General features: G+C 39.7%; 1 protein-coding gene and 1 pseudogene across 1 annotated transcript; both read right to left on the reverse strand.

Annotated features, from left to right (window-relative positions):
- Nucleotides 1–3,781: 3,781 nt before the first annotated feature.
- LOC109679330 (myosin regulatory light chain 12B-like) lies at nucleotides 3,782–5,429 on the reverse strand. The gene is made up of 2 exons (XM_020154566.2): nucleotides 5,248–5,429; nucleotides 3,782–4,272 (listed from the first exon to the last, which is right to left on the reverse strand). The coding sequence occupies exons 1-2, from the start codon at nucleotides 5,375–5,377 to the stop codon at nucleotides 4,100–4,102; spliced, it is 303 nt and encodes a 100-aa protein (XP_020010155.2). The 5' UTR covers nucleotides 5,378–5,429; the 3' UTR covers nucleotides 3,782–4,099.
- A 9,143-nt stretch (nucleotides 5,430–14,572) lies between these two features.
- LOC141422925 (small nucleolar RNA SNORA42/SNORA80 family) lies at nucleotides 14,573–14,696 on the reverse strand (annotated as a pseudogene).
- Nucleotides 14,697–72,089: the final 57,393 nt, after the last annotated feature.

Raw genomic sequence — 72,089 nt, forward strand, 5'->3', positions numbered from 1 at the left:
GGTACAGACATGAGCTTTGGCTTTAAATAGATAAATAATTAGGGCAGAGGACAAAAGTTATGCATAGTTAAACAATTCCAGTCACAGGTGTATTCCAGTGGTCAAGTGGAGCCTGGTTGACCTTTATCTCAGTCTTTATTCTTCAAGGGTTTCAGAGAAGTTGTTATTGCTGTCATCACTTGTGGGGAGCAATTTGATTCCCAAGACATGATTATTCCTGCTCTGAGTTGCAGCCTCATCTGTATATGTAATTGAACTTATTTGGTGGGGTGGTCTTTCCTACAAAGCTCTGCTGTTCCTTAGGGGAAGTTTCAGTCCCTTGTCATAAAGATGTTATCAATCATTCCTGTCCTTTCTTCATTCCAAGATGGCCATAGGTCTGCAGGAAAGAATGGCTCAGAGCAAAGGACAATAGGTACAAACTGGAGTCCCAGATGCCAAGCTTTTCTCCTGTGTTTAGTTAATTCATGGCCCAAGTAAGGAAGTGCTTTTCAGCAAAAGCAGCTTAAGCACCTCTTCCATCATTTTTCCTGGACAGGTCCTGGAGTTGGTCTGTCTGGGGCTCAGGTTATAGCCCCATTGTTTACTAAACTACTTGGTTTTGTAACCTGGAAAAGTCTTTCTGCTCCTCAGTGCTTCACCTGTAGAACAGACATAATGAAAATATCTACCTCAAAGGGCAGCCAATGTGTGGTGCTTGATACATACATAGTAAATGCTCAGTATGTTTTATACTATGCTATTTGGTGGGGGGACAGCACTGGAGTTTGAACTCAGGGCCTCATGCTTAAGAAACTCTTATCAGTCCTTTTTTGTAATGGGTTTTTTCAAACTATTTGCCTGCGGCTGGCTTTGATCTGTGATCCTCCTGTTCTCTACCTCCTGAGTAGCTAGAATTATGGGCATGAGCCACTGGCGTCAAGCTAAACTATGCGATTTTATACACACACACACACACACATACACACACACACGTTCTCGCTGCAATGGCCACAGGATCAATGTGTTTCTCAAAAAGAGAAAGATATTACAAAGGGAATTTTCATCAACACCACAGTCCCGGATCCCACAATGCTCTTATGGAATACAGATAAATAGAACACATATGTCAGGTAAGCAAAAGGCACTCAAGAAACAACTAAGGTCTCTTGTTTCTAATCTTGAAAACACCCTACCCCAGTTTTAAGCAAAGACAGAATAAATGCAGTGATAAATGTGCCAGAGATGGTTACAAGGCAGAGCTGGACAGGAGAAAGTAGATAGAACAGGAGAGGCGTTTTAGAGCCCTCTCCCCATCATATGAGGCAAGCTGCATTCATCTCTTGCCTGGATACTGGCAACAGCCCCTAACTGACTTCATGCTTCTACTTTTGCCCCTCGATTCCATACACAGTAGTAACGTTGAGCTTTGAAAAATATAAACCATGTTTCTTCTCTACCTAAAGCTTTGACTCCATGCCTGGACTCTGCAGTTAATACAACCCTTTGATTCAAGAGTGTTCTTGGGCTCTCCCCATGCTCCTGCAACTGTATTTTGCAAGGAGCTGTCTCCTGTGAATGGACACCTCACCATGAGATTCCCAGAGCTTCTTTGTTGTCATTCAGATCTTGATATAGGCTCCTATAGTCTCTGGTCAGATTTCCAAATTGTGTCCAGCATGGAAGCAAACAGGCAAGACATGTGGTGTAGTAAGGGTGGTAATAGAGTTCATTAAAGGTTAGGAAAAAGTATTACAAAAAGCAATGGTGGGGACCCATCTGGCCAGATGGGATGGAAACAGGAAAAGGAAGCAGAGAGCACACTGTTTCAAGGCATTTAAAACCCTGATAACCTGTGGAGGGGGAAAGACCTGGGCAGTTCCTGATCACCAATAATCCTCGATGATGGATCACTCTACACATTTGCAATTGAAATGGAGCCCTGGCAGTTCTTTAAAAAAATTTTGCAATTAAAAGACAGGTTTCAAAGAGAAAGAGAATGTTCAATCTGAAATGCAATGTTAGCTCACACATGTTTAAGAGCCCCGATCTTTTTTTCTATTTCTAGCCTGCTTCAATCTTAGTTTAAGAGCACCCCCCAGAGACCTTTTCTGACTACCCTCTGCTACACATGGCAAGTTCCCCGCACAGTACTTATGTGATATTGCTCATGGTCTATCTGCAAGAGGATTCAAGCCACACGAGGGGAGCAACCTTGTGTCCTTTGTCCTGCTCTCCAATCATGTTACCTGCCTGGCAGGTGAGAGTGACTGAGAAATGAGTTTTAATGATGGCCAAGATTATCTATTTTTGCCTTTCCTTAAATGTTCAGTAATTCTCCACTTGATTTTTTTTCTCCACTTGATTTTGTGATGCTTCCTGGTCAATAAGGAGCCAGAGTGGACACCAGTACTTATGGGTCCTAGATAGGAGCTTTAGCTTTTCTCCACTTCTGCTCCATCAATAAAAAGTAGGAATAATTCCTCACAGACCATAAGGATTAGGCAATACCCATGAATGCTCACTGAACTGCAGAGAACAGTACTCTTGCTCACCACTAGAGTTGCACATCCCTCATTTTAAAGATGATAAAAATGCAGCCCAAATTAACCAACCAAATGAATATGGATTTGCACCAAGCTGTAAATCACAAACACCAAATAATATAGAAATGTATTGACTTTCAGAATACCAATGCAACACTTTTAGGTGGGGAAATAATAGGTGTTGAACAATGTTGCCGTGCTTTTTTTAATAGATTTTTTTCTTCTGTTTTAGACACTACTTCTCACATTGCTTGACCTTGAGGATTTAAAATGTGCTCATGATACTGTTTTTTTATCCTTTGCTAAATCTACACTAGATGAACTGCCTTTGGACATACAATGTTGTTTATGATGTTTTTCCTTTGCTTTTTTTTTCTAACTGGGTCTTGAACCCAGAGCCTTGGGCATGTTAAGCACAATCTCTATCACTTGAGCTATACTTCGAGGCTGCTAATATCTTTTGTCTTCTGTTTTTTACCTGGCATAGAATTTTCTGAAATTTTCTTCAAGTAGTCAGTTACCAGGATTATTTTTCAATTTCAGCAATGACTACAGAATTGTTATAATGTAATGGAAATGTCTTGACACTTTTAGGCACTTGAGGCTTTTCCTAGACACCTCGTGGGTCCAGCATTTTGAACTCTGGAATTAGGTGCTGTTAAGATGGAACTGTAACTCTCACTAATAATAATGACTCAGAGCAACCACTCAACTTCTCCAAACTCAGTCCCTCCACTTGACACACAGTACTAGAGGCTGGAGTAGAACTCAGTATGCTTTGTATAGGTGAGACCCTGGTTCAATCTCAGCATTCCCCAATGTCCAAAAAAAGGAGGTGGGGGGAGAGAGACGCTAATGATCAATCTCATAAGGTCATTGGGAGGATTCATTAAAAATCATGTGAGTACAATGCTCCATATTTACTAAATGTTCAGTAACAACTACTCACTTCTTCAGAGTTTTGCTTCCTCTTCTTACAATCTTAGATCAATAAAACATTTAATATTTTCCAGATACATTCTATATTTATCATTTAATAAACATCTGACTTACCAGAAGCATGAAAAATGAAGGAATAACTAGTTTTCACTACATAATGTTAACATGTATGTAACAGTTCTGAAGAACACTGTCCCATACATGTGAAATGTCAACTTCACCATGTAATTAGAAGTTGTTAACCTAAAAAAGGACTACCCCCACTACCACTCATTTGTTCAACTTGCCATTGTATTCCATTTGAGTCAGCATAATCTTTATTTCAAAATAGCATTTATTATTTAAAAAATGTAAAAATCCAGCAAAACCAGAAATATGGATATATTTTCCTGGGCTTTCACATTTGTTGATTTTTATTCACAACCTGTTTTTCAATACAATTTACAACCTTGTCCCCATTTCCAGTCTGATTATACAAGTGCTAAGTAGCAGAAAGGTCTCAAATAAATACATCAAAAAAAGAAATAGAAAAGAAACCAAAGCTGTGAAACTAAGTTGCATGCAACAGGTTCTAGAAGGGTAGGGTAGAGGAAAGAGTGAGATAATGTAACTGTAAGGTTTTAGCTGAAGTTCTTTCAGTCATCTTTGTCTTTTGCACCATGTTTAAGGATGCACGTGAATTCGATGTAATTGAAATTTCCCTTTCTGTCAATAGGGGCTTCTCTGTACAGCTCATCCACTTCCTCATCTGTAAACCGATCACCCATGGTTGTCAGTAGCTCTCTAAGGTAATCCTCCTGAATGGTGCCTGGATGGTGAAAGAAAGCAGGCAGTCATGAATACTTCATGGCACTTTAATGGTTCATTTCTAAATTAAGCCAATCTTATAAAATATTTCAGAATATCCATTATCTACATGAGCAAAATAAATTAGCAAGCTAAAGTCACTGTATAACTATGTCATTATTTTCCATTTACGTTTGGAGTTGTTGATTACTATTAAATCATTCAAAAAGCTTAGAAATAGATTATATGCTTATAAAATTAATCTTAAGCAAGTATTCTCTAAAGGTTAAAAAAATCCTTCTAGGAGTGGAGGAGTGTAAAAAAAACACCTCTATTTCAGAGATATAAAGTCAAATAAAAAATAAAAAAGTGGCTGCTCAGAACAAAAGGCAGTACTGCCAAGGCCAAATGTGCAGGAAGAAGGCACATTGCTGAGCCATGGTGGGGAAGCAGCAAAAAGTGTGTGAGGGATATCTTAGGCGATGTGGTTAGCAAGCAGAAAGTTAATGCAGACGAAAAAGAGAAATCTGAAGAAGAAGAAAAGAAAAAATGAGAGGAAGCCAGGCTTAATGGCTTAATGGATTTTAAAAAGTTTCTCCAGAGGTCCAGTATAATGAAGAACAGAAAACAAAACAAAGCAAAACTCCAAGAAAAAAAAAGGACAAACCTAAGACTTTAATTGTTCATGCTAGCAACTAATTTTTTAGAGGTTGACTGTCTCTTGAAGAGTAGTATTCATTGTCTGAGAGACTATTTAATGGACCATAATTCTCCTTTTGATTTTTAGGAAGCTTAGAGCCAAATTCGAAGACAAATAATACAAACTGTAGCTTTAGAACCTAAATATCTATATCCTGCCCATTTTCAGGTGTATTGTCCTAAAGATAAGTAACAATTTATCTTTATTCATTTTTTCAAATCTAATTTGTTTCATTTCTTAAAAAGTGTTTCATGTACCTCAAATGAGATTGGGCATAAACAAAGAAATAACATTTACCTGTTGCTTCTTCATCAAAGCAAGCAAAAGCATTTCTGATGACATCTTCTGGATCTGTGCCATTTAACTTCTCACCAAACATGGTGAGGAACATGGTGAAATTGATGGGGCCTGGAGCCTCATTCATCATGGCATCAAGGTAGGCATCAGTAGGATTCTTCCCTGGAAGAATTCACATTTTCACATTTAAAGACTCATTTAAAGAACTCATTTCAATAAAGAAATTACTTGGCTACTATTATGTTACCAAACATTTTTTAAAAGTTACATCACAGCATTTGAAAGTAATTTTTCAATTAACTTTTCTTAAGAGCATTTTAAGGGGTTAGGATATAGCTCAGTGGCAGAGCACATGCTTAGCATATAGAACGTCCTCGGTTTCATACTCAGCACCACAAAAAAAGAATGTTTTTTAACAATTTGAAAAATCTTTGAAACATCATTACAAAAATGCAATCTGGGGGCTGGGGAGGTTGTTCAGGGTAGAAAGCTTGCCTAACATGCTCAAAACCCTGAGTTCAATCCCAGCACTACACCAAAAAAACACAAAAAGCCAATACCTGGACTTAGGTTGATACTTTATATCAACCTTCTCTTCATTACTTTTCATTGAAAACAAAACAAATTCCTGAACCTATGAACCAGGAAATGCCACACTATTCATCTTGAATGTTGGTAATATTAAAGGTTGATTAGGGGAGTCACTTCAATACCAATTATTTTAAAAACTCAAATACTTCTATTTCTAATTGTGATACACTTGTTCATGAATTGGTATACTTCAAAATTTTTATTTATAAGTTGGCCATTTAAGTTAAAATTATTAGGTTGGTTTGGGGATTGGTAGCTCATTTGGAGCAACATTTAATAAAATGCTATTAGGTTGTCAGATAGCCAGTGTTTACACATGTTGCTGAGCTGGAAGTCTTGACAGCATTGTTTGCAAAGGGAAATATCAGCTCTGGCTGAGAAAGATTCTTCTTTCACTACAGTGGTGAAGGAACTCTCCTGACCCTTCTCTAGGAGCTGGGAGAAATCCCCTGGAATGGCCAATCAAAGTGGGAATTTCTGTAGGGCCCATGATGTGGGGCAAACAGCAAGAATTTCAGTTGTACTACTGGCTATAAGTCCTGTTTTGGGCAGGGGAGTGAAGGGGGGGGGTGGAAGAACTGGGATTCAAACCCAGCATTCCAGATTCCACACTGTGTATTCAGTGCCATTCTTGTCTACAGCTTCCTTTTTTTTAATCTGTAAAAAAGACTAGTTGAAAGGTTCCTTTAGGCATTAAGTCTGTATGATTCTATATAAAAGAACATTTGTTAGTCTGATGTTCATCTCTAAGGAAGTACCTAAAAGTTAACCCTACTAAGTGCTGATGATAGTCAAATCATATGCAAATTGTAAACCTGGGAATTGTGGTGAAATTTAAATACCATGTTGGCATCAACTTCACTGCACCACAATCCTGCCTCATTATACCTACTTAACCAGAGAATCACCGAATAAGTGAAAGAAGTTTTTAAAACTCTGCTTTTCTATTTGCAGGTTTAACACAACTTTCTTACAGCATTTTTTTGAGAGGCGGGAAGGGAGCTGTAACCCGAAGTTGTTCCGAGAACTGTGGGGTAAAAAAGACACAGAAATTTAAAAATGGATTGGCTTAGGCTAAGCACTTATAGACTCATTCAAGGCATCTGATATAGTTTGTTGATCTGAAAGGTTAATTTAGGTCTATTTAAAGATTTCCCCCAATGGGAAGTTCCCAGAATCAGCCTCTTGCCCTATTACCACTTGTTCATTCAACACATATTTATTGAACATCTACTATGAGCAGGGACTAAACAAGTACACCCAGATATTCTGAATGCGGAAAACACTGGATATAATCTTCCTACAAGTCAAGGAACTCTCTTGATTCTAATCTGACTCTGGGTAAAGGAAATGTTGCAAAATGTTAATAATTGAATACAGGTAAAAGATGCACAGGTATTCACTCTTCTTTTAACTTTTTGTAAACTTGAAAGTTTTCAAAATAAGGTTACAAGGAAAAAATCAAAATAAAAAATAAGAACAAAAGCTAGCTAATCATTTTGTGGACACAAAAAAATAAACCAAAGTACTTCTCTCTCTTTGCCTTTCAGCCCTGAGATACTCTTACTGGGGAGTCAGCCAAGCAGGAGAATAACCCAAAATGTGGAGCCTCACTCATTATAGGCCACCTCTGCTTCCAATAGCCCCAATTCCCTCCAGCAGGGGCTAATCAAGGTCCAACTGCCTGCCTCTTGGCCCTTTTCTCCCAACAGTAAAATCATTGCTGACTCTGGGCAGAACTTGCACAACCATCCCTCTTATCCTTCTTTTAAAGATCTAAACAAATGGTAACAAAATCATAGGAGGAATAATAAATTCACTCCCATATACCCAAAATAACAAATAGCAGTTTATGGTTTCTAAAAAAAACAAAATTCTTTAATTATAAAAAAAAGTATGCATAATACTGTTTAAGTCCCTTTCCTTCTATTCCCTTTTTGAGTAACACTGCCCTTCCTCCCCAGGGACAATCATTATTATTCATTTTTGTCACCCTTTTCTTTACATCCTGTCCTCAATCTTTATTAACTATAGTATATTACTAGCTCTACTTATTATTCATAATTCTGGTATTTTGCTGACTAATTTATCTGCTGGCTTTCAGTCTAACAGTCCTAAAGTATGTAGCTAACAAGAACGTAAGCCTATCCAGCCACAGTACCCATTCCTGCAGGTTTATCCCCTCATGTCTAGCCCAGTTCCAATATTGTACTACTCACACCCAGAAATCTCTCTAGGGCCTTGAAAGACAAGGAGAGGAATATCTGTACATAACACAAAAAAATGACTCAGATGAATTATCATTTGGAGGAAAAAGCATATAAAAAATGTAAAAGTCTACCTAAAGAAGCAATCATATCATGCATATCTTCCTTATTAATGAAGCCATCTCTGTTCTGGTCGATCATGTTAAAGGCCTCTTTGAACTCCTGGATCTGTGACTGGTCAAACATAGCAAACACATTGGAGGTTGCGCACTGAGGGCGCTTCTTGGTGGTCTTGGTTTTTGCCTTTTTGCTCGACATGATGGCTGTTTAATTCTGGAGTTAAAAAGATCATAAAACAAAAAAGAATATATGATACTAAGCAAAAAGAGGACATACACACCTGAAGTTAGTAAGAATATCTTAAGATACAATTATTACTTAACTGGGTAGGAAAAAGTACACATCTTTAAAATTTATTTTCAATGTGACAATTAAGTGGCTGAAAAAAAAAAGCCCACAGTTTTGAAAGAATTAAGAAGCAAAATAGGAGTGGTAGAGTGCCGGGAAGTGTGAGACCCCGAGTTCAAACCCCAGTGCCACCAAAGAAAAGAGAACAGAATAGAGGCCAGGCATGGTTGGTGATGGCACACACCTACAAATCCAGTACTCAGAAATCTGAGGCAGCGAGATCTCAAGTTCAAGGCCAAAACTGAATACATACTGAGACCCTGTCTCAAAAAACAAGCAAAAAAGGAGGAGAAAGAGGAGAAGAAAGCAAAAATTACTGATGCACTTTCCCTCAAATATCATGGGACTGATTTTTATCAAGTAGAAATTAATTTAAAATATTGAACACTATACTGAGTACTTACTATGTGCCAACCACTGTTTTGAAGGCTTGGGGAATCCCCACAGAGAGGCTTCAAAACTGATTCTTAACCTCACAAGGATTGTCTCATTTAATTCTTACAACAATCAAAATCAACAGGTGCTCTTACTATTTCATTTCCCTACCAATATAACATAACTTCTGTAACCCTCAATTTTTCATCTTTGTTTCTATAATGCAAGGCAAGAACTAAATGAGATACTATACATAAAGAGACCAGTATAGTCAGCCCATGATGCATGTTCAAAAGGTGTTCATCTTTAAAAAACATGCCTCATGCCTCATGCCTCAAATTGCGATTGTTCTGATGTCAGCCTCCCAAGTTGCTAGGATTACAGGCATGAACTACTGGCACCTAGCTCTAAGGTAACTTTTGATCTAATATGTTATTCAATCTTCACAACTGTCCTGAGATCGGTACTACCTAAATCAGATACATAGCTGGCAGAGATTTCTCCCATTCTGTGGGCTGCCCCTTCAATCTGGTGACCATTTCTTTTGTTGTGCAGAAGCTTTTTACTTTGGCTTTGTACTGGCAAAGGAGGTACTCTACTGCTTCAGCCACACATCCAGTCCTTTTATGTTTATGAATTCTACTTTATCCATTTTTAATGGAATGTGCTAAAAATGTCAAGCTGTTCTAGAGCTCCATATCATGAATATTTATCCAACTGTTTAAAAAATACACAATTTTATGTTTTACACTAAGTCCATATGTTTCCTAATGCTTCCATAACAAATTACCATGAACTTGGTGAGTTAACAATAGACGTTATTTTCTCACCAGTATGGATGCTAAAAAGTCCAAAATTGCTATCAGTGGCCACAGTCAAGGTGTTGCAAGGGCCAGGTTCCCTCCTGATGCCTGAAGCTATACCAATCTGATGCCTTCCTCCCTGTTCACTTGAATTCTCCTCTGCATATCTGTATGAAATTGACCTTTCCTGCAACTAGTGAAGATACTCATCATGACATTTGGGTCCCACTCGATGAACCTGGCTAATCTTCTCCTCACCAGAATGCTTAATTTAATCAGACCTCTTATCATTAGGCAAGAGTCGTTATTTTTGGAAGTAGGAAGTGCAACTGTCTTTGAGTTTAATACCAGCTGGGATCTCTTCTAATTTTGGTTTTTACATGGAAAACAGATAGAGGTTCATGGTTTTTGCTTATGGTGTTCAGTTACCCCAGCATTGCTTATGGAAACTCTTATCTTTCTTCCATTGAGCTACTTTTGCACATCTGTTCAAATCATTTTTGCTCCTTAAGGTTTATTATTGCTCTCTAGAGTCTTAAAAAAGTTTTAATATCTATGTAACACAGACTTGTAGAGCAATCATTTTAGGGACTTTTGAATTAGTTCTATATTAATTTCTTTATTATGTTTATTTCAACCAGAAATCTTCATGTTTGCATTGTTTCTTTTTAAAATTTGTGTTTACCTTTTGTTATATGTATATAATTTTTTATTTTTTGGCAGTCCTGGAGATTGTAGTCAGGGCCTCATGCTTGCTAGGCAGGGCTTTACCACCTGAGTCACACCTCCAGCTGTGTCTTTACCTTTGTAATAAAGTCCTAATTTAATCACAAACCTGCTTACTTAGTTCTTCTGTCCTCCCCCCACCCCTTTCTCTCTCTTTCATTCTTTATTGATGGTGTGGAATTAGAACCCAGGTCTTTGGGCATGGTAGGCTGGAGGTGTAGCTCAAGCAAAAAAAGAAAAAGTCTACAACTAAAACCTTTAGGACTGGGGTGTGTCTAAGTAGTAGGGCCACTGCCTGGCAAGCACAGGCCTTGAGTTTAAATCCCAGTACTGCCGAAAAAAAGGTTTGTATTGTACAGTTTCTTCAGCCAATTCATGACAGGTAATTTGAGAGGATTAATTTAAGATTGTTTGTCAGAAGTTTTTTGTTTTAATTTAGTTTTCAGTGCTGGGGATCAAACTGAGGTCCTTGTGGGTGCTAGGCAAGCACTTTACCATGGAGCCACATTCCCCAGCCTTCTAACAGTTTTGTCATCTAAAGTAATTTTTAGCCAAACAAGTGAGTTTTATTTCTTTTCTGTATTTGTATGCTTTAAATCTTTGTTTTTGTAGCCATTACCAATATTTTAAAAGTAAGCACTAAATAGAACTTTTGGATTTGTTTCTATTTTTCATAAAAACTCACTCAGCATTTGACTAAAATATTTTTGCATTCCTGACACCAAGGGATAAAAAGTTTTGTCATTGAAGGAATAGAGTCAATGAGTGGTAGTTTCCCACTAAATAAAATATTTTATTCTTGAAAAGCATAAGCTTTTTAAAAGACTACTTTAGGGCTGTGGATATAGCTCAGTAATGGAGTCCCTGGGTTTGATCCTCAGCACTATGGAAAGAAAAAGAAAAAAGGACTAATTTGTAGTTTAGTTTATTGTAATTAACAGAAATAGGCTGGGCATGATGGTGCAGGGCTGTACTCCTAGCTACTTGGAAGGCAGAGGCAGAAGGCTTGTGTGCTACAGGCCAGTCCTGGCAGCGTTAGAGACCGTATCTCAAAAACAAAATACAAGCCAAAGGGCTTGGGGCGGGCTGGCAGAGTGGCTCAAGTGGTAACTTCCCTAGCAAGCCGGAGGCCCTGGGTTCAAATCCCGGTACTGACAATATAAAAAAGAAAATTAACCATAATATTAAATAATCATAGCCTACAACTTACACTGTATTTTTCTTACAATCTTTTTTGATATATTTAATGTTTTGTTGTTATTGAAGTATAGGTATTGAACCTAGGGTTTTGTGCATATTAGGCCACTGCTCTTACCATTGAGCTATATCAATATCCAGGTGATACTAAGTTTTTAAAAAACTTCCTCATTGATACTCTTTAAGATAGTTGGTAACTATTATTAATCCAAAAATGTGAATAACTGCCAAGTTTATTTTAAAATCTTAGCTATATGTTCTGAGATAAAAGTAAATTACACAGAGAATAGATTTAAAGGACACTTTTCCTGGGTTGTTAAGATATGACTTTCTTTGGACACTTTTTCTGGTGGTACTGGGGTTTGAACTAAGAGCCTCACACTTGCTAGACAAGTGCTGTACCACGGAGCCATGCTCCTGGCTCATAGGTGAATATTTTTTTTAATGTTATTCTAAACCCCTTCTATTATACTTGATCTAAGACTTCTGCATGCTTGTTCATAAATAATATTTGCAAATCATAAGAAGCTTTTGGGCTAGTTTTGTTAGTTTTGAAATTAAAAACCAAATGACCTCCTAAACAGAACTATTTGAATGGCTGACTATGTTTTGTTTTGAAAGTATTGGTTCATAGTGAATTGTTTATTAGGAATTCCGAAATAATGGTTTGAATCTTTTCCCATTAACATTTCACATTCTTTATTCTTGAAAAACAATTATGTGTTTCTTGGAATTTACTGGAAGAATATTTTGTAGATTTCATTATTAGATACTACAAACATGTTTTAGTTCCTTAACTTGCCTGAATACTATATAAGTATCTTTTTAAAAATTGACTATTTATATTAGCATACATTAATAGTACAGGGATTTTTGTTGTGATCATTCCATAGATGCATACAGCGTACTTTGAAGTTCAGCACCTCTATTATATTCTCTTAACCCAAAAGTATCTAAATATGATTATAGGGGTCATTTAGAAATGTATTATTTCAAATTTAAAGTCAACACATTAATGTAACAGAAAAAGCGTAACTCTCCTTTCATTCCTATTCCCTTTGCTAGAAGTATATGTTTTTAAGATATTGGTTGATGTTTTTCCAGCCCTCCTTCTGATGTACTTATGAACATATACATACAGTGAAACCCACTGGATCAGGCCTGTATTTCTAGCTACTCAGTAGTATTAATGTTCATGGCCAGCCTGAGCAAAAACTTGTCGAGACCCATTTAACCATTGTCTTGGCATGATAGCATGCACCTGTCATCCCAGTTAAGTGGGGAAGCACAAATAGGAGGATTGTGGTCCAGGAGGGCTTGGGTATAAAGCAAAACCTTATTTCGAAAATAACCAAAGCATAAGCAAAACCAAAACCAAAAAACCAGGGATGCCAACATGGCTTAAGTGGTAGAGCACCTGCCTATCAAGTGTGAAGGCCTGAGTTCAACCCCCAAGACTCCACTCCCCCACCAACTTACACATGCTTTAAAGAATATAAGATCATAGCAATGTACATCACATGACATGCGTCTCTCCCTGTCCCCTTTTCCCTATCCATCTCTCTTTTCCCCCTCCTTTTCTGACTCTTTCCCCACTCCCTTGCTTTATATAGATATATGCACCCTGCTTATTTCTGTCATTCAAAAGAAAGCTAGCAGACTGTTATTAACATCAGACAAAATTTAATTCAAATCACATTATGAAAGACCTCTCATATAGATAAAAGAAAATTGAACTTTTATGTATGCACCAACATAACTTTAATATATCCATATGAAACTTGATAGAATTGGAGGAAGGAATTAAGAGAGCTGTCATAGGATATTTAGACTGAAAATTTCAAGAACTGCCTTTCCCTGAAGATCACAGAATGGAGAAGAACTTCAAGAGAGGAACAGGAGTTGGATATTCAACTACTGGGCCACATTAACAGATGAAAGGGGAAAAGTATCTAATCATTTCAATGGATGCCAAAGGCACCATAGCAAATTGGGAATAGGTTAGGGCTTTCTTTTATTTTGGTTAAGATTAGCCAATATACTGAGGAGTAAACTTAGATATTTTCTGGTTAAGAACTAGACAAAGTTGTCTGCTTCACCTCTAATAGTTAACATTATATTATGGGCTTTAGGTAATTTAGTGAGAAGAGAAGAAAGGAAAGTACAAAGATGGACAAGGGAGAGATAAAATTGCCATTTATAGCTAAAAGTAGTTACACAGGGCTGGGACTGTAGTTTAGTGGCACAGTTGGTGCCTAGCATGGGCAAGACCCCAGTTTGATCTCCAGCACAAAGGGGGAAAAATGCTACATTATAAAACCTAACCAAACAATAAGAAGTTTCTTGCATGCCTGTAATCCCAGCAGTTGGGCTGAAAAATTACGGAGTGAGGCCAGCCTGGGTTACATAATGAGATCCTGTGTAAAAAAAAAAATTGAATAAAAATCAGTAACGTGTTATGCCAAGAGTAAACAGATAAAATATGTAATAGACAAAAAACCCCATCTATAACAGCAACAGAAACTATAAAACCTAGTAAAATAAAAAATAAAGTATAGGGCTTCTTAGAGAAAATTACAAAACTTTATTGAAAAGCATAAGGTTCAATATAATTAAAATGTCAATTTTCTAGACAATTTAAAAAATGCACTTCCAGTAAATTCCCAACATAATTGTTTGGATCTGAAGAGGTAATGACATTTCAGTGGAGGAAAACTAGTGGGTGGGGGAGGGGGAAAGGAAAGAGTGATGGGAGTGTGTGAATACTCCATGTACGAAAATAGCATGATGAAACCCACCAAAAACTTAAAAATGAAAGGGAGAAAGAAGTAAGGGGTAAGAAAGTAATACAGATGGGGTGAAATTGATCAAAATACATTGTATACATATTGTAAATGTCACAGTGAAACCCATTTGTACAAATGGATTTATGCTAATACAGATTTTCCTACATTTTTCCACTGTGCAACCCACTTCATCACCAGTTACCTATAGGAAGAGGCCAGACAATGGTTCAGAGCCACAGTTTGCTCTGGCATGACACCCTATGAAAGGTCCAGGGGGAAGGGCTGCTAAAATTTGTTTTAAAAAAAGTTAATGACTTGAATAACTAAGAAGATTTTGAAAAAGTAGAACATACAGATAATACCAACTCTATTAGATTATGACATATTATGAAGCAGTTGATATGGTATTGATCTCTGGAGAAGATAAATAATCATTAAAACATAAGAGAGCTCAGAAATAGTCCCACACTGTGTTTGACAGATACAAGATTGCAAATCAATAATGGGGAAGGGATTAATTGAGTAAGAGAGTATGCAGTGACTGGCTTTGCATATGAGATCTCCACTGTATACTATCATAAAAATCTTTTTTTCAGGCGGAATAAATGTTTAAGCCTTAACTTAGTAGGCAATGCAGGGGGAATCTCTGATCATAAGCTTTAAGATTACTCAAGCACAAGCCAGGCCCAGCAAGTGTGAAGCCCTGAGTTGAAACCCCAGTGCCACCAAACGCAAAACAAAAAACAAATACTCCCTTGCATACTGTTGTGGGAAGTTTTTATATTTCTCAATCAAATAAGTTTAGGTGAACTTATGAATTTCCTTAGCAAATAGGCCTGTTAACTTGATCCTAGAATTTCTCAAATCAATCTGTGCACTCCTGTTTTGGGGAGGAGAATGAATTTGATCCCCAGCCTCATGGTTGCTGGGCAAATGCTCCATCACTAAGCTACACCCCCAGGTCTGTGTGTTGCGTTATATAGACTCAATCATATTTTGTGGAACAATACCTTCACATGCATCAGTTTGATATAAAAGCTGATATACTGCATACTTCATTGTATAAGGGGAGGAGATGAATATTGAGTGTGCTAGGTGGGATGCTTCACACAGCCACATGACAGAGCCAAGATAGGATCCAGTTCTTCCTTTTTGCCACACTTCATCTGATACTGTTACAAAGTAATATTTGTCTTTTATACTACTCTGTTAATTGTAAAGCAGACTTAAGTGTTGTTTCTCTTATGTTCCCATCTCATGCAGCTCTTACTCTTATTGCCTGAGAAAGTCATATACATTTCTTAAAATGCTGAGATGTATGTACATATGAATAGCCTGACTTATTTTGCATGAATACATATACACAATCACTTGTTTATATTTAATCCCAGAAATGAAAAAAATAATTTTTGTCTGTAATTAACATGTCCCAAATGTTTGGTTTAGTTTCTGTAAAAAAGGTTTCCTGAGAGAAAGTGGAATGCATTGTCCTCTGTGTCATAGATATGTGAGTAGAAGAGAAAGAGCATGTCCAGAATGGGTCTTAGATCCCTCAAGTACTGTGAGGAAGTTTTCTGGTACTGCAGATGCTGTGAAAAACAGGTAAATGTGACGTAGCTCTTTGAAAGGTATACTCTGAAATAGTCTGAATTTCCTCAGTGAGCATTGTTTTGAAAAGAAAGATGTCATTTAGGTTGGGAATTAGGGGAGAAAAGGCCAAAAAAGCTGTGACTATACATTTCACTAGATTATAAATTTATTAATAACAGAGACTGAAAGATAAAATCTCAGTATTTATCATAATTTTAGCATGGTACTTTTCTCAAAGTAACTAGTTGCTGATTACTTACTGAATTAACTGAGTGAGCATTTAGCTCACCTGTACCTCACTGTGGTACAGATTCAACACTTAACTAGTTTTTCTGATAATACCATCATTATTGCAACTTTGCACATAGAAATGTTATAGTTTTCCCAAATGGGTTTATGTAGCCCTGGAACTCTCTATAGCTGTGTTTATCTAAGAAACCATGAAGTGTTTGGGAGAAGACTTTGGTTAAGTTGTAACAAACAAGTGGGAAAACTGGCATCAATTCTCTACTCTGAATTTTATTGTTCTTTCATGTGGAGAAGTGAACCCGTAAAGTGCGTCAAGCTTTGGGGATATCCATGTGTCTATGGGTGTATCACTCAGACTTTTTCTAATAGCTAATAAAGTCAGTGAGCAAAACAGTTGCTATTTCATGCATTCACCCAAGTCAAATCTACGTTTCCATCTTTTTGAGGAAGGTATATAACTGACAGGGCAATGAAGTAAAGCTGGAAAACATACTTGAGAGATTCTGGCTTTACTCCTCAGTGAGAAACTGAAAAATATCCAATGAATTAACCTGGGAACTTAATTTTTAAAATGTGCCTTCTAACTCTGCCTTCTTAACTACTTTACAGTAGTTAAATAAAGAAATTCCCAGTACCGTGAGGCACTTCTTACAACTCTTTTTTTCTATTAGTATTATTGTCTCAAGTATAAAATTATTTGTTAAATTTTTTGTAGTGAGTTTATGGAAGGTACACTCTTCTCCATGGTATGTAGCTCCTACTTAATAATTAAATCATGTATTTGTTTTTCTTTAAAGAAACTTCTTATTGGACTAGCAGAGTGGCTTAAGTGGTAGAGTGCCTGCCTAGGAAGCACGAAAGCCTAAGTTCAGCCCCCAATACCACAAAGGAAAAATAAAGAAACTTCTTGATTAAGGGAAATATTTAGTTATCTTTTTATCTTATTTCTCTTGTAGACAGTGTCTCCAACCTTGTGGGCTCTATTTTAAATTAGAAATTACATTGTAGTAATTTACAGATTAAATTCTATTTCATGAGACATCATTGCAAATCTTGTAAGAAGTGTCAGGATAAATGTGTTTATTCTATCACTCCAAACTTTCAAATGTCTCAAGGTTCAGTAGCAAACAGGAAGCAACATTTAGTCCTAAAAGAAAATTTTTTATAATTGAAATGGAAATTGCGGAATTATTTGATGTTTCTGTGTTTAAAGTACATTATACTATCACAACTACAGTATTTGCCTTCAAAATTTGTTTGGTACACACAAAATTGTGTCTTGGAGATCGACTTCATGATATAGTTTAGCTTATTTAAAATCATTCTAGAATCTACTTTTCCTTGAATGAAAAACAGACTTGAGATTTGAAGGCTCATTTTCTTACTGATTTTATGAGTGAAATAGTTTGAAAATCAGAGACAGTTCCTTTCAGTAAAGTATTTGAAAGCTAGAACTTTTTTCATCGTCATCTAAGGAATAGACCTAAAGTTATTTGAAGTTTTCACTCTGATAGTATCATCTAAATGTTGAGACTTGGTACTACTAAATTCATAGTTATATTTTGTTCTCAATTTTTTTTATTTTGGTGGTACTGGGTTTTGAATGAGGGCTTCATGCTTCCTAAGGAGGGTCTACCACTTGAGCCAATCCACCAGCTCTTTAAATTTTCTTTTAAAACTGGGTTTTGACTTGATTTTGTATCTTGTCTCATAATTTATGTGTATTAAATGCCTTTAGACAATGTACAGATGAATGACCAACATGCATATGTGTGATTTAAAAAACAGTGACCAAATAGATACCTGGTTATCCACCAAGCAAGGTCAAGAAATAGAACATTTTTCAGTACCCTGGAATCTCCTGTGAGCTCTTGCCCATTAGCACTTAATACTCCTATTGTAGAGAGAGGGGAGGCCAGGAAAGAAACAGACAGACTATGTTCTGACAACCAGACAGGGGGAGGGGATGGCCAAGCAGAGAGATAAAACTTAAAGAATTGAAACATGAAGGTCACACAGCACTGGTGAAAAGAAACAGCCACTGAAGTCACATGCAGCCATATGTAGATTGAGCTTTGGCTTTTGCTTCTGTAACCTGCCTGCAAAGGTATATAAGGTGAGACCCCTTTGTTCTTGGGGCTCAGCCTTTGGACAGGAGTCCACTGGGTCTGTGCTGGCACAATAAATGTTGCTTCCTGCTAATCTGCCTCAGTGTCCTGTATCTCAGCTAGCAAACTCCCGCAACAGTATCTTTGAGGGCTGGAGCTATAGTTCAGTGGTAGAGTACATGCTTAGTAGGTATAATGCCCTGGGTTTGATGCTGGTGTTACGGGAAACAGCAAGGGAAACAAAGTCACTCAGCCGACTTTGCAGGAAGCAGGAATTTTATGATGCTAGCAGACTCAGAGGAGGTAAGTTCTCAAAGCCCTGAGCCGGATCAGTGTCAGGAGATGAGTTATATACCCCCCAGGTGAGTAATGAAACCAGAGGGCTTTTGCAGTATATGATTCACAGGTGGTCAGAAAGACAAGTCAGTTACAGAGAAACAAGTTCGTTACAGAGTTTCCCCCAATCCCCTACAGAATGTGGTCACAGTCACAGGAAACCTTGCAGAGCCTAGCTAGAGGTCTGTGACACTTTTGAGCTTGCAGAAAGCTTCTTGTAGCCCCCAGAGTAGGGAATTCAAGGTAAATTCTAGACACACAGTAAATCCCAGAAAAATAGCCACATTGGCTCCAACACCAGCACTGCAAAAACAATTAACTCATTAATTTAATTTGTTATCTTTGAAAATGTAGAAAATGAAGGACTGTCAAGATTTATTTATTCTTGGGCACCTGTAGTTCATGCTTGTAATCCTAGCAACTCATGAGGCAGAGATCAGGAGGATTGCGGTTGTAAGCCAGACTGGGCAAATAATTTGTAAAACCCTATCTCAAAAAAAAACCTTCACTAAAAAGGGCTGGTGGAGTGGCTCAAGGTGTAGGCCTTGAGTTCAAACCTAGTACCACAAAAAAAAAAAAAAAAGGATTTATTTATTAAGAACTCACAATATCTAGCATCAGAAAGGCTAAGAAGAAAGTGATTCTCTTCTATACTACACTTCTATATTCTTTCTAAAAGCCAATTTGACTAAGTGTATTTTTAAAAAGCAAATTTTACATTTTGACCTTGAACTCTCATTTATTGGAATTTCTCCTAAGTAAATAATTACAGACATGTATATTTTTTACAGAGATGTTTACTTCAGTATTATTTATTGTGGCTAAAAATTACAGCAATCTAGGTGTCCTAAATGTGTTTTTTGTTAAATGTATTATATCTGGAGGAATATTTCATAATCTGGAAAAGTTTATGATATATACTGTTAGGTGAAAAAAGTATATTACAACTCAAGATGTAAAGAATATTTCCATTTTTTAGTTATAGCTATTTATCTCTGTATAACTCTTATGTCATGATCTATCTACCTATCTCATTTTAGAAACCACCCCAGAATACAAATATACATATGTACCTCCAAGTAGCTCTTGAGTGTAATTATGAAGAAATTGTTAAATATATTTCTTTTGTTCCCTGTTTTCTGAATATTCTATGGTTCACATATATTACTTTTGAAATAGAAAACACTTATTTTTATTTTTAACTGTTTTGTTAGGGAGGATATAAGCAAAGAAACACAAAATGTAGGGCTCAAGTAAAGTAGAAGTGTTTTTTTCCTCTCTCGCTCTCTTTCTCCCCAAACGGTCTAGAGGTGAATGATTCAGCATCAAAATGAAGCTGTACCCCACAGTTTTTCAAGGATCCAGATTTCTCCCATCTTGTGCTGTTATCCTCTAGGTTGATGCCTGTTCCCCATGGTAGAAGCTGGCTAACCTCCATATCCACAGACTTGCCCATGGGAAATTCCAAGCTAAGTAGATTTGTCCTTAAGGAGATGACTTGAAAGTCAAACACTTCATTTTCACTCACTATTAAGTGAAAATGTCCACACCAGTCACAGGGCCACACTAGTCTGTAAGTCAGTCTGAAATCTATACATTTAGGGTTTACTAAATGTAAATGATTATTACTTTAAATAAAAAGAGGAGGAATGAGTAGTGGAAAACAATTTAATGGACTCTTTGCTAGATATTATAAATCTCTGATAGTTACAATACTATGATACTGATTAAAGAATGAACAAAGCAATGAAATAGAAAAGAAAATCCAGAAATAGACTCAAATTCATATAAGATTTAAGCATATAATAAAGGCTGCTTTTAAATTTACTATGGGGATAGAATGAGGTATTCAATCTACAATGTTGAGAGAACTGGATAACAATTTGGAAAAAACCAGATGAAAGCACAAAATGCATTCTCAGTGTATTAAAGACTTAAAGTGCTATGGGAAAATATCAATGGAGATAGCTAATGGAGTATGACTTCTCTTATAGTTGGTTCTCCATTCTGCAGATCTCTAGAACTTATGGAGCTGAATTAGCTCTTCCTTTATCTCTAGCAACCAGAATGGGAAATAATACATTAAGTTTTCATAAAAGGCCTTTTTCCCACCCTTGTGCTAGGGATGGAAACAGGGTCTTGCACATGATAAGCAGGCACTCTACCTTGAGCTACATTTCAAACCCTATTTCTTTTCTTATGGTCTTTTTATGTTTTTCTTTGTTTCTAAATACAATATGCAAATCCAGTAATCCACATAATGGAATTCTTCTAATTTCTATCAGTGTGTATACTGGCATATATTTGATTCTATTTGCTGTGGGTAAAACTGAGTCTCTAGCTCAACAAGCAAAAAACAAATAACTCAGTTTAAAAATGGACAAAATCAATGTCCTGGGTTCAGTCCTCATCAACATCCACACACATACATACACACAGGCAAAGGATTTGGATAAACATTTCTGCAAAGATGATATTCAAATAGTCAGTAAACATTTAAAAAGATGCTCAAATCAATAATCACTAGAAGCACAAATCCAAACCTCAATGAGATATCACCTCATTGAGAATAACCACTATTAAAAAACAAAACTAACAGGACCGGCAGTGTAGCTCAAGTGGGAGAGCACCTGCTTTGCAAGTGCAAATTCCTGAGTTCAAGCCCAATTCAATTCCACATATAACCCCCCCAAAAAACCCAACCACAAACAGAATATAAAGTGACAAGTGTTGGTGAGGATGTGAAGAAATTGGAGTTTTTGTGCACTGTTGATGGGAACTTAGTATAGCCACTATGGAAAACAATATGGAGTTCCTCAGAAAATTAATAAAAATAGAACTACCAAATGATACAGCAATCATGCTTCTGGGTAGATATTCAGAAGAATTGAAAACAGTTATCCAAGAGAGGTATTTCACACCCATGTTGATAACAACATTATTCACAATAGCCAAGATTGGAAGCAACTCAAATGTCCATTGAAAGATGAATGAATAAATAAGATATGGTATTATATATATACAATTGCATATTATTCAGCCTTAAAAAGGAATCCTGTCTCATATGATACAAATAAGCCATGAGGATATTATGCTAAATGCAATAATCCAGCCACATAAAAATACTGTATAATTCCATTTACATAAGGAATCAAAAATACTCATATTCACAGGAACAAAAAGTGGTTATGAGCCAGGCTCCAGTGGCTCATGTCTGCAAAACTAGCTACTCAGGAGGCAGAGATCAGGAGGATTGTGGTTCAAACCCTGCTCCAGCCAAATAGTTCACAAGACCTTATTTCAAAAATATCTAACGCAAAACAGGGCTGGGAGAGGAGTTCAAGTGATAGAGCACCCACCTAGCAAGCATGAGATCCTGAGCTCAAGCCCCAGTACCGGAAAAAAAAAATAGTGTTCATGAGGGAGTTAAGGCAATAAGGAAATTGGAGGTTTTGTTTTTGTTTTTGTTTTCAGTGTTGGAGATCAAACTCAGGGTCCTGTACATGGTAGGCAAGAATTCTACCACTGAGCTATACACTCCTAGCATGAAGACTTGTTTAAAAGGTACAGGGTTTCTATTTTATACTTGAAAAAATTGTGGAGATCTGTTGCATAACAATGTAAATGCACTTCAATATGGTCAAAATAGTAAATTTTATATGGTTATACCACAATTAAAAAGTTTTTAAAACATAGTCTCTGCATAATGTTTGTGCTTTAAGATTTCAAGAATCAGACATAAAGATTACTTATTCCTGAACTGTCCAACATGGCAGCCAGTAGTCACAGATAGCCAGTCAACACATGAAAATTTTATGTTTAAAATGTGGCTACTGGATATCGCAACACTTTTGGAATTATAAGATTGATTACTTAAAACAACTGAACAAACATGCTAAGAGGTCTAATACAAAAAGTGGACAAGAGAAGTACTAATGTAACCAGAGAGATGGAAAGTGTAAGAAAGTCAAAAGAAAATGCTACCTACCTAGCAAGTGTGAGATCCTGAGTTCAAACCCCAATACCAACAACAACAACAAAAAAGTATAGAAAGAAAATTCCAAAAAAAATTTTCAAAAGAAAATGCTGGAAAGCAAAATCACTATAGCAGAAGTGAAGAATGCCTTTGATGTGCTCATCAGTAGACTGAACATCTAGGAAATAATCAGTGGACTTGAAGATATGTCACTAGTAACTTTTCCAAATGAAAAGCAAAAAAGGAAAAAAAAAGAATTTAAAAAAATGGAACAAAACATCCAAGAACTGTGGAACAATTACAAAAGGTATAACAGACAGACTTTGGAATACTGAAGAAAGAAAATTTTTAAATAAGCTGGGAGCTGGTGGCTCACACCTGTAATCCTAGCTACTAAGGAGGCAGAGACCAGGAAGATCTCAGTTCGAAGCCAGCCTGGGCAAATAGTTCATGTGGCCCTATCTCGAAAAAAATCCATCAAAAAAAGGGGCTGGTGGAGTGGCTCAAGGTGTAGGCCCTGATTTTAAACTCCAGTACCACAAAAAGAGGTTTAAGTAACTATGGCCAAGAACTTTTCAATATTAGTGAGTCAGAAACCACAGATCCAGAAATTTGAGAGAAGACCCTATAGGATGAAAAACAAAAACAAAAAGTCTGTCTAGGTATATCATATTCAAAGTGGACAAGATTATAGACAAGAAGAAAATCTTTTTTTTTTCTTCCTCAGTGGTACTCAGGAACCTCCACTTGGTAGATACCTGCTCTATCACTTGAACCACTTGGCCAGCCAAAAATCTTGAAAGAATCCAGAGGAAGACGGACCTGATTTACAGAGACTCAAGGTAAAGAATTATATTGGCCTTCTTGTAGAAACCATGCAAGCAAAAAGAGAGTGGAATGAATTCTTGAAAGTGTTGAAAGAAAAAAGCAGCAATCTAGAATTTTATATACAGCAAATTTGTATTTCAAAAGTGAAGAACTAAAAAATTTTCTCAAAGAAAAATGGAGGGAATTTTATCTCCAGTAGACATGCCTTATAAGAAGTATTGAATGAATCACTCCTGAGAGAAGGAAAATGGTATAGGGCAGAAACTTGAATCTCCATAAAGAAAAAAAATTAAGAATAAAGCATTGAGAAATGAAGGTAAAATAAAATATTTTCATTTTCTTATTTTAACTGATGTGACCCAAAACAATTTGTTTAAAAGAATAATAGCATAATATATAGATAGCTATAGTTTGTGGATAATTGAAATGCATGAGTTATAAGAGATGGAGGGAAGAGTGAGAACATTACACTACCCATGAAGCAGTATAATGTTATTTGAAAGTAAACTTATGTTTGTTGTGAATGTAAATGCAAATCCTAGCGTAATTAATAAAAAAATGAAAGAAGTATAATTGGCATTCACTGAAAGAGAAGAGAAAATTGAATTATGTAATTAAAACCAAAGAGGAAAGCTGGCAGAGTGGCTCAGGTAGTACAGTGCCTGCCTAGCAAGCGTGAAACCGTGGATTCAAGCCCCAGCACTGCTAAAAGAACAAAAAATTGATAAAATAAAACCAAAGAGGGAAGTAAAAGAGTAGAAAACAAAAGAGAAACAAAGAATAAGCAATGAAATAAAATAACTACAAATATGGTAGCTATCATATAGGTTTATCAATAATAACTTCAAAAGTGAATGGTATAAATGTACCTGTTAAAAGGCAGAGACTACCAGAGTAAATAATGTCATAAATCCTGTCCAGCTCCTCTGAAGTATGAAATACAGATTAAAAGAAAAGGAATGGAGAATGATCTACCATGCTAGCACTAATCAAAAGAAAGCTGCAGTAGCTTATGTTAATTTGAGACAAATGACCTTCTACAGAACCTTGGAAGACAGTTCTCATGCCAGTCAGGCCCTTAGCTCCAAGAGGAACATTTGACATAAGTCAGTGTTTCTGCATGTTGACTGCTTTTTGCTGCATTTATCCAAGTCTTATGACATAGATGATTCCAGGCAAGAAATAGCCAGTTTCAGCCAGATGCTGGTGGCTTGCGCCTGTAATCCTCGCTACTCAGGAAGCAGAGATCACCCTTACAAAAATAGGGCTGGTGGAGTGTCTCAAGGTGAAGGCCCTTAGTTCAAGCTCCAGTACCGCCTCCAAAAAGTGTTCTTTACCAGATAATAAGAGCCAGCCAAAACAACCAAGTTGCCTTCTTAGTCGAAGCTATTGCTTTATATGACAGATTATCCTAATTTTTAGTGTAGAGATTTTCTACATCCAGAAAGTAAGGTAAGTAAGTTTTAGCCTCAAGAGCTTTATCCAAACAAGATCTATGACTGTGGTTTTTTACCAAAGGAGTGAATAGAAGAACATGCACCAGAAACAGACTAAGAATTCACAAGAGTTCTTGGTCTTGAATTCTTCAAGACTGTAACTCTTCCACTCCTAAAGCAACAGCTAGTGTGCCAAATTGAACCTACATGACAACACACTCTTCAACACCACTTCAGATGTAGCTATGGAGGAAAATTTATAGAAGAACCTTCCAGAGACGAACCCAAAAGCCACAGAGGACAATAAACAAGGAGATTTCTTTGCAGAGTTGAGGTCAACATAGTGGGTCATAGCCAGGGTAGAGAGCCTTAGCAATTCTAGCTCAGGGAAAGCTTCACCATTGTGGCAGTCCAGTGATTGCTGTTTCCCACCTTTTCTTTAAAAAAGCATTTTCATTAACTTGTTCCTAAGTCATCACTATCTTTTTGGTGGATGGAGGTAAGGAGGACAGGTACCTTGTCTTTAGGAATGCTCACGTGTTTCACAAGTCTCTTGATGAGGACAATGCCTATCTCTGGGACACTGGATTTTGAACTGAATGCAGGAGCCATATGGAACTTTGTGTTATTTGACTTGCCTCTCTGTGTGTTCTCTCCCACTAGCACATGGCTAATGTCAAAAGACAAAATTACACCCGTGGCTCACACGTGTAATCCTAGCTACTCAGGAGGCAAAGATCAGGAGGAACAAGACTCAAAGCCAGCCTGAGGCAAATAGTTTGGGAGACCCAATGCAAAACAGGTCTGGTGGATTGGTTCAAGTGGTAGAGTGCAAGTGTGAGGCCCCAGTTTCACACACACACAAAAAGATAAAATTGCAATAAATTTAGATTAAAGTCTTAGTTGATTTCAATTTAAATTCTAGAATTGGTCAACACTTCATTCCGTAAAATAGATTAAGTGTTGTAGATGGACTGAACAGAGAAGGTTTATTTATAGAGAAGAATTAAAGAGAGCAAAAACAGAGTACATTGGTCATTAAAAATTACTTTCTACCTCAGATCACATCATTTCTTGGGCACCCTCTCTTGGGACCCCCACACCACTCTGGGGGCTCTACTCTCCCATTTTACACTTTTTTATCTTAAACTCTTCTGATTTACACTTTCAAAAAAAGTTACTTTCCTTGTAAAACAGGGACAGGAAGACAGACTCATAGAAAAATAATTGAAGGTCAACATCAGGTTATTTCAGGCACCTTTTTTTTTTTTTTTGTAAAGGGTAAAGTGGAGGGAACTTTATAATCCTGCCAATTGAAACTAGCCTGTTGGAAAATTTGGCTGTTACCTTTCCTGAATTTTTGGACGGTCAGGTAACAATTTGATTTTGGTTTGTTGATGTGCAACTTTAGTACAAGTGATTTCATTTTGATTTTTAGCCTGGTCTCTTAGAAACTAGTGTAGGATCCTAGTCCAAAGCAATGACCTCCTGTAATTTTTGTAAAACCCTGTTCAGTAAAAGACTGAATATTTTTTAGACTCCTTAGTAATTAGGCTTGACCATGTAACTTGGTTTTAGTTAGTGGGATATAATAAGAAATCATAAACAGTCATGTGTTGCTTAACAAGGGGATATGTTCTGAGAAATGTGTTGCTATATGATTTTCATTATTGTGGGATCATCAGACATCTATGAAGTCACTAGTGATGTAATTTTATGAGACCACTGTCATATATGTGGCTTGTTTATGATGAAATGTTATATGGCATATGACTGTATATTATATAACTTGGGCAGTTAAAGGAAAGGTTCCTTTCTCTCTTCTTTGTAGTCAAGAGGTTGAGAAGTAGTGACGCTAAAAACCTATTAGGCAGGGCTAAGAATGTAGCTCAGTGATCTCTACCTAGCATGTACAAGACCCTGACTTCAATCCCCAGTACTACGAAGAAAAAAAAATGACAAACATTGAAGTGGCAAGAGAATAGCCATGTCAGAGCAACAAAGAAGGAGTGTAAGTCTCCAGTACCACATAGATGCTGCATCAGCCCTGGAGTGGTAGTGGCACAGAAAGAAATATAATTCTGTCATGTGCATTTGGGTTTTTGGTAAAGAAATTTGAGGTGGAACCTAAATAATGCAGGATTATGATCAAGAACATATCTCACTGTATTGTAACTATTTGTCTTCACTATGATTCTCTTTATAATCTGTAACAAGCAATAACAATAATAACAATGAATAATAACATAGTTAATTTTTACTGTAAGCCAAGCCTTGCAGGATCTGGTATAGGAAGTAGGGGAGCCATTAGTAGCTGAAGTAGTTCTCATTTCTGCTTCAGCAAACCAGATTTCTGTGACACTGTGAAATACACCGTTTGGTTCCCATTTCCTGGCATACAACTCTAAAAACCCTTGGACTCTCCAGAGCTGAGAGCCTCTTCTTCAATGCTAATGATGACCAATGGCTGGGAATTTCTCTATAACCTCAGGATGGATCAAACCAACCCTGTTGTAGAAGGGTTGGATTTTTTTAGTCCCACCCCCAACTTTGGGGAAGGAGAGAAGGAGTGAAGGTTAGGATGATCACCAATAATCTATGATCTAATAAATCATGCTGCTGTTAAAAAAATTATGGGAGGCAATTGCTTTGGACTTCTATGTCCCAAAACACCAGACCAAACCAGAATAGAGTCACTTATCCTAAATGCTACATAATTGCACTGAAACTTTAAGAAATCACATGAATCACAAGATTAGTTCATTGTTGTTTTGGGATATTTTCTGTTGTTTTTTTCCCTGGGACTGGGGTTTGAACTCTTAGCTTTGTACTTGCAAAGCAGACACTCTATCACTTGAGCCACACCTCTACCCCATATTACTCTGGTTCTTTTGGAGATAGGGTCTCATGCACTGTTCCCCCGGGCTGGCCTGACCACAATCCTCATGATCTCAGCTTCCCAAGTAACCAGGATTACAGGCATGAGCCACCAATACCCAGCAGATCAGTTTTTTTTTTTTTAAGTAGGAGATTCCAATCTTCTGAGACAGCACTGCTTTAACCCTTACAAAAAAGTAATCTGATATGTAATCAGGATCTTTGTTGTTTTCTTTCCTTGTTCCTACCTTACAAAATCCCATAAACGACACTCTGGTTTCCAATAACTTTTGATAATCTCAGAAAAAGAACTGAGATTAAGAAGTTTGAGAATTACTCACCTATAGCTATTGTCTATTGTATAATAAAAAAAAAATACATGTATCTGCTTGGAATTCCACTCCACCCCCCCCCCCCAGGGAAACACTAGAAACCAATGACATTGGCTACCTAGAGGGGTTACCTACATGGTGGGAGGAGTCTATGGGTCTGACTCTTGTCTAGGTCACCTTTTCATGTAGTATAGACTTCTGAGCCATGCTAATGTTTTATATACAGAAGAAAAATAGTGATAAAAATTTTAAATGTAGGGTAACCATAAAATGTAATTTTAAAAAGCTTAAATGCATTTCAAAAGAATTATAGTCCACTGAAGAGTATGGAAGAAAGAACTAACTCGAGTAACTTTTTAACATGGTATTTTGAGCTTATATCCTCAGACCAAAAGGGAGAAAAAAACCCATTTAATTATCATTTGTAGGTTTGTTCTTTGCAGTGGCATGGCCGGTATATTCTAGGATTGAGCAAGTGGTAATTACCTTGGGAATAATGGGAAGCAGGTTTCTCACTGTTAGAGAATAACAGATTCGAAAAGTGTAAAACTGAAATGAGCCCTATGATGTTAGATCAAAATGGGCATAGTAATATGAATTAATGGTTTTCAATAGATGAGGAGGTGTGTGTGTGTGTGTGTGTGTGTGTGTGTGTGTGTGGCCTCTGTTACCAATCAACCAATCAACTGACGCGTCCTTTTGTTCTACCCAGGTAGGAATTGTGGGTGAAAAAAGAAGCTCTTGCAGTACTGGCAGTCCCAGACCTCTGAGTGTCTAAGGACTAGGGTCTGGCCTGGCAGACCCAGAGTCTTAGCATTCCAAGCCCTGAGAGGGAGGGGCCCCCTTGGAGCAGCCTAAAGTCAAGGGGCCTAATGCTGCAACACCAGGGGGCAGCACAAGAGAGAGTCTCCTGGCTGACTGGAAAAGTGAGCCCAACAGCCTGTTTATATAGCCAGAAAAGGGATGTGACAAGGGTGTCTGCACCAATCATGGAATCCTTCAATGCAAATGAAGGATCCTGTTTGCACCAATCCCAGACTTTCCACTGGGCAATCAGGGGAAGTGGCCCTGCTAGCCTGGGTGAACCATGGCTGTGAGAGTTGACCAAGACTTGTGATGGCAAAAAGATGTGGCAGACGCTGTTTGAAACAGTCATGGAGGGTCTTCAGGAGCCATAGTTGTACTTCAGCAGCAGGCAGCTGTGGTTGCTGTGGAGCATCCTCATGGCATCCTTGGAGTGTTCAAGGCAGCTGGGAGGGCAGGAGGGCAATCAATCAGGTGGCTGCTTGACTGACAGTTCTCTGGAGAAGCACCAGGGAAGTGTTCAACAACTGTCAATTGGGGGGGGGGCGGTCAAAGCACCTTAGCCATCACTTTAGCTTGTTTAAAGGAAAAATAAACATTAAAGGGGGTGCTTACAATAAAATCCTGTCATTAAGGTGTATTAACATTATTTAACAGTGCTATTTTTGTTTGTTTTTAGCAGCACTGGGGTTTGAACTCAAGGCCTCACACTTGCTAGGCAGGCACTTGTATTGCTTAAGCTACTCCACCAGCCCTTTTTTGTGATGGTTTTTTCTGGATAGGGTCTAAAGAACTATTTGTCCAGGTTGGCTTCAAACCAAGATCCTCCTGATCTCTTCTTCCCAAGTAGCTAGGATTACAGACATACACCACTGTTGTCGGGCTTACCAGTGCTTTTTACCCTTGACCAAATGCCCTTGGAGAAGACCCATTTTATTTGTCTCACTGCTGTCTGCTTGTGAGAAAATGTAGAAGCAATGGTGGTCCAGTAGCCATGCCCATTCCTAGAGCCCAGATCTTAGTTTCTAAACAGCATTCCCCACCGAAAATAACCAAGGCTTCCTGGAGAAATGATTGATTCCAGGGCTGAGAAAATACAATATGAACCTGAAATACTTTGTTTTGCCAAAAAATAAGAAAGTCCTGTAAGAATAATAGAAGACAGGTTGAAAGGATAAAGAAACCTGTTTGAGTTATTTTAATCATCATAATAGTGGATTATATAACCCCAAATTCCATACTGATATAAGAAACAAGCCGACAAACAAGGTGACAAGGAAAAGCTCTTCATATAGAGGAATACCAACAAATATATATACAAGATCATAAAAGTAAAAGGTGAAAGTTTGAAGGACAGAATATCTACCTTGTTTCAATATATATCTATTACCAAGGGGAAAAATAATAGCTTTACAGTGGAAATGCCTGGCAGACATCACCTTAACCATGTGATCAAAATTAACATCACTGTCATCCTGTGCCAGTTCATATGAGGCACTGAGATGGGCATGATATCACTTTTATGATCTCTCTGTCAAAAATGCACGCCTCCATCTAAGCAGGAGGAAACATAAGACAATGCCAACCAGAAGGATGTACTATAGATCAGCAGGCCTTCACTTTCAAAATCGCCTAGGTCATGACAGATACAGATTAGTCCCAAGTAATGGAGATTTACTAATTAAATAACAATTAGATTGGCTCTAGAAAAGTTTTTGTTTTCTTATGAAGGACATTATTTGACAAGTACAAAAATAGGAAATGAACATTGATATACTGCTATTACCTAATACACCGACCAGATTTGTATTTTTGTACTTTGGATCATTTATTATGTAACAGGATGACAGGATGTAGGAAATACACACTGCAGTATTTAGGGGCCAAGGGGCAATGTATCTGCCAGTTATTCTCAAATTATTCAGGAAAAAAGATGTCTATGGAAAATAATTGTGTGGATGTATGTGTGTCCATGTTTGTAAAATGTGGAAAGTGATTCACCAAATCTGAGTGTGAGGGGGGAGTGAACAACATGAGAGATTTCTTATACTACTATTATAACTTTTTTGTAAGGTAGAAATTTTAGTAATATTGAAAATTACAAACAAAAGTGGAAGCATAGTTCAAGTAGTAGAACACCTGCCTCCTGAGTCCAAACCCCAGTAGCAGCAAAAATTTTTTTAAAAAGTAAATGAGGAAGTACTAAAATTCCTATATTTGTTGTAAACAGAATTATGCTAAGTGAAATAAGCCAGATACAGAATTCTATTTATATATGGTAGACTTTGTAATTTATGTTGATTCAAATAGAAAAACTTCCATTTAAGAATAACATAGAGGCTGGAGTCTGTGGCTCACACCTGTAATCTCAGCTATTGGGGAGACAGAGATAGGAGGTTTGAGGTTTGAGGCCAGTCTGGGCAAAAATCTCAACCAACAAGCAAGGTATGGTGGTGCACATCTGAGATCCCAGTTATGTGGGAGGTATAGGTAGGAGGATCACAGTCTGAGGCAGGCCTGGGCAAAACCGTGAGATCCTATGCAAAAAATAATGAAAGCCAAAAAGGGCTGGGAGTGTGGCTCAAATGCGTAGAGGGCTGAATTCAAACCCCAGTACCACCAAGGGGAAAAAAAGTAGAATAGAATATAGAATAGAGGTTTCCAGGGGTTGCAGGGAGGGGGAAACAGGAAGTTAATGTTGAATGGGTACAGAATGTCAGTTTTGTAAGATGACAAACTTCAGTGTTGCGATGGTTGCACAACAAAGTGAATGCACTCAGTGTTTAGTTAACTGTACACTTAAAAGAAGTCACAGTGGTGTGCTGCAGGAAATGCGTATTTTACACACACACAAAGAAAGTAAGTGAGGGAGAATTCCAAGATGGCGGCTAGAGGTAGGAAGCAGAAAGCGACCCTCCTATAGTGAAATCTTGGAGAGACGCTGGAGACACACTTTGCAGGCATAATCACTGAGAAAAGGCATAACTTTGACCCCTCCACATCTCCAGCCGGCACAGAGAATCTCCACTTCACGTTAAACGGAGAACCGAGGAGGGCCCCCGGGGCCGCCAGTGGCCGGCGCCCATACGGCTTGGGAAGACGCGGACCAGGTGAGCTTCGCGGTACTGCGGTACCCCACAGACAAGCCTGGGCCAGAGCGGCAGAGCCCCCTGGACAGACTGACCTCCACCCAGGAAAAAAAGAGAACCTGAGTACTAAGCAATAAGAACAGTTAAGACACGCTAGAAAGAGGGTGGGGCGCCCTGAGCGCTGAAGATTGGGGGAAGGGAATCCTTCCCGGGACTGGAAATAAACGAGCCGGGCGGGCCGGAGAGGCTCTGGCGGGAGCGGGGCGCGCCCAGCAACCAGGAGCGGGGACGCTTGTGAGAGGAGGGAAGACACACTTCCCACGTGAACTGTAAATAAACACGCAGGCCTGACAACGCGGGGCAGTGTCACCTTTCCCAGTGCTTGGGAAGGGGAAAGCCTGTAGCAGAGGCTCCCGCACAGGAGAACTCTGAGCAAACAAAGCCTGTGGGACCAGGTGAGTGCTAGCTCACCCCAGAGATCTGCATAAATAACTCCACCAGCTACAGGCTGAGAGCAGCAGGCAGGCAAGCCACAGTTGCAGATACCACTCTCAGAACTGTCTCCAGAAGCTTTTTTTTCTTTTTCTCCCTACCTTTGATGAGAGAACAACCGAATTACACCTGCAAGCCGAAAAACTTACTGAAACTGTATTGCATTTGAACTGGGGACACTTGGTGGGGCTTTTTTTTTTTTTTAATCTTCTGTGTGTGTGTGAGTGTAGTTTTGTTCTACTTTATGCATCCCCTTTGATGAGACAACTACAGAACAACATCTGAGGCACCAACTCCAGGACTGGAGATTGAGACGGACATCCAAATTATTAAGACTGAAATTGCATTGCATATAAACTTGGAAGTTTTTTGGTTTTTTTTTTTTTTAATTTTCTATTTTCCATTTTATTTTAATTCATTTTTATAAATAGATATTACTTTCATATACTTATTTTTTGTTTTTTTTATCTTTGACTTTCAATCCTCTCTCTGTCTCTCTATTGTCTGTTCAGCTTACTGTCGATTAGTACACTAACACTCCCTGTTTATACCTTTGAAACTCTCTTGTCTGATACCTTCTTCTGCTTTCTCCCTCTTGTCTGTATATTTGTTTTCCCCTTTTCTTTAACTTCTTGCTTTCCATCTCAGCTCACTCTTCCATTCTCAATATTACCATTGTTATTATTACAAGCTAGAAAATACTTAATTACACACAGTACAGGGACAGTAACAACATCAAGGACAATGACAGGAAGACAGAAAAAACAAGGAAACCAGTTTCCCCACAGCAAAAAATTAGTACAGGAACCAGAGGGGAATGAAGAGAACAGAAACTCAGATCCAGACTCCAACAAAATGAAGATAAACTATGCCAAAGGACCCAATGAAGCCCACAAGAATAATTTAAAAGAAGACATACTACAAGTACTCAATGAGAATTTTATAGAGATGATACTGGATAGGGTCAACCAAAATGTACAGGAGACACTCAAGAAATTCCAAGACAATAAAAATAGAGAATTTGAAAAAGCAGAAGAAATAAAGGAAACCATAGAAGCACTGTATAAACACCAAAGTGAAAGAGAGAACACAATGAATAAATGGTTAAATGAACTCAGGACAAAAATAGACAATAATAAAGAAGAAAACAGCCAGGATATGGAAAACCTCAGAAAAAAGAACGAAACAGAACTGCAAAACAAAACGGAAGGCCAATCCAGCAGAATAGAACAAACAGAAGACAGAATCTCAGAACTTGAAGATGAAATGGTAATTAAAGGAAAAACTGAAGAACTATTAATTAAACAACTCAAGACCTGTGAAAAGAAAATGCAAGAACTCACTGACTCCATCAAAAGACCAAACTTGAGAATCATGGGCATCGAAGAAGGAGAAGAGGTGCAAGCGAAGGGAATGCGTAATATATTCAACAAAATAATAACGGAAAATTTCCCAAATCTAGAGAAAGATATTCCCATACAGATGCAAGAGGCCTCCAGGACACCAAACAGACCAGATCAAAATAGAACTACTCCACGACATATCATCATTAAAACAACAAGTTCAGAAACTAGGGAAAGAATATTGAAGGCTGTAAGAGAGAAAAAACAAGTAACATACAAAGGTAAACCCATCAAAATCACAGCAGACTTCTCAACAGAAACATTAAAAGCAAGAAGAGCATGGGGTGAGATCTTCCGGGCACTGAATGAAAATAACTTCAACCCCAGGATACTCTACCCAGCAAAGCTATCATTCAAAATAGATGGAGCAATAAAAGTCTTCCATGATAAGCAGAAACTAAAACAATATGTGACCACAAAGCCACCATTACAAAAGATTCTGCAAGGGATCCTGCACACAGAAAGTGACACCCAACTTAACCATGAAAAGGCAGGCAGCACCAAACCACAGGATAAGAAAAAGCAAGACAGAAGAGAGTAACATCAAGTTAGGTACACACAATCAAACCTTCAAACAACTAAGATAACTAAATGGCAGGAATCACCATATAACTATCAGTACTAACACTTAATGTTAATGGACTTAATTCACCCATCAAAAGACACCGTTTGACAAAATGGATTAAAAAAGAAGATCCAACAATTTGTTGCTTACAGGAGACTCATCTCACCGACAGAAATAAACATATGCTTAGGATGAAAGGCTGGAAGAAGATTTACCAAGCCAATGGCCCCCGAAAACAAGCAGGAGTAGCAATACTTATCTCTGACAAAGTAGACTTCAAACCTACATTGATCAAACGAGATAAAGAAGGACATTCCATACTAATAAAAGGGGAAATAGATCAAAAGGAAATAATAATCATCAATCTGTATGCACCCAATGTCAATGCACCCAATTTCATCAAACATACCCTGAAAGACCTAAAAGCATATATAAATGCCAACACAGTGGTTGTGGGAGATTTTAACACTCCATTATCATCAATAGATAGGTCATCCAAACAAAAACTCAATAAAGAAATCCAAGATCTAAAATATGCAATAGATCAAGTGGACCTAGTAGATGTCTACAGAACATTTCATCCAACCTCTACACAATATACATTCTTCTCAGCAGCCCATGGAACCTTCTCCAAAATAGATCATATCCTAGGGCACAAAGCAAGCCTCAGCAAATATAAGAAAATAGAAATAATACCATGCATACTATCTGACCACAATGCAGTAAAAGTAGAACTCAACAACAAAAGTAAAGACAAAAAACATGGAAACAGCTGGAAACTAAATAACTTATTACTTAATGAAGAATGGATCATCAATGCAATAAAAGAGGAAATTAAAAAGTTCCTAGAAGTCAATGAAAATGAAAACACAACCTACCGGAACCTATGGGACACAGCTAAGGCAGTCTTGAGAGGAAAGTTTATAGCCATGAGTGCATATATTAAAAAGATTGAAAGATCCCAAATCAATGACCTAATGATACATCTCAAACTCCTAGAAAAACAAGAACAAGCAAATCCCAAAACAAATAGAAGGAGAGAAATAATAAAAATAAGAGCTGAAATCAACAAAATAGAAACCAAAAAAACCATACAAAGAATTAATGAAACAAAAAGTTGGTTCTTTGAAAAAATAAACAAGATCGATAGACCCCTGGCAAACCTGACTAAAATGAGGAGAGAAAAAAACCCAAATTAGTAGAATGAGGAATGCAAAAGGGGAGATAACAACAAACACCATGGAAGTCCAGGAAATCATCAGAGACTACTTTGAGAACCTATATTCAAATAAATTTGAAAATCTAAAAGAAAGGGACAGATTTCTAGATACATATGATCATCCAAAACTGAACCAAGAGGAAATTAATCACCTGAATAGACCTATAACACAAAATGAAATTGAGGCAGCAATCAAGAGTCTCCCCAAAAAGAAAAGTCCAGGACCTGATGGATTCTCTGCTGAATTCTATCAGACCTTTAAAGAAGAACTGATACCAACCCTCCTTAAACTGTTCCATGAAATAGAAAGGGAAGGAAAACTGCCAAACACATTTTATGAAGCCAGTATTACACTTATCCCAAAACCAGGCAAAGACACCTCCAAAAAGGAGAACTATAGGCCAATCTCCTTAATGAACATTGATGCAAAAATCCTCAACAAAATAATGGCAAATCGAATTCAGCAACACATCAAAAAGATTATTCACCACGACCAGGTAGGCTTCATCCCAGGGATGCAGGGGTGGTTCAACATACGAAAATCAATAAACGTAATAAACCCCATTAACAGAAGCAAAGACAAAAACCACTTGATCATCTCAATAGATGCAGAAAAAGCCTTTGATAAGATCCAACATCATTTCATGATAAAAGCTCTAAGAAAACTAGGAATAGAAGGAAAGTTCCTCAACATTATAAAAGCTATATATGACAAACCTACAGCCAGCATTATACTTAACGGAGAAAAATTAAAACCATTCCCTCTAAAATCAGGAACCAGACAAGGATGCCCACTATCTCCACTCCTATTCAACATAGTACTGGAATTCCTAGCCAGAGCAATTAGGCAAGAAGAAGGAATAAAAGGAATACAAATAGGTAAAGAAACTGTCAAAATATCCCTATTTGCAGACGACATGATCCTATACCTTAAAGACCCAAAAAACTCTACTCAGAAGCTTCTAGACATCATCAATAGCTATAGCAAGGTAGCAGGATATAAAATCAACATAGAAAAATCATTAGCATTTCTATACACTAACAATGAGCAAACGGAAAAAGAATGTATGAAAACAATTCCATTTACAATAGCCTCAAACAAAATCAAATACCTAGGTGTAAACCTAACAAAAGATGTGAAAGACCTCTACAAGGAAAACTATACACTTCTGAAGAAAGAGATTGAGGAAGACTATAGAAAGTGGAGAGATCTCCCATGCTCATGGATTGGTAGAATCAACATAGTAAAAATGTCGATACTCCCCAAAGTAATCTACATGTTTAATGCAATTCCCATCAAAATTCCAATGACATTCATTAAAGAGATTGAAAAATCTACTGTGAAATTTATATGGAAACACAAGAGGCCACGAATAGCCAAGGCAATACTCAGTCAAAAGAACAATGCAGGAGGTATCACAATACCTGACTTCAAACTATATTACAAAGCAATAACAATAAAAACAGCATGGTACTGGCACAAAAACAGACATGAAGACCAGTGGAACAGAATAGAGGATCCAGATATGAAGCCACACAACTATGAGCAACTTATCTTTGACAAAGGAGCTAAAAATATACGATGGAGAAATAGCAGCCTCTTCAACAAAAACTGCTGGGAAAACTGGTTAGCAGTCTGCAAAAAACTGAAACTAGATCCATGTATATCACCCTATACCAAGATTAACTCAAAATGGATCAAGGATCTTAATATCAGACCCCAAACTCTTAAGTTGATACAAGAAAGAGTAGGAAATACTCTGGAGTTAGCAGGTATAGGTAAGAACTTTCTCAATGAAACCCCAGCAGCACAGCAACTAAGAGATAGCATAGATAAATGGGACCTCATAAAACTAAAAAGCTTCTGTTCATCAAAAGAAATGGTCTCTAAACTGAAGAGAACACCCACAGAGTGGGAGAAAATATTTGCCAATTATACATCAGACAAAGGACTGATAACCAGAATATACAGGGAACTTAAAAAACTAAATTCTCCCAAAACTAATGAACCAATAAAGAAATGGGCATGTGAACTAAACAGAACTTTCTCAAAAGAAGAAATTCAAATGGCCAGAAAACACATGAAAAAATGCTCACCATCTCTAGCAATAAAGGAAATGCAAATTAAAACCACACTAAGATTCCACCTCACCCCTGTTAGAATAGCCATCATCAGCAACACCACCAACAACAGGTGTTGGCGAGGATGCGGGGAAAAAGGAACCCTCTTACACTGTTGGTGGGAATGTAGACTAGTACAACCATTGTGGAAAAAAATTTGGAGGCTACTTAAAAAGCTGGACATCGATCTACCATTTGATCCAGCAATACCACTCTTGGGGATATACCCAAAAGACTGTTACTCCAGAGGCACCTGCACATCCATGTTTATTGCGGCACTATTCACAATAGCCAAGTTATGGAAACAGCCAAGATGCCCCAGCACTGACGAATGGATTAAGAAAATGTGGTATCTATACACAATGGAATTTTATGCAGCAGCGAAGAAGAACGAAATGTTATCATTCGCTGGTAAATGGATGGAATTGGAGAACATCATTCTGAGTGAGGTTAGCCTGGCTCAAAAGACCAAAAATCGTATGTTCTCCCTCATATGTGGACATTAGATCAAGGGCAAACACAACAAGGGGATTGGACTATGAGCACATGATAAAAGCGAGAGCACACAAGGGAGGGATGAGGATAGGTAAGACACCTAAAAAACTAGCTAGCATTTGTTGCCCTTAACGCAGAGAAACTAAAGCAGATACCTTAAAGCAACTGAGGCCAATAGGAAAAGGGGAACTGGTGCTAGAGAAAAGGTTAGATCAAAAAGAATTAACCTAGAAGGTAACACACACGCACAGGAAATCAATGTGAATCAATGCCCTGTATAGCTATCCTTATCTCAACCATCAAAAACACTTGTTCCTTCCTATTATTGCTTATACTCTCTCTACAACAAAATTAGAAATAAGGGCAAAATAGTTTCTGCTGGGTATTAGGGGGGGAGAGGGAGGGGGCGGAGTGGGTGGTAAGGGAGGGGGTGGGGGCAGGGGGGAGAAATGAACCAAGCCTTGTATGCACATATGAATAATAAAAGAAAAATGAAAAAAAAAAAAAAAGAAAGTAAGTGAGGGCTGATAGCCCCGGGATTATATTGTTACCACACATCATTACTCCACTTCCCCAGAACTGATGGTATAAAACGTAGTTTCATTCTGCAAAAACATTTAAGGAACAGCCTGCCTACCCATTAGAGATTTTCTTCTATCTTGCCAATCACAGTGAGAAACAGGGCATTTAGATAACAGTTTTTAGCTGGCTCAGCAGGCTATCTTCTTTTTTTTTTTTAGTACTGAGGTTTGAACTCAGGACCTCACACTTGTTCTACCACTTGAGCCACTCTGCCAGCCATAAATATATATGTACATACATACATACACATACATACATACACACACATACATATTGGTGAAACTGAGGTTTGAACTCAGGACTGTGCAAAGCAGGCTTTCTACTACTTGAGCCACACCTCCACCCCATTTTTGTTCTGATTGTTTTGGGATGGGGTCTCATGAGTTATTTGCTGGGGCTCGCTTCAAACCTTTAACCGTGATCCTCCCAATCTTAGCCTCCAAAGTAGCTAGGATTGCAGGTGTGAGTCACTGGCGGTGGTTTAAGGAGGCAAGCTTAATCACTATAGTAATTAGCCAACAGCCTGGTTACAGGATAACACTGCAGGGATGCCTGGTGACCCTGAGAAATGGTGCATTTTGTAAGCCCTTCCCTTTCATACCCTCTGACCTCTGCAGCATGAGCAGGAAAAATAAAGCAAACTAAAACAGCTGACTACTGCCGTCAAAATTCCAGCATGTACATGGCCTGAAGTGGATACATTTTCTCAGAGAGGTTACAAACTGCTTTTTTTCACCATAAGCAGTGGTAAAATGTTTTCTATACTCTGTCTGTAGTAACTGCCTGTACAGCATTAAATACCAAGAGGCAATCTTGTCTTTATTTTTAGAAACTTAAAATACCAAGTGAAAAATTAATTTCCTTTCTCACAAGCACCATGAAATTTTTTTCCATGCAACGAAAAGATTCCTTTTAATCTTTTAAACCATATTAACAAAACTCTGACTCTAATTGATTCTTGAGAAAATGGCAAACTTCATCTTCCTCAAGTGCTTGTAGTCATTATTTCCAAAAGAATAAAGCTTGAACTTACCTCCACACTGTATATTTTGAGGTTTCTCTTCCACTAGTCCCTTGTGATCATGCAAGTTAGACTACTAAACTTTAGAATAAACCCCCCAAATGTAATTGCCAGGACACAAAGTACAATCATTTTCAATGCTTTGGGCATGAAGTCAGGCACAGTGGTACATGCCTGTAATTCCAGTACTCAGGAGGCTGAAGCAGGAGACTCATGAGTTCGAAGCTACCCTGGGCTACATAGTGAGATCCTGTTTAAAAAAAAAACAACCAAACAAATAAACAAACAAAAAACCCTTATTCTCCAGCTATGAAAAAAATTTTCCTTTCCCACAAATCCTTACCAATTCTGCTTCTTTCAGTTTTTGAAGTTCACCAAGCTACTCACTTTTTTCTCTTTATTTGAAGGACTGTTGTTTTTGTTTACTTACTTTATTTCATAGGTAAATTACTTTACACACTGTGAGCACTCAAGAATATTTATCAATATTTTATACCAAATAATATCACTATTTTGGCAGCTTTTTTCAACATTAAAAATACTTGTGATTTTTATGATAAAAGAAAGAGAATACCAGAAAATTTGCAAAAGGTTGAGAAGTTAAGGGGAATAGATTAACCTATTCTATTGTTTTAACAAAGTACCTGAGGTGTCATATATATAAAGAGGTTTATTTAACTGACAGCGTTACAGGCTGAATATCTAAACAACATGGCATTGGTTCTGGTGAAGGCCTCCTGTCTGCATCACCCTACAGCAGATGGCAATACACATAATGTATGAGAAGGAGAGAGCGCATGGCAAGACAGAAGGCCAGAATAAGTCAAGAAGCCAGTTTGCCCTTTTTACAATAATCTGCTCATGAAAACTAACTAGGGAGGCACTGATGGCTCATGCCTGTAATCCTTGCTACTTGGGAGACAGAGATCAGGAGGATGGCAGTTCCAAGCTAGTGTGGGCAAATAGTTCATGAGACCCTATCTCAAAAATATCCAACACAGAAAAAACAGGGCTGGTGCAGTGGCTCAAGAAGTAGCACACTTGCCTATCAAGAGTGAGGCCCTGAGTTCAAACTCCAGTACCTCCCCCACAAAAAAATCTACCTGGGGAGTCTTGTGAGGACTATGTTAATTCCCTCAGAGGCAGCGCACCCAATTCCCTAAGAACCTCCCATTTGGTTCCACCTCTGAAAGATCTCCTCACCCCCTTGTGCATCCTGCACAGGACCAACCCCCCAACATATGGACCCATGGGGAATACTCTCAAACACTAACCAAACACAGCAAGCCATAATCCTACAACTCGGACATTAGCAGAGTTTATGTTTAGGGTCACAATGATTAAACTTGATCTAACAGATGAAGATAAATTCTAGAAGCATAAAATTTTATTTTTCCCTTTTTTTTTGTTGTTTCTGTGGGCTTTCAAATAATGCTGAGTAAATGTAGATTAGAGTTTAAATCCAGAAACCCCCAGGTTAAATAAAGTAAACTCTTAATTTCATTCACTGGAAGAAAGAGTACAAATTCCTCCAAAACTTCTCAACTTTTCTTTTTCTTTTTTGGCAGTACCAGATATTGAACTCAGAACCTGTCGCTTGCTAAGTAGGTAGTCTACCACTTGAGCCACCCTGCCAGCCATGTTTTATGTTGGGTATTTTTGAGATAGGGTCTTATGAACTATTTTCCCAAACTGGTTTTGAACTGTGATTCTCCTGAGTAGCTAGGATTACAGACTCAACTTTATTTCTTAAGAACAATTGGGAGCTGGAGGCTTGGCTGCAACAGCTTGTGAGACTGCCTGACTCACAAGCGAGAAGCCCTGAGTTCAAACTCCAGTACTGATCCCACCATCCCACCCCCTTAAAAAGAAGAACCATTGAGCCATGCATGATGGCACAGCCTGTAAACCTAGCACTCAGGTGGCTGAGGGTAGAGGATTGTGAGTTCGAGTACAACCTGAGCTACACAGTGAAATTGTCTAAAAAAGAAAAAACCAAAAGCTAAAATAAATCAACAAAAAGAACAAAGAAGGATGAGTACTGTATGTGAGTAGGAGCAGGAGTGCATCCCTGTCCTACAAATAATCACTGAGGAATGAGTGTAAACTTCCCTTCCCCAAATACTGTCTTTCTTTCTTTTTCTAGCTTAGACCTTCTAATAAGAGATAAATACTCCTTGACAGCAAATTATTTAAAACGTTGCATATCTTGAAATCCAACAAGACAAAATTTATGTTATTTTCCTCTGGATTAAAGTTTATCTTGCATTTTTCCAGGCAGAAATGATTTGATTCTTATTTGCAAAATAATAGGACACCTATTTTATTATTTTTATTAGATATTTTAGAAGTAGGTGAGGCACTAAGATTCCACCTCACCCCTGTTAGAATAGCCATCATCAGCAACACCACCAACAACAGGTGTTGGCGAGGATGCGGGGAAAAAGGAACCCTCTTACACTGTTGGTGGGAATGTAGACTAGTACAACCATTGTGGAAAAAAATTTGGAGGCTACTTAAAAAGCTGGACATCGATCTACCATTTGATCCAGCAATACCACTCTTGGGGATATACCCAAAAGACTGTTACCCCAGAGGCACCTGCACATCCATGTTTATTGCGGCACTATTCACAATAGCCAAGTTATGGAAACAGCCAAGATGTCCCACCACTGACGAATGGATTAAGAAAATGTGGTATCTATACACAATAGAATTTTATGCAGCCATGAAGAAGAACGAAATGTTATCATTCGCTGGTAAATGGATGGAATTGGAGAACATCATTCTGAGTGAGGTTAGCCTGGCTCAAAAGACCAAAAATCGTATGTTCTCCCTCATATGTGGACATTAGATCAAGGGCAAACACAACAAGGGGATTGGACAATGAGCACATGATAAAAGCTAGAGCACACAAGGGAGGGGTGAGGATAGGTAAGACACCTAAAAAACTAGCTAGCATTTGTTGCCCTTAATGCAGAGAAACTAAAGCAGATACCTTAAAGCAACTGAGGCCAATAGGAAAAGGGGACCAGGAACTAGAGAAAAGGTTAGATTAAAAAGAATTAACCTAGAAGGTAACACCCACGCACAGGAAATCAATGTGAGTCAATGCCCTGTATAGCTATCCTTACCTCAACCAGCAAAACCCCTTGTTCCTTCCTATTATTGCTTATACTCTCTCTACAACAAAATTAGAGATAAGGGCAAAATAGTTTCTGCTGGGTATTGAGGGGGGGAGCGGGAGGGGGTGGAGTGGGTAGTAAGGGAGGGGGTGGGGGCAGGGTTGAGAAATAAACCAAGCCTTGTATGCACATATGAATAATAAAAGAAAAATGAAAAAAAAATAGAGTAAAAAAAAATAAAAAAAAAAAAGAAAGTGATAAAAAAAAAAAAGAAGTAGGTGAGGAAGAAATGGGATGAGAAAGGCTATGTTCATTTATATTGAAAAACTTTTTTCTGAATACTATTTGTATAAAAAGTAGAGATTTGGGTTTCAGAGCTGTGCTGAAGGTCTTGTATTTCAGGCTGCGAGGATGCTCAGTAAAACTCTGACAGAGGCAAAACACTGGAGTTATAGAATCATTAACCCCTTTGAAGATGTGCTTTGTGATCAGACAGATAAGTGAGAATTAAGTAAATAGATGCTTGGCAGGTGCCAGTGGCTCACACCTATAATCCTAACTATTCAAGAGGCAGAGATCAGGAGGATCATGGTACAAAGCCAGCCTAGACAAATAGTTCATGAGACCCTATGTAAAAAAAATATATATATATTATCTGAAAAAAGGGCTGGTGGAGTGGCTCAAGGTGTAGGCCCTGAGTTTGAGCTGTAGTACCATAAAAATAAATAAATAAATAAATAAATGTAGAAGCTTGTGGGGCTGATGTTGTGGCTGAAGTGGTAGAGCACTTGCCTCGCAAGAGCAAAGCCCTGAATTCAAACCCCAGCACTGAAACAAAAATGTTTGTATAGGTTTTTTGCTATAGACTCTCCCATAAGGAAGCTGGTAGGGTAAGTATGTCATTTTGTTAATTGAAAGCTAAGTAAATGTGGCTCAGGAAATCTTTGGGCTGGGTATGTAGCTTAGTGGTAGAGCAGGGACTTAGCACATACAAGACCTTGGTTGTCACCCCATTCTTGAAACAGCTGTTTGATATACTTTTTAAACATAAGTAGGATTTTCTCATGAAGTACAAAACGTTTAGGACAAATCACATATTTGTGACTTCCAATGAAGTAGCATGTGCATGAATTATGAGGAAGAGTGGGAGGGAGCAGAAGGAAGAGAAAGGAAGGACAAGAATCCAGACAAATTATCCGAAATTCTCCCACTTTTTTCATTCCTAATGTTGTGTTTCGAAACTGTGTTTTAGGTAACCTGGCGTTCTGACTAAAATTAACTTCATTCTAGATGTGTCAAATCATTCTAGATCTTACACCTCTCCATCTCCCTTTCCTGTCCTAAACACACACACACACACACACACACACGAGAAGAAATAATTAGCCTTAAATTCATTTATAGTTATTATTTTTTAAAAATATTTTGCCCATATAGTCACTAAAGTAAAACAATGTTCCTAGAGACCTCTAGTGAGATGTGTACTGGACTTGGGGTGTAAATCAATGGACCATTTGCCCTGGGTTTGATGCCTGGACTGGGGTTGAATCATGAGGGGGTGGAGGTAAGATACAAACAGATTTGGGAAAAATTTGTTATGGTGAAACAATACAACAAAACAAAAAAGTGGTGCATGGTCTGACAAATGTAAACACAAAAAATGGAAATAAGTATTTGAAAGGACTGTCCAAAGGAAGAATTGTATCTCTTTATTGGTCTCAAATAGGCTAGAAGAATTAAAAGCATTAACTGTACCATCTTAAGATGAAATGCAATTGCTCTCTCTGGCAAGAAGAAAATGTTTAACCGTAGAAACAGAAGTAGCTAAAAAAAAAAAAAAGAGACAATACAGTGTATAATTCTTGGACCGCTTGGCCTCATAAGTAAACAAATCATTTAGACTAGGGAGTGAGAGGTTCCTGATCAGGCAAGCCAAGCCAGAACACTCACAACACTAAGCACAAGAGCTGATCCAGCAATGATATGGTGTCTGAGATTTGATTCAAAATAATATAGGTGAAAAGAAAGTGTGAAAAGGTGCAGGTGGAACAAGAATGGTCATTTGTTGACAATTGTTGAAGTTGGGTGATAACGTCTATGGGGACTCACTATATTAGCATCTTCTTACTATTGGATATGTTTAAATTTTTCCATAGTAAGGCCTGGCTTACTATTTAGGCTTACTAAATGTGCATAAGGCCCTGAGTTTGATCCCATCACAGAAAAAAAGGTAAAATAAAAATGTTCCATATCAAAAAGTTAAAAAGCAAACAAAAACATCCCAGGAGTGACAAAGTCCTTGTGCCTGAGATCACCTTGATACATTAAAGTGTTTTTAAAAAATAGAATTTATTTTTTTATGGGACTAAGATTTGAACTCAAGACTGTGTGCTTGCAAAAAATAGAATTTATTCAAGAGTAGTAGATTGTGAGTTGCTGTCAATCATGCAGAGATTAAAATGTGGTCTTATTAGGACATTTATCTCACTCTTGGAGAGGAATTCTGCTGACTTGTTCTGTAAATGTGTTACTGAGATAGTTTCCAAAAGGATTGGAAAAATAAAATAGTATACATCAGTTTTTAAAATAAATTTTATTAGGGCTGGGGTACAGCTCAAGGACAGTGCTTGTCCAGCATGTGTGAGGTCATGGGTTTGACCCCCAATACTACAATGAATAAATACATATAAAGATAAAAAATAGGGCTGGTAGAGTGGCTCAAGTGTAGAGTACCTGCCTAGCAAGTGTGAGGCCCTGAGTTCAAACCTCATACTGCCAAAAAAGAAAATAAAAATAATAAAATAAAAAGTAAAGTTTACCTAAGTAGCTTGGAAATGAATAAACTTTCTTCCCTTTTAAGGCAATATTAAAAAATTGTTTTGACTTCTGCATGTCATCCTTTGGTGGCCTGAAAAGCACTTTGGGAGATAATAGATTGTTCTTGGTTACAAATACCCCACTAGGAAATAAAGCCGTTACTTAAATGTTTGTGCCTTTCAAGGGATCCACTGGCTTTCTCCATAGGTTGACAGTATTTATTTATTTATTTTGGGGAAAAACATCTTGCTTATCCTTATACATTGTAATGACTGACAGGATTTGTTCCTACTTCTTGTAAAAGGCAATGAATAATTAGCTCCCAGAGTGTCATTAGGGGTTATTACAAAATCCTTTTTGATCCCAAAGCAGTTTTTTTACCTTTATTTTTCAAAAACATATTCCTAATACCTTTCTATAACATCCTTACTTGTTGATTCTTTTCTCTCTCTTCTTCTTCCTAATTTGTATTGCAATATAACATGTATAAAGCTTTTGCAGTTTGAAAAATTCGTGTTTTACAATAAAATAAAATACTATCAGTAGCATTACATTTTTGTGAAAAGCCAGAAAGAAAGCAATCTTAAATTTTCCTGGACAAATATAACAAATACACATTTGGTAATACCTATATTTTATAATAGAGAATTGATCCCAAGTTACATTTACAACATAATTGAACAGGTTGACATCAGTTGTCCAAAGCACAAAATTCTGAGATTCCTTCTGCAAGCTGCCCCTTGAGTTTAAAATGCCCTCCTCCCTTGCCTTTTCTAATCCCCAAATGCTCATATTTTAGTCAGACTTGATTAAGAACTTCAGATGAAGTTTTTGAAGGGACAACAGCTTTCACTTATTAACTTTATAATAGCAGTTTAAGAACCATCCAAAAGGTGTTTACACACACACACACACACACACACACACACACAGAGAGAGAGAGAGAGAGAGAGAGAGAGAGAGAGAGAGAGAGAGAGAGATGGAGTTTTTAATTAATGCATGCCAAAATTGTCAATATAAGAGTGTATTTTTACCTTTTATAGAAAACAAATTGAAAATCAACCATAACATAACCAATCAGTTGTTTTCTGTAATTCAAGGGACAAAAGAAGTTTTTGACCAATCCTGACAGCCTAATGGTTTCAGGAGAATAAATATAAATAATTATATTAATTTAGAGTATTCTCAGACATTGTAGGCACAGGATGATTACAATTCTTCCTAAAAAGTAACAATGTGGACTCAGTGATTTTATTTTCATGCAGATTTTAGCAGATAATGTTTTTCCTTCATATGTTTCCCTAACTCATGATGTGTAGGTGCCTTGCCCTTTATATCTTGTCTTCCCCTAAAGTCATAGTAAGGAGGTACAAATGGGCTGCAGTCTCTACATCCCTTAGCCTGAACCAAACTCTGTTCTGGCAGAAATGATACCTGTGAAGTTGGGCCACTCACAGCAGAGATGCAGGGAGCTCCTTCCTTCCTCCGTCACCTAGGATATTTTTTTTCTGCTGAGGAGGATCGTGACCCTGAGTGAGGGGAATAGGAGGCACCTCAGTATCCTGTATTCCTTCTGGAAGGTCTGAGTTGCAGGATGGACTCCATGGTGGGATATTCCTGGGACATCCATTCCAGGGTCCTCTGTGTTATTCATCCAGAGTCCTGCCATCCTTTCTGGCTCCCCTCCTTTCCCCACCTCCAGCAGGCTGTCCTGCAGAGCTCCATTCAGACTCTCAGACTAGCTGATCTGTGGCAAAAGTCATAAGGGCAGGATTGAACCTCTTTGCTTGTCATTGTTTCCAGTGGGCCCCACAAGATTTTTCCAAAGGGCTTTCAGATGGAATAGACATTTTATTCCCCATATTAAGCATGAAAAACAAATACCAGACAAACAAACATACAACTAAATGGGAGTCTTCACCCCCACAGCTAAGGCCAACAGATTTTTATTTGAAGCCAAGAGGCAAGGTCCCCCCTGAAAGCAAATATGAATTTTTAATAAAAGAATCATTAGAAGAGGAAGAACAACCCTCATCAAAAATCACAGGGAGAAGGACCTCCAGATTCCCTAGTCTCTAAAATGGTGCCAACAGATTCCCCCTTTTTGAGCAATCAGATGAAGAACCCAGGAGTACTTTCCCAGGCAAAGAGAGTCAGGTTTCATTCTGTGCAGATCTGGAGACTTACCCAAGTTTGGGCCAAGGCATTGTGACTTCTTACAAATGGTTTTTATTTCCCCAAGTGTCATTCAAAGTAAGTGGTTCCCCCCACAAAAAAACAGAAATTGTACTCTGTCAAGGGCTGGGAATTTTCTCCTAATCTTCCTGCAGCCTCATTCACTAGCACCTCTGCTGAAATCCAGCCAGGATTTGAGCCAGGGGTGTCCTAATACTCAAAGGCGTGAGGATACATTCTGAGTCCCCTCTTGGCTTCACCAATTATGTTACCAGAAAGTCCTCAGTGCTACTTCTGAAATAAGGAGAATACAGTTTTGAGGCAAAGGAAATGATGTTTATTATTGGTCAGATGAAGCAGAGGAAGGAGAGATGAAGCACCCCTCAAGGTTTGTTGTCCCAGTAATGAGAAAAAAATGACCTAAGTTTAAGGGGGAATTCAGGTCCCCAGTTCAAGTACATGACAAAATGCATGTCCCACAATAGGTGTTGGTCTACATGCTCCAAGTTTGTTTGTACCACATATCTTAGGCTGTATGTAGTGGCTGACAGATTTATGCCTCAGGCGGTAAAAGAGAGATAAGGAGTAAAAGACTTCCTGGTTTAACTGAAGGTTAAATTTTATACATTGGGCTCTCCAGCATGTAGACAAATGGAAAATTTTTCAATTTGATTATCATAGTAAACTGACCAGCAAACATACTGGATACACTAAAAGTTTTCTTCTTTTGTAGTTCTAGTCATACCTTTGTACATAGAAGAAATTCTGTCTGACTGGACAGATCCCAGGATAGTCTCAGGCCATGACGACTAGTGGTCAGAGTCACTGCATAACAAATACTTTGCACTCTGCAAGGATATCCATTCAAGAGGACTTCCTGGACCTTCCTTAGACCTCTTAGGAACCCACAAGCAAGCTCACTGAGGGGTTCCTCAAACCACAAATTCACTTCCTGAAATGGAATTTTAGGGTAACTGGGAACCTGGAATGCTCTTTATGACAACTCCTAACTCAGGGTTACTTTTGATTACCATGTGTCCATCTGATTCCAGGACATGACACTCCATGCTGAGCACCCATGCAAACTTAGCTGTCTGAAAGTCCATGTGTAAGACAGGCCTCTCAGAGGGACTGCCTGGGCTCGTCTTTTAAAAGGAAAGAAACACAAAGTGGAGAACACATTCATGCAGGATACAGTCAACTCCTGGGATACCTGACCCCTTCTGGGGACAACATGCTCAACACTGCTCTGACTTCCTATACAGTGTCACAAAGCAGACTTCCTTACCCTTTTGCAAGCTTCTGAGTTGAATTAAAACAGGCCGTTAGCCCCAATGTTTTAACTTTTCCTTCTGAAAATTTCGAAGTCTGGTCCATGAGTCACACCATGTCTGAGTTTCTAACCCCAACATAGCTCAGTTACTTCTCCCTCAGATACTTATAATCATCTGTGGATGCTGGAGTTGACCTTGAAAATTCTCTGAAGTCACTTTTCTGCTTCATTTTTCCAATTAACTCAGAATACTTCTCTGTCTTTCTAAAGTGACAAATATGTTAATTGCAAGCCTGAATCATTCCATGCATGTATCATACATGGATGTGCACTTGAATGAGAGCTAATACATGCATATGATTGTGATTTGTCAACTGAAATAAACTTTTTCCAATTAATAGTAAGAAGGAGTATGACTGTACTTAATCTAACAGATTTACATCTTATGTGACCTTATGCTTCTGTATAACTTTGTGTTTCCATGCAACCTATGTAATCTGATGTTTCTTTCACTGGAAACACTTATTTTTTGAATTTAGGATTTGTCTCTTGGGCCAACAGGCAAGAAACACTCATAGAATAAATATGGCTTTTCACCAGTGTATCCCTGCTCAGCCTGGGTCTTGTCAAGTGCACAGCCTTTGGTCAAACCATGAGGTTGCTAGTATGGGTGGAGTGTTTCTGAGGATATGCCCGGGGACTTGCTTCTCCTTTTCATTGCACATACACCGATGCTTGGGTAAAGGGTGATAGGGCACAGGGAAAAGCTGGGGCTATGGTGTGTAGGGAGAACTAGCAATCATGGCTTGTCTTCTATGTTTTTGCTGCCTAGCCTCCAGGGCCTTATCAGGCAACTGATGTTCAAACAACAGAAGGTGAACATGGCAAGACTTGCTTCAATAACTCTGGGGAGAAAAGTGGAGTTGTCTAGAATATCAGTTTTTGGAGCAGGGCCAACTTCCAAAGGCAGGGCCTGGATTGTCTGGCACTGCAGCACAACACCTGGGATCATCACCTCTTCAGCACTGTTTTGCTCCAGCAAGGATCCCTGGATCTCCTTGATCACAACCCATGTGGACATAGAAATCATGATTATGTGGTTCTGGCAGTTGTGAAAGAATCACTATATGATCCCAATGAAGCTTCCTCCCCCATGCTTAGCACTATGATGCAGTGTAGTTGGGCTTTTCTGGTGAGGATTAAGGGCAGCGGAGTGCCACTAGTGCCACTTATACTTCCAGGTAAGGACGAGGGGCAAGATGCTGCTGAATCCTTTTCAGATTTTGTCACCTCACCTGTCAGACCATGATGGATTTTTCCATTTCAGTTTTTAATAACTCATACAGACATATTCCGACTGCAGTGTCAGGACAGACAGACAATATCAATTCAATGGCAGGAATTTCTGTGGTGACCACGAACCAATAGGGGATAGTGGAGCACAGGACAGGATGAGATGGCTCCCTGGCTTGGCTGGTGGCAGAAAACAGTGTGAAAAAGGGACCAACAACTTCAGAGCTGCCTGAGGACATGATTGAGCAGCTTTATCTCCTGGCCTACCATGGTGTTCTTTACCCCAGGCAGAATGCGTTATCCAGGCTTTTGTACCAGGAACTCCTTCCTTCTCACTTTATAGACTCTATTTTTGGAGAGTTTGCTCAGCATATGCTGTCATGGATCCCACACACAGTATTACCTTGGCCCTCTCAGTACTCACTGTACTGACAGAAAGTGTCCTGGATTCCTGACACACTGGGAAGATGGTTTATTCTTTGCAATTGCACCAGAGACTCTGAGTTAGGTTATAAGTTCTCTATTTGACATCAGGCAATTCCTTTGTCCTTTGGAGTCCAGCTTTCTCCCTTGAAATGGTCTGATAGCAGCAAGGTCATTCCCTGGCACAATAAGGTAGATGTGCTGCCATAGGTGGGCATTGGGTTAGTGTCTGGCCCTGGTTCCGTGTCAGATATTTTGTCAGTGGATCCAGACCCTGGAATTCGGTCCCAAGTGTGGCCAGGCCTGATAATTGTCTGCTTGATGTGAATATGTTTGTGGTCAGCACGTAGTGGTGAGGAAAGCATTCAAGGACATGTGTGAGTGAATTACCTGTGGGTCTTGTGTCTGTCTCTGCTTCTCACCATTTTATTGGAGCCACTTTGTTCCTGAATACTGGGTATCTCTTTTGGCAGGTAGCAACAATATGTAATATGTTCCTGACCAATTTCCAAGGCATTCTTTTCTAGCCCTGGCTCTCGTCCGGGTACAAACTGTAATCACATTCTTTGGATGCTCACTGGGGAGTGAATTTGATGCTGATGATGAGTATTGGAGGACTTATTGCTCTGTGTACTGCTGCATTTTTTGCAGGAGTGCAGGGACATACAGGGAACCACACCAGGGACTTACACTAGGACTGTGGTTCCTCATATAAATGCCCTGGAGTAGAAGAGCAGGTTCTGTAGCCCTTGTGCCTCAATATCCTTCACTGCCAGTGTTTGCACACACAATTCTACACTTGGAACACCACTTTACTCTCTACCCCTGAGGAATTCCTGCCTAGAGCACAGGGTTACCTCAAAAGCTATTCCTCTTTGAACCATAACATGGCCTCTCTGTTATCAAAACCACCATTCTGTACCCCTTAGCACTGTCCCAGGAGACCTGAACTTCTCACTGTGCAAAAAAATAAAGAGCAGATGGGCCTTGCTGTGCTCCAGGTTTCTCCCTGCCATTTTTTCCTACTCTAGGTGTGTGAAAAGGGACTTTAACTGCTCCTCCCAGTCTCATCTGTCCTGCTAGACCTTCAGTACCCTATATGGCCGGGCCCACCTCCATAATCACATCCATCCTCATTTCCTGGCACACAGGCTACCTCCTACATTCCTCCAAGTTTTAGGACATGCAGGCTCAGAACCACACATGTAGACCAATAGCCCACCAGGGTGAGGCTGATGATTCACGCAATGTAAGCCTGTGAAGAAGTGAGGAAGGACATAGGACTCACACTTCCAGGGAGCCCTGGAACAAGTGGAGTGCAGGGTGGTCAGAGCACGGCAGTGGTGCCACGACCTCCTTCATCACTGGGTGTCACTGCTGACACAGGTGCCCAGCTGCCTTCCTCCCTTCCAGACTCTGGAGCAATGACCTCCTATCTTTGGGACAGCAGCACTGTGAGTCTCCTTAAGATAACTAGGCCACATGCTGCTTCAACCACTGAGACATTGAAAAATGTTTGGATGTGGCTGTGGGCTTCTTGGCTGCCATTGTTTATGAGTCTTCAAGACAGAACAGCATGTAATATCTCACATCTTGCATGAGCTTGTCCTGGAAACCTAACTGGGGGAACAGGAGATGCAGAAAAGACAACAGACAGAAAACCAAACATGCACAAGGCTGGGGCCAGGTAGGCTGGGTGCTCAGATGGAGACACACAACAGCCCCCTCCACCTCCAGCAAGTTTACTATATACAGTGACAAAATGAGGTGGAGCAGCAGTTCTTGGGGGAGGGCACATGACATTGTAATTCTTGGGAACAGGAGGAACCTGTGACTGCTTGTCTCTGAACATAAACATCTTAGGAAAAACACCTGTACTGCATCTTGCCCACTTCTGTGGCTGGGACTGTGCCAACTCAAGCGTGCAGTTTATTGGGCATAACGGTGCTTGCTCCCTTCTGAAGCTGGGGCTGTGCCAAACTCAAGCCTGCAGTTTATTTGATACAGCTATGTTTATGTATTCCACTCTCCACAATGATGCACAATGTGTGCAGGTGAGAAAGGAACCAACTCTACTTGGAAGGGACCTTGGCCTTGGCAGGCAGCAGAATGGGAAATAGGATCCATGGACACTGGCTGGGAAAGAGATGTCTTGGAAGTTTTGCCCTGCCTCAGTTCTGTTGATTGCCCTCCTCTGGTCCCAGACGTACCTTCAGAGCCCAGGTAACAACCACAGTGCACCTGGAGCCACATGGCAACCAACCAACCACAATGAGGCTATCCACAGCTACCATGCCCTGGAGCTCCATAGCCAAGAAGCAGGATCCAGTAGCTGAATTCACTCTGTTTCTTATTTGTTCCTGGGGTTTCTACAAAAACAGAAACTTCCTGTTGTCTCTCTCACCTTTGTGCCCCAGTGCATGGCTTGCTTAGGCCCTCATAATGGACAGAGTTGCCCTGCTCCATCCCCATAAGTGCATAGATACCTACAATGTAGTGATCTGGGACTGAGACAAGATTCTTCAGGCAGAGATAGGGCAATCCTAGCAGGCTGATCTGCCAAATCCTTTAGGGAGGAGACCCAGTTTCCGAACTGTTTCTAGAATTAGGTAAATGATCTTGGCAACCCCCTATTTCCACATCAAGCCTTCAGATGCCTCTTTTTTTTTCTGACTTTCTTAAGAAACTTTGTGGAATATCTTATGGTTCAAGTTACAGGGGAGAGGGAAGGTTGGACCCTGATACCTGGTCTCACTGAGCTCCTTATGAACCAGGCATGGCCTGTGGCCCAGCTGTACCCCAGCATGCAGAAGGCAGATGGACCCTACAGATTGTGGGGTCCCTCACAGGTTGGCCCTGCCCTAGAAGGGCAGTTGTGGTCCCAGGGGCCTTCTGGAGGCTTCCCTGGTGATAGAGCAACAGCAGCCCCTCCCAAACCTGAGGCTCCAACATCTCCTGTGCATGTGGTGTTACCTTCCAATGTATGCATGTTTAGGAATTCAAAACCAGAAAGCTAAAAATACTGTGTTCAGTTATGATATTGCCAAAAAAGCATAATCTCTTACAATTCAACATAAACAATGTATTTAGTGAAAAAATTTTATAAACCAAACTAGGGGAAATATTGTCATTTTTGATAGTTTTGAATTTATTCAAAGTGTGTATTAGTGTGAATTAGATACACTAATGTGCATATTAGAATGCAGATGGAGTCTCCTATCTTCCTGCACTAAATGCTTGATTTATGTCATGCAGGCACTGGAAAATTCGCTACACACTCTTGAGCAAATTAGAATTCAAATGAAAAAGACAAACAGTTGCCATGACTGAGGCAGGAATACAGCTTGGGCCCAGAAGTGCCAGACCAGCCAGGACAACATAGTGAGATCCTGGCTCAAAATTAATAGAAATAAAAAGTAAAAGGACAAATATGTTATTGTTGTCACAATTTTGTCTCTGTGGATCCCTTGAGGCAGCTCAGTGCTATGAGACAAACTGCTCTAGTTAAATGTTACTGTGTGGCAAGTTTGCAGAGTTTCTTGCTTGTGGATAAACTTGAGTTGTTATTTAGAAATACTTGTTTCTGTTTGGGTTCTAATGCTTACCTAATTCTACATGAGTCCTGTTTGACTTTTCTCACTCTAGATTACCCTACATTTTCTGAAATTTTAAAAATAGAGTCATATGTTATATGAAGTTTATCCAGCTTCATTTGGTCTAGTTTTGAGTTTCATCCATGTTAGGTATATCAGCAGTTCCTTCTGTTTTGGTTCTGCCTGGTATTGTTCTGTACCAGTATGTGATGTGTGTGTGTGTGTGTGTGTGTGTGTGTGATGTTGAGTTTGTGTAAGATGGAGAGAGAGAGAGGAGAGAGAACTTCTGCAGTTTTATGCTATCTATTCAGGTGACAAACACCACAGTTAAGATGAACATCAGTTTTATCATGAGCCAGGATCCCCTTCCCTCTGTTTTTGTCCCTTCACTCCTGCAATCTCTCCCATGATTGTAATGTTAACTTTGTGTGGTGGGGTAGCATCAGATTTTGCTTTAGAAACAGAATTGCCTCCGTGGAGACAGGAAGGAGTGAGGGCAAAGAGAGTTGATTGAAGCTCAGGTGGCAGGACCTGGGGCAGATGTGCTGAGTGCAGAGCCCAGGAGCCCAACAGCAAGCAGGACCCATGGCCACCTGCAGGGATACCATCCCTTGCTGGGTATGGATGACGTCCTCTGTGGGAGGGTACTAAAAGCCTGCTTCAGGACCTCTGACACATTCTGACTTCTTCCATTCTTATTCTTCTTCACCCATATTCTTCTGTGTCTGCAGTGGGAGTGCTGCTGCTGCCATTGAACTGGAGCCAGGTTCAACCCCCACCTCTGCATAGCACCTATGGCAGGTTCAGCAAGGATCTCTAAATTATGTAAAACAACAAAATGATTTTCACATGAATAAAACTGATGGTAAGAAGCTTACACTCTAGCGAGCATTCTCAACATTTCTTTGCTAGAGTTGAGAGTCACAAAGTCCCCATATGTTGCAGTTTGTTGAACAGTCTATTTCTCTTGTCTTTCTCTCCCCTTCTTTCTACCTCTCCAAGCTCCTGTCTTCCACTTACTCTCTCTCTTTGCTTTCTCTCTCTCTTTTCTACTTCTGTTCTTTGCTGAGTGCAATCCTGCTGGGTGTGCACAGGGCCCACTTCCACTCCTCCTTCAGGATCTCTGCTCCCCACTGCCTCAGCACTCCTCAGGCTCTTCTCTGTGTTGCTTTTATCCATACACTGTAAATATCTAACTTGCTACACATACTTACTATTTTTATCTGTTACTTTGGGCTGGAAGGAAAATTCCATGAAGTAAGGATACTTTTGTGACTGTGCTCACTGTTGTACTCCAGTCCCTAGAAAGTTCCTCCACACACTAGGTACCTGATATGCTTGGAGTGTGGTGTGTGTCCCAAAGGTTCATGTGTGGGAGGCATTTATGTGTGGGTATGTTATGAGACCGTGGATCCGTTAAGAGGTGGGGTTTAGATGATTGGGGGCACTGCATCTGAAGGGATTAATATTGGTTCTTGGAGTCAGTTCCTGCCAGAGTGGGTTGTTATGAGAGAGCAAGACTAGTTCCTCCCCGCTCTCTGTCTTCCTGTCTTGCCATGTGTCTCTCCTTCCCTTGCCATGATGCCAACTGCATGTGACGCAGGCTAGGGGCTCCTCATTGGACTGTGCAGATGTTGACTCCATGCTCTTGAATCTTGAAAACTATGAACTATTGTATTTAGAAAAGATCAGGCTTCATATATTTTGTTACAGCATTGGAAGATAGACTAAAATGGCATCCAGTAAAAGATTATTGAATCTGTTAAACCAGCAAACATTGAAACCTTTTCTGTTTTCATTCTGATGAGAAACAAATGCAGTTGTAAGTGCAGGATTTGGAGAAGTGTAGGAACTACAGGATCATAAAGGAGAGCTGCACTGGAGAGCCAGATGGCATTCTTTTAAACACAGGATTCTCAAAGTCATCCTTTGTGTTAGTCAGCTTTCTATCACTGTGACAAAATACCCGAGATAAACAATTTAAAAGGAGGAAAGGTTATGTTGGCTCAAGGTTTTTCTTGACCCTGTTGCTTGTGGGCCCTTGGAGAGGCAGCACATCATGGTAGAAGCATGTGTGGAAAACCTGATCAGATCATGGTAGCCAAGAAGCAGAGAGGGAGAGATGGGAAGGGCCCTTATAGTCCCCAATATCCTCTTCAAGGGCATGCCCCCGATGGCCTAACTTCCTTCCTCAGGCCCCATCTCCTAAAGGTTCCACCATTTTCCAGCAGTGCCATGGGCCAGGGACCAAGCCTTTGGGGGACATTCAAGATCCCAACTTTAGGGCCTTCTGACATCCTGCATAAGTTCAATTTGCCATGCCCAGCATCCTATCCCACCAGAGATTGCTGGTCATTTTGTCTTAATTGTTACTATAAATGTGTATATAGCCTTTATGGGTGATAGTGAAATGAGGAAAGTTTCTTATCAGAAGTAAAAACCTGGAAATCAATGAAAACTCTGTTGCCCTTCCATATACTTTTTAAAAATAATTGTAAATTATTTCAGAGCAGTCCTTTTAGTTTTATATGAATTTAAGTTTATTATTACTGAAAATATTTAATAAAAAATTATGCATTTTCTTCTAGTTATTACAAATGTAGGAGCATGTTTCACAAAATGTAATTGTATATTCCTTTATGTATTTGTCTTCTCTCCCCCACAAACATTTTGCAAAGCACAGGCCACATAGTCTTTAAAATCCACACCTTGCCATTGAATAGCACTGCATTTGCTCAGACCTCTCCTTTGCCCATGTCTGTGGCTTTCTCCTAATCCCTTATTTACTTTATGTTATCTGCTCCCCTTCTGGAGCTTTCTCTTTCTTCAAGCGTCATGTCTTCAATTAAGTAATTGGCATAGAGTTATTTCCTATATGCCTAGGCTACAACACCCACTCCTCTTGTCATTTCCCCTTTATGGCTTCTTCCTCTTCCTTCCATCGCATTTCATCTTCCATTCCTAGAAGCTTATGAGGGTTTTTGGTTTGTGAGGGTTTTCTGGTTACTTGACAGAGGAATTTGGATCACATAGGTAATATAATTCTCTGTGCCAAATACAAATTGGCATTCCAATGCCATATCGAGGGTTCAGCCACCCTTAGACAGAAAATGTCTGAAAAGAAATGTTTGTTCTGACCATGTACAGACATTTTTTCCTAAAGAATGCAGTATAACAACTATTTCCATAGCATTGGCATTGTGTTAGGTGTCAGATATAATATAGGGATGATCCAAAGTGTGAGGAGCATATGTGCAGGTTTTGTGTAAACACTACACATGCTACAGAAGGGACTTGAGCATCCTCAGATGTTGGTATCTCTAGGCTTCTGGACCCAGGACCAATGCACACACAGAGAGAACTGTGTGTACTTTCTTTTCCCAGGGACATGGAGATTTTTCTGTGGGCCTCCAACTGTCATGGCTTCTTTGTTGCCCTATTTTTCTCTTTCCCAGATCCCATGGGAAGCTAAAATCCTAAACAAAAATCCTAAGGTTTTTATAAACCTGAGAATTTTTATACTCATTTATTGAGTACTCACCTGCCACTTGAACTTCACCATCGTGTCTCAAGGCACAAATGCAAAACCGTTAGTTCAGAGAAGGACAGTTATTTGTCCGAGGTGACTTGATGTTGAATGATGAAATAGTTATTTATACCTAAGCAGTCTGACTGGAGCCAAGCCCCAGACACCATGTAGGATGACAAGGAACAATAAACCATCTCTTACAAGAAATCACTAGGAATTATTGAGTGTGGAATACTAGCAATGACTTCTCCTTGTCTTGTAGGAAAGGCAACTTTCTTAGTCTGTTTTGTGATGTCTAACAAAATAACTGAGGCTCTGTGATTTACAAACAGAAAAGTTTTACTTGTCTCTCGCAGTTATGAAAGACCAAGAATGTGGTCTGACATCTGCTAAGCTTCTGGTGAGAGCATCATAGAGGGCCAACACACAAAGAAAATGAGGAACCAGGGCATTTGGGTAAGCATGTATTCCAGAGAGACCGAAGGGAGGGGACAGGCCTGCTTTGTAACAGCCCACTGTCATAATAATCAATCCATGCTGGTGAGTTCAAGAACTCGATCCCAAGAAGAAAGCATCAATCTTCCCTGATAGCCCCACAACTCCCAACACTGTTGCCTTGGAGACCAAGCCTCCATGAGTTTTGGTGGGGGAAACCCTATTTGAAGCATAGCAGTCATAGGTCCAGGGTCCTCTTTCCTCCTCTCTAGCTTGTACTCTAGAATTAAAGCCCCACCCAATTTGGACTGAGTAAAGCCTTTGAGATTCACTTCCCCAGATGATCCATGTTGACATCACTGATGAGCATGGTTGAGAGGCACAGCTATGCTCAGAACCTTCCTCCCCTGATTGCTCCCCTTCCCCCCCATCAGTCTGCTGACCCAGGACTAATCTTCATTTTGATCTGCAGCCACCAGAGGGCAGCAGATCCTGCAGGATTCGGTCCCAGTCACTGGGCTTTCTGCCTGAGGAAGGCCCTTCCCTCCTGGATCCTCAGTGTCTTTGGATTGACACTGACCTTGGCTTGAATCAACTTGAATGTGCCTTCCTTCCCCGCACTTGCCCTACTATAGCTCAGGCACCTGGGAAACAGGAAGTGGCCCATAACTTCCTGATGGGTGGCTTTCATAACCAACCCATCAGGCTGGTTTGTTCTTGGCTCCTCTTTTCTTTTCTTTCTTTCTTTTTTTTTTTTTTTGGTGTTATTGGGATTGGGCTCAGAGTCTCACACTTGCTAGTCAGTTGTTGACCACTTAGGCCACACCCTCAGCCCTTTTTTGCTTTAGTTATTTTTCAGATTGGATCTTACAATTTTTGCCTGGGTTGGCCTGGACCTTGGTTCTCCTATCTATGTTACCTGTCTTGTTGGGATTACAGGTTTGCACCAACACACTTGGCCTGGTTAAGCTAGGATCTCAGTAAAATTGCCTGGACTAGCCTCTCTTTCTCCCTACTAGCTGGGATTATAGTTGTACGTATGGGTACCTGGCCCTCTTTACAATAACTATCCTCTTTAGTCTCAAAATGTTGTTACCTAAAAACAGAATAGGGGATCATTCATGGAGTCAGTCATTGGCCACTCTCAGACCAAGTTCAAGTAAGTGTGGAAATTTACTCCCAGCTCAGTGCAGTTAGAGAGTGACACAGTGTGATGGGAGGTATCATGAAGTCTTCTCTGCCCCACATTTCTTGATTTGACCCAATTTTCTGAACAACTCACAGGCGTGAAGTTTTAACTTAAGAAAAACCTTAACATTTAAACTTGAACTTAAGGACTGTTTTTCTGGCCCTTCGAAGGCACAAATTGGAGGAGATAGGATCAGTGCAGCCATTAGTATTTGTTGGTACCTCAACATGACCACCCAGGATCTGCTTCAAAGTGTCTATGTGTTTAGAGTGGTTTGAATTTAAAGAATACTGTGAATTGCAGGTGCCATTTCCAACAATTTTCAGATGAATCAATGGAGGCTGTCAAATATTTGGTAACATGCCTAAGGTCACACAGCTCTTAAGGGGCAGGCCGAGGCCATCTCACCAAGTTAGTGCTTTCTCAACATGACTGTGAATGGATCCATAATGAATAAACTACCCTGATATTTGCACGACACTCCTGTTCTTATAGTGAGTGCATTCAGCTTTTAGTTTCCCCACTGGGACATCCCCTTATGAGTCCAGTTGGGTGATATCTTTCATGTCAGTTGGTCAGTTCCATTTCCTCTGGATGGGCTGCAGCAGGTTGGAGAAAGAAGCAGAAAGTAGCAGAGAAGTACGAGGGGACAGAGTAAGCTGAAGGGAAGGATCCAAAATGGAGCTTGGGCCTCATTCTTCCCCAGGCCCTGCTGTGGTCACACAAAACAGTCATTATTTCTGGGTCTCAGACCAACAGAATATGATGTTGCCCCATGTTGAGAAGGAAATCCCGTGTTCTCTATAAAGTACATAAGTCACTACAAAAGAAAGAAATATTCCACTGATACTTATTATAAGTTAAATATGGCTGGAAACAGGGTATAAGTGGTTAGTTGTAGTTCTGGCCCAGCTGCCCCAAAGAAGAAACAAGGTCTTATGGGGCCCAGGCTCAGTCATAGATTTTACGTTGTTGGAGATATTTGGAATTGTAAGTCAGACATCTAGGACAATAAAGGAAGCCAAGAACTAAAAAGTAGTATTGGAAATTGGTGACTCTTGCTGTTGCTAAAAGCTACTCACAATAGGCCCCACCATGTGAGGCACAACACCTATTTTTCTTACAACTCCCAACACACCAAGACTCCTTCGCTTCACTTTCAGATCAGAATACTTTCTTAGGCTGCTTGCTGCTGCTACATCAGAATATCACAGACTGGGTAAATTATAATGAAAAGAAATCAGCTAGGCACTGGTGGCTCACACCTGCAATCCAGCTACTCAAGAGGGAGAGATCAGAACTGTGGTTTGAAGCCAATCCAGTCAAACAGTTCATGACACCCTATCTTGAAAAAAGCCTTCACTTAAAACGGGGCTGGTAGAGTGGTGCAAGGTGTAGGTCCTAAGTTCAAGCCCCAAAACCACAAAAAAAAAAGAATAAAGAAAATAAACAACAGAAAATACTGGTGTGGGTGTGAGGCAAGAGGACTCCTTATATACTGTTGTTGGGAATGTAAACTAGTGCAACTACTATGGAAATCAGTATAGTGGTTCCTCAAAAAAACAAAAATAGACCTGCCTTATGACCCTGCCATATCACTCCTGGGCATATATCTAAGGGAGTATAACTCAACACAAAAGAGAGAAAGCTCAAGACCCATGTTTATATTTTTTTTCTTTTTTGGTGGCACTGGGGTTTGAACTCAGGGCTTCACACTTGCTAGGCATGTGCTCTACCACTTGAGTCGTGTTTATAGACAAGCTGTGGAATCAGTCTAGATGCCCAACAGCCAATGAATGGATAAAGAAAATTTGCATTATACACACACACACACACACACACATATTATAAAGAGTAATGAATTTACATCATTTGCAGAAAATGAATGAAACTGGAGATTATCATGTCAAGTGAGATATGCCAAGCTCAAAAATCCAAATATCACCTGTGTTCACTCATATGTGGAATCTAGACCTAAATGATGATAATAATGATAATGGTGGTGATAAATGAATTTGTGGGTCAAAGGGGGACTGTGGAGAGAAAGGAAAGGAGAGAGTATTGAGAGGTAAAGAAAACTGATGTATGTTTCACATTCTCTCTCTCTCTCTCTCTCTCTCACACACACACACACACACACACACACACACACACACACACACATACACACACAAGAAAATAGAACAAGGAAGTCGACCAAATACTGTTTGAGAAAGTGACAAAGAGGGAAAAGGGTTAAGGGAATATAATTAAGGGGGAGCTTATTCAATACATGCATGCATCTATAGAATTACAAAGTGAGTAGAAAACTCACTTTCCTACTAATGAATGCTAACAAAAAATAGTAAAAAAAAAAATCTCAAGTAAGCATGATTAGTGTTTCTATTAGGTAAAAGAGTAAATACTTTTGAGATAATCAAGGGGCCTCTGGAAACCCTCAAAATTAGTTTAATGCTAGAAGATTTAATTTTGAATTTGATTTTGAGAAATTTGTGACAAATATCAGTTTTAAAATACATGGTCAGCCCTAGGGTGTCACTCACTGGTTGTAATGTGCAAGGCCTGGATTCAGTCTCCATCATTGCAAAAAAAAATAGTTGGATTTGGTTAGTTTTGAGTAGATATTATTGACAAAAAGACAACCACTGAAAATGTTTGAAAAGAAATATAAGTTATACATTGAGAAATGACAAAATAGAATTATACAAACACTCAAAACCAGAGAGAATACCATGAGAATTGAAGGCAAATGAAGAAACAATAAAAAAGGCCAATGAATAGAAACAGTTACAGATATTAGATACTAATCCAAACTATACGGGAACTGTGTTGGTGCTGATGACCTGAAAATCTGGGCTCAAGCAATTCTCAAGCCTCAGTCTCCTGAGGACCTGGGATCACAGGTGTTCACTCCTGTGCATAGCAAGAAACCTACTTTAAGTGTGAAGTGCAGATACATTCGAAATAAAGCAATAGGGAAAGATACACTCTGCCTAGGACCAATCAACAAACAAATGGAGAAACTATATTAATTTCCACAGAAAAGACTTCTGGACAAGGAAATCATTAAGAGTAAAGAGGATTACATAACGATTAAGGGGTCTGTTCCCCAGGAAGACATAACAATCCTTAATAAGGATGTGCCTTCCTGCACACCCATGTTTATTGCAGCACCATTCACAATAGCCAAGTTATGGAAACAGCCAAGATGCCCCACCACTGACGAATGGATTAAGAAAATGTGGTATCTATACACAATGGAATTTTATGCAGCCATGAAGAAGAATGAAATGTTATCCTTTGCTGGTAAATGGATGGAATTGGAGAACATCATTCTGAGTGAGGTTAGCCTGGCCCAAAAGACCAAAAATTGTATGTTTTCCCTCATATGCGGACATTAGATCAAGGGCAAACACAGCAATGGGATTGGACTTTGAGCACATGATAAAAGCGAGAGCACACAAGGGAGGGGTGAGGATAGGTAAGACACCTAAAAAATTAGCTAGCATTTGTTGCCCTTAACGCAGAGAAACTAAAGCAGATACCTTAAAAGCAACTGAGGCCAATAGGAAAAGGGGACCAGGAACTAGAGAAAAGGTTAGATCAAAAAGAATTAACCTAGAAGGCAACACACATGTACAGGAAATTAATGTGAGTCAACTCGCTGTATAGCTATCCTTATCTTAACCAGGAACACTTGTTCCTTCCTATTATTGCCTATACTCTCTCTTCAACAAAATTAGAGATAAGGGCAAAATAGTTTATGCTGGGTATTGAGGGGGTTGGGGGGGCGGAGTGGGTGGTAAGGGTGGGGGTGGGGGCAGGGGGGAGAAATGACCCAAGCCTTGTATGCACATATGAATAATAAAACAATAATAAATAAATAAATAAACAAACTGGAAAAAATGTGCCTCACACCAAAGTATAAAAGTATGTGAGGCAAACAGGAAAAAGGGCAAGGAAATGCATGCTTTTTGTTAGAGTCTCCAGTGTCCCTCTCTTAGTCACTGACAATTTCACCAGGAAGAAAAACAGCAAGGATGAAGCCTAACTGGGAACCCAATCAGAAAATTGGAGACACCTGGTGCTTGTAGATTGCTTCATTCAACAAGAGCAGAGCACAGATTGTTCTCAAGCTCAAGACAAACGCTCACCAAGATTTACCAATCCCGGTCCTTAAAATACATTTCAACAAGTTTAAAGGAATAGAAATTACACATGTCTGCTTGCAGGCCATAAAGGAGCTCAGGAAATAGACAATAATAGAAAGAGAGTGGATAGCACCAAATTTGGAGGTCAGACACCATACTTCTAAATAGCACATGGGTAGAAGAAAAAGTCTCCAGAGAAATTAAATATTTTCACTAAATAAAAATGGTATTGGAAGTGAACTCTTCAACAGAAGAGTCTGGTTTCCAGAGTTCCACCAGAGGAAGAACCCACCACTGATTTTCTGACCAAACAACAGAGGAAGAGCAGAGAGGAACCAGATTCCTCAAGATCTTGCAGTCAAACTTCGGTTTCCTTATTTTTGTTTTCACTGTGGTGGCCTTTCCTGGGGGTCAGACTCTAGAAAAGACCCAATTTACTTGAGAGATCCTTGAAAAATAACACCATGCCTTGGAGAGTCAAAAATGATCTTCATTGGCCCATCATCAAACCCATGTCTTCCACATGGGAGGCAAGAATTCTGCCTGTGAATCACCATGCCTTCTATTAGCACCTACTCCAGAATGCATGTAGAAAAAGCATTGAACCACTCGTCACGACCTAGAATTGAAATGCGTGATAAAAACAAATTAGTTTGATCAATGTTTCCCTAGACTTCAAACCTATCACTTTGAAGAAAGCTATCTCACTTGAAAAACCCATACTCTGCGTTGTTGCTCTTCTCTGGCTGTTTGTTTGCTTGTTGTGGTTTTCTTTTGCATTTTGCCTTCCTGAGGATCCCACTCGTGGCTTCAGCAAAATGTCACTCCAAGAATTCTTCCATCGTAACACGGTCTTCCATCACCCCAGGAGGCCAGCCAGTTCAGGGATGAACAATCCCACTGGATTCGGGGTGTGACGTAGGGCGTTCCTATCTTACAGGAAGCTTTCTTTGGCCATTTGCTTTTGTTCCATAGTCATGTTTTAACTCTTGTTCTTTTGTTTACAATTTACCTGACAAGATTTCTACTGTTTTTATTGTTTGACCTGCTTCAGTCTCATACAGTGCCATAGCTAGAATTTGCTTTTAGATCCATCTGAGAGGAGTAGATGCATTGAAATTTGTGGTTGTTAGTGTTATGGTGATGATGCTTGACATAGTCAATGGTGTGATTCTTGGGTTTTTGTGTCAATTTTTTAAAAATTTCTTCCTCCCTTAGCTAGCCAAATTTCTCTGCTTGGATAAATATTTTCTTTTCTTACAGTGATTTTGAACTTCACTTCCCTGAATAGTTAAGATATCTTCTTAGAGCTTGGGTGCATAGAATGAAAGCAATCATGCTCCTTAGTTCAGGACACCGTGCTGACTGGGCTGAGCAAGCCCCATATCGTCACTCATTATGCTCTGTGTGTGTCCAAATCAAAACTCTATTCCTAGTCACTTGTGAGAAAAACATCAGACAAACCCCAAAGGAGGGACATTCTTCAAAATACCTGACACGGACACATCAGGCAACAGTAGCATAAGGATACATGAAAAAGTAATGTAAGAGATTATTCCAGATAATCTGGCAGTAGTTAAAAAGATACCAGATTTAGAAAAAAATCAAGGAAACCTGAATAAAATAGAGACTTCAGTAAATAATAATGTGCCTGTTCATTAATTGGGACAAATGTATAATTCCAGTGTAAGATGTTAAAAGAGTAGAGGAAACTGTGTGGGGTACATGGAAATTCTCTGTTATTTATTCAAATATCTGGAATCTAAATGTAATATAAAAAGTTTATAGAGAAAGAAAAACAAAGGGAAGCATTAAGCCAATTAAAAGTTCATAAGCATTTAAACAAGTATTTTACAAAAAGGATTTCTTCTTGGGCAAAAGGGGTGAGAAAAGAATCTTGACATTGTTATTCATTCAGGAAATACAAATTTATAATACAATGATGTGTAAACACACACCCATCAGAAGTAGCAAAATTTAAGATACAGTGAAAACCACATGCTTACAAGAAATTAGAACAACTCTAACTCTCCTTGCTGCTGAGAGAATAAGATAGTGAAACCATTCTGGAAAGCTGCTTACTAACTTCTCCTTCAGTTAAAAATATTCCTGCATCCTGACCCCAACAATTCCATCAGTACATTTCTTCTGAAAAGAAATGATTGTACTTGTCCACTGAAAGACTCATAATAGAATATTCCTAGCCACTTTACTCTCAATACTACAATGAGAAGTGAGCAGTTTTCCATCAAGTGTACCATATTGGCACATTGGAATAATACACACCGATAACAGCAGAAAGATGGATACAGGAAACAAGTGGGAAAATGGAAAAAAAAAGTTGCATAAGAAAAACAGACTAACAAAAAAATAGACAAAAATGGTATGGTGTTCATGTATAAGAATTTCAAGACTAAGCAGAGGGTTAGCATAGGCCAAGGCACTAGGGCGGCTCTCAAACTCCATCACAAGGGTTTCCAACATGCCAAGCACACCATGCACTGCCCTCGTCCCCAGGTAATCCGAGGCTTTACAGTCCTGCCAGGCCAGTGGGCCATGGGGGCTGCTTGCAGTGACATCACCTTCCCTGTGTGCAAATGGTTAGCTCTCTTAACCAAATATTTTGTGGTTCTAGCCCATCCAGGGATGTCAGATGTCATCTTTAACCCTTTCCTGCCCACCTCACCTCTGATTCTCTAATATATTTCCTTTAGACTTCTGAGACTCAGACTAGGAAATAGACAAGAAAAGAAGGGTTCTAGTTCAGTCCTTTGTAGGCTGGAGACCTCATCTCACTGGAAAAAATCTGGGGGTACTGGCACATGGTTGTCCTTCCAATGATGATGGGAAACATTTCAGAGATTGGGGTCCAGGCTGGCCTGGGCAATGACCAAAACCTGTCTCCAGAATAACCACAGTGAAAAAGGCTGGTGGTATGGTCTAAGTGGTAGATGACTGCTTAGAAAGTGTAGAGCCCCTAATCCAAGCCACATTACTGCCAAAAAAAAAAAAAAAAAAGGATAAGCCATAGATTATTTCTATAAAGAGAGTTTGGTCTTTTCTTGCTAGGCATATACAGACTAGTAGATATTTGTCTTGTTACTATCAGGGACTGTGCCAAGACAAATCTGGCTGCAGCCTAGTAGGACTCTATAGGCTACAAGACATTATATGAAACAAAAGACTGGGCTCTTTCCCATGTAAGGACCACCTGACTACCATGCCCTTGGGCTGGGAATCCTGTCCACTCCATCACCATCACCATCATGCTGGGTAAGGCTAAAGAAAAAGTGGGATAAGAGTGCACTGAAAAACTAAATTCTAGGGCTGGCAGACTGGCTCAATTGGTAGAGACACTGCAAAGTTTAAAGGCCTGATTTCAAACCCAGTACCAACAAAAACAACAACAAAAAGCTGAGTACAGCAAGAGAAATCACGGAATGGAGATCATAGTAGAAATTATGCCTGTCTCTGATGCATTCAGGCCTGGAAGAGAAAGACTATGCTTGAGATTTGCTGTAAGACCAGTACTTTTTAATTATTATTATTAGTATTATAGTGTTGGGCCTGGAACCCAGAACCTCACACAGGCTAAGAGAGCACTCTAGCAGAGCTCTACTTTCAGTGGTAAGGCTGACCACCCCCCTGGAGGCTGTTGTTGGGCCATCAAATGGTCCTTGCTACAGTACAGGAGGCCCTCTGCACTGGCAGCCTGATCTCCTCAGGCAGGGAACTGGAAGGTGGCTTAGTTTTTTCTCCCCATCCAGTCTGAAAGCTTCTGTCTAGACCAAAGCCACACAACTACCCTAGGACACCTACTGTCACCAATTGCTACTTAAAGTTTACACAGCTAAAGAAATAAGGATGCACTGATTGACCTTATTGCTCCTTTTTTTGGAAACCAGAAAAATTGCAGGCTCCTGGGGCCAGCCCCAGTACCCTCATCCCAAACTTCAGTTCAAAGAGTGAGGGGAAGAAAGAGGCAGGATCAAGAAAATACAAATAAATGTGTACATGATGGAACAGTTTTTCTCTAATTAGGGAAGGTTGGCCAGAGTCAGTAAACCCACCCAGACAACTGGACCAGTTTGAGCATTGCCTGGTCAAGATTCTATTGCATCACTAAGAAGCTTCCTATATTCCCTGTCATAACTAGACAGATGGTACATAAGAAGGGACAAATGGACCCACTTTGTGTCTCTTAAAGGTCAAAGCTGCTCATTCATCTTAGAGGTGGGAAGAGGAGAGCATACCAAGTTTCTTGAACTGATCCTAGTTAAATTATTTTTCAGATTCCCACCTGTAGGCTGGGAAAGTGATGTTGTCTGCCCCTGATACAACATTGCCAAGCACAGCCTGGGCCCAGAAGCTCTCTTTGCCCTCCCAGCACATCATGACAAACACCAGTCAACATGTCTGCAAATAGTTTTCTTCCTGGTGCTTGAACTCATAGCTTTGAGCTTGCAAAGCTTGTGCTCTACAGCTGGAGCCACAACTGCAGTCCACTTTTCTCTGTTTATTTTGGAGATGGGGGTCTCCAAAACTATTAGTTCAGGCAGGACTGGCTAATCCTCCTGATCTCAGCTTCCTAAGTAGCTAGTATTCCAGGCTTGCAATTTTTTTTCTTTTCTTTTTTTTTTCTTATCTTTTCTTTTCTCTCTCTCTTTCTCCTCTATCTCTCTTTCTCTTCCTTCTTTCCTTCCTTTCATCTTTTCTTTTGAATAAAGTACAACTTTATTGGTGACCTAAGGGAGCCAAAGTCTTCTATCTGACCCTCACTATCAAGATACAGAAATATACCAGCCTAATGCCCCTCTCTGGGTATGAAAGCAGCAAGTAGTTTTCCTAACTGCCTCTGTTAGCCACCCAGAAAAGCACAAATCCTCTGCTCCTGCCCCTATTAAAGTCACTTCTTCAATTTCCAACACCACAGAACTGCAGAATTCCACCCTTCTCCCCATGACACAGGTAGGGGCCTCTGGCCTAAGAAGCACCAGGTGAGTGCTGCCTGCAGATCATTGACATCCCAGAGTCAGTGCCTCCGGTGATTTTGGGCTAAAAGCAATGCCCCCTGCATTCTGAATTGTGAAGGGCTAACAGGCCTTGCAGGCTTCATGGTGAGCAGCGCCCATCTTCTAGGATTATGTCTTCTGGAGGGTGTAGGAAGAGCCCTCAAGACGCACCATCAGCAGGAGCACATGGAGGAGGACATAGGCTTAGGGTAAATGAAGTCCAAGTCCTTGTTATCTGGAAATGGAAATGGAAGGTGTGTGGGTCACCTTGTATGGCCCCTGCTTCTCTAAGGTCGCAGCAGTGTGTCACCAGGCTGGAGAGATCCTCCACTGCTCTGTTCCTAGGGCTTCCATGTACCTCTTACTGCATGGTTGGTAGCCTCTCCAGGCCAGGAGGGAATGGGGGCAGTGAGGAGGGATTGAATCCCACAGCACAGCAGGCCAGCACAGCTCTGCTGCCACAATGGGTAGGCAAAGCTGTCCAGACTGCCCCACCCCTTTCTGGGATAAAAAGCTGAGTCCAGCTTGCTAACCAGACATGGAGCTATTCATAGGATCTATTCTGTAATGCATGCGATGTGATCATTTGCACTTGCAAGTAATTGCACCAATTTGTCTTTGTTGTCAATTTTATGTGTATATAGTTTCCATCTTTCCCCTTATTACGCTTTTGATATTGGAGAGTCAGCAGTGACAATAGATTCCTTCATTTCTGATTCCTGAAATTTGTTTCCTCTTATCTTCATGAGTTTTTTGATTTCTGGGAAGAATGGCTTTGTCTCCTTTATTAGTTTTTTCCCTATTATTTTTCTGTTTGCATGGTCATTGAACGATGCTCTTAGCTTGCCTATTTCTCCCTTCTGTTTCCTTGGGTTTTTTTTTTTTCTTGGTTCTTTTCTTGGTTCTTGATGTCGCTTGACTGAGACCCTTCCTATTTTCTAACATGAGCTAGAGAGCCTTAAATTCCCTTGCCCTCATTGCCTTCACTGCCTTCTAGAATAATGTCCCAGACACCATAGAAGATTAAGCTGAAGGGCTTCAGCTGAGTCTAACAAAATAAGCTAGAGCAACAGGAAGCCTAGGGACCCCTTTTGCCAGGATGCTAGGAGGCACTGAGGGGAAGGGGCTTGCTAGGAAAGAGTGCAGGATGGCTGGCTTTCAGTGAGGACGGTGGGGAGGGGGGACAGGGAGGTGCTACGGTTCTGCATGTACTGGGAGCGACATTTATTAGGAGTCCAGACATTGACCGCTAAGTCCCTCTAAAGATCTTGGGGGAAGGGGGACGTTCTGTAGCTCATGGAAGAGGCGCCCATGCTCCTGTATGCTGCAGGTCCTCTGGCTCCAGCGCCCCATCTGTCACTGTCGCAGCTTCTGGGAATCGCAGGGTACTCCACAGAGAAGCATCAGAAACACAGGCGCTGGGTACTGGAGCTGGAGCCCTGCGAGAGGCGGGGACCCCAAGCGGAGCGCGACCCTGGGACTTTGCTTCCAAGTGATGGCGGAATCCAAGCTGGGCTCCTCCAAAGAAGCCTTCTCCCAGTCAGGGGAGCTTCCGGGCTTCCCCGAGTCTCCCCAGCCGCGGCCCTGCGCTGCTGGCAGAAGCGGCTGGAAAAGCTGTCGGCGTCTGGTGTTGGAGGTGGCTGACTTACACCGGTGGAGTCCAGGGTTTTCCGGAGAGAATTCTCAAAATCCAGCGGTCGACCTGCGTCGTACATCCCTTAGCACTTTCGCCATAGGCAAGACAGCTATCAGGGTGGGGACGTGCTCCTTTCCCCATGGCTAGGTTCCTTTGAAAATAACTATAAAAGAATAAGAAGGAAGAGAAAGGAAAAAGAGGCCAAGGTGAAGCGTCTGGAGCTCCACTCAGAGGAAGGAAGAGTGTCACGTTCTAATTGAGGAGGTGAGGGAGGAAAAGGAGCAGACTTCTTTGACAGCTTTTTGAGCCAGGTCGCAAGCTAGGAAGCAAAAGAACTGCATTTCTGGCCCGCTGAGTGCCACATGGCCACTTTCCTGACCTGAACCAGAGAGTGCACAACTTTGTTGTGGTGCACATAGTGCAGAAGACTGGTAAGAAAGGTGTTAGGACCCGGAATCCTATTCCCCCGAGAGACAGAGAGCCAGGCGTGAATGCAATCTACAAAGCAGAGTTTATTGGGCTGGCTAGCCAGGGTCGAGCTCCCACACGGACACGCAGGACCGGTTAGGAAAACACGACCCTGAGCCTCTTTAGGGGAAATCTTATATAGACCGCGGTGGCGTGCATATTTTCGTTATCAACATTGGGCAAGCAGGCAGAGCACATCTTGCGCGTACCTCACATCTTGCACGTACCTCACATCTTGCATGTACCTCCCGCTCACATTCCCCACATTCTATATGCCCTAACCGCGCCCTGCCGCATTGCTTATCTTATCTACACGGGGTGTTTGGTACTGGTTTCTCCAACAAGGGGGTTGGGGCCCGCTGAGACCTCCTATTCCTTTCATTCCCCCCTTTTCTTACGGCCTAAATTGAGGAATCATTCTCAAGGGGATGAAGAGCCTGATATTGTTGGCAGAGGACCAGAAGTTGGATAGTATTAATTCGACTTTTGACAAAAGTCATAAGTCGGTTTAGAATCCAGGGTCCTATGGTAACAAGCAATAGGATGATTATTATTGGCCCTGCCAGTGTAGATAAAAGGGTAGCCAACCATGGGGACTGGTTAAACCAAGACTCGAACCAGCTTTCCCCGGCCTCTTTTTCTCGTTTTCTTTGTTCCAGGCTCTTTCGAAGTTTAGACATGGAGTCACGAACAACTCCGGTATGGTCAGCGTAAAAACAACATTCTTCCCCTAGAGCAACACATAGTCCCCCCTTTTGGAGGAACAACAAGTCCAGACCTCGTCGGTTTTGAAGTACTACCTCAGACAGAGAAGTGAGGGATTTTTTTAGGTGGCTAATGGAGGTTTCTATTTTCTCTATATCTTCGTCTATGGCTGCACGCAGCGAAGACATCCCTTTCTGCTGGGTGGCCAAAGAAGCTATGCCGGTTCCTGCTCCCGCTAACCCTAGGCTGAGTAGGGTAGCAATAGTTACTGCGGATATAGGTTTTCTCTTTTTTTTTTTTTTCTTAACCATTTTTGTATTCCAGTATGAATATAGACTCTCT

This window comes from Castor canadensis, chromosome 4 (assembly GCF_047511655.1).
Source record: "Castor canadensis chromosome 4, mCasCan1.hap1v2, whole genome shotgun sequence".
Classification (NCBI taxonomy): domain Eukaryota; kingdom Metazoa; phylum Chordata; class Mammalia; order Rodentia; family Castoridae; genus Castor; species Castor canadensis.

Coding starts and splice junctions, on each gene's coding strand:
- LOC109679330 (XM_020154566.2), bottom strand. CDS start 5,377: ATGATGAATGAGGCTCCAGGCCCCATCAATTTCACCATGTTCCTCACC. Junction 4,273..5,247: donor CTTTGATGAAGAAGCAACAG/GTAAATGTTATT, acceptor TTCACCATCCAG/GCACCATTCAGGAGGATTAC.